Source organism: Macadamia integrifolia, chromosome 3 (assembly GCF_013358625.1).
Source record: "Macadamia integrifolia cultivar HAES 741 chromosome 3, SCU_Mint_v3, whole genome shotgun sequence".
In the NCBI taxonomy this organism is placed as follows: Eukaryota; Viridiplantae; Streptophyta; class Magnoliopsida; order Proteales; family Proteaceae; genus Macadamia; species Macadamia integrifolia.
In genome coordinates this window covers 34,059,621-34,131,495 of record NC_056559.1, presented here as the reverse complement: position 1 = coordinate 34,131,495, position 71,875 = coordinate 34,059,621, and the positions used below count along the sequence as shown (strand labels likewise).

General features: G+C 41.4%; 1 protein-coding gene and 1 long non-coding RNA gene across 2 annotated transcripts; both read right to left on the bottom strand.

The window, feature by feature from the left end:
- Window positions 1–14,259: 14,259 nt before the first annotated feature.
- On the bottom strand, window positions 14,260–17,694 carry LOC122074934. The gene is made up of 2 exons (XR_006139099.1): window positions 15,126–17,694; window positions 14,260–14,979 (listed from the first exon to the last, which is right to left on the bottom strand). It is a non-coding gene; the product is annotated as an uncharacterized LOC122074934 (long non-coding RNA).
- Window positions 17,695–24,046: 6,352 nt separating this feature from the next.
- On the bottom strand, window positions 24,047–24,556 carry LOC122074391. The gene has a single exon (XM_042639214.1). It carries the CDS (start codon window positions 24,554–24,556, stop codon window positions 24,047–24,049), a length of 510 nt encoding a protein of 169 aa, XP_042495148.1.
- Window positions 24,557–71,875: the final 47,319 nt, after the last annotated feature.

Sequence of the window (71,875 nt, the reverse complement as noted above, 5' to 3'; positions counted from 1 at the left end):
TGTGTACCATCGTGTCCTTGCACCTAAATCATGCCGTACACAAAACATTGGTTAAGTACCTTAGAATTTACATAAGCACATAATTATTTCCCATTCTATGACATAGCTCACGAAATCATTTTCACTCTATGGTTCACACACTCTTATATTGACCTTAAACTTTCGACCTGGCCACATAATCATATGCCAAAACACGGGGTATTGTAGTGTATGATGTCTTGCATCCAGCCACAGCTTAGCCCCGAGAGTACCGTGCTAGCGCTTCGACATGTAGGATGGTGGCCCCGCGTGATTTTTTTTATGCTAATAATGTATTATTATTATTATTATTATTATTATTATTATTATTATTATTATTTTACATTATTTATTATCTATATATTTTTTTTCCCAACAGGCGGGCGGCCATCAGTGGGCGACCATCGACGGGCAGCTCGGGTTGGGCCCGTTGGTCCAACCCGAGGTGGACATTAAAGGGGCTTTTAAGCCTCTTTCGATCTTCATTTCTCCCATCTTCTACCTTAGGCTCAACTCAGAGTGATTTTGGAGGGTTACTTGGCGCATCCACTCACAATTTTACTCAACGATTTCATGGATTTTGGAAGATTCAAGCGCCTTTCACTCTCAAGTAAGTCTCTTCTCCATTTCTCTTCTTGGAACATATATTTTGGGTGTTGAATCCATTTATACTTCCTAAAACTTGATTTTTTTCATGTTTCTTTCCATAGAATAATCATTCCATGAGAATATGATGCTTCCTTTGTGACTCATTCATAGTTTTAGGCTTTACTACCCAATCTATGAGAGAAAATCCCAAACCATGCCCTAATTTCTCCAATTTGGGGTTTTCTTCTATTTCTTCTCTTTTCTCCCCAACTAACAACTCAAATGGGATTTTTTATCCTTGATTTGCACTTACATTGTTGGAAAGATCATGGAAACTTGTATATGCTTGCAATTCCATCTCTTTTGTATTAGGTTTCTTGAAAAAAAAATTTCTAGAGTTTCTATGATTCTCTTCACTTCGTTCCATACTTGTGAACAACTTTGAATCTCTCTCATTCCTTGCACCTCAATGTCATAATAGAATTTTTTTTTTTTGCATATTCTTGGTTGTATAATGATAGGCATTACTATTATTGACATGTAAGCTTCAAGTTCTACACTTTTATGGGATTTTCATTCTCTTGAATTGAACTTGCACATTGAAATTGGGGGCTTTCTACCATTTGACACCAATTACCCCACTTGAGGAAATTCTTATGAGGCTTTCCATCACTTCTCACTTGCCATGCTTTATACTCCTTTGTTACTCTTCTATTTTGCAACATGCTAGTAGATGCCATATTTGGGGATTTTCTTCTATTCATTTCTCCATGGCTTAGTCACCCATCTTTTTATAATGATCCACATTATGTATTTAGGTGCATTTACATGTGCTTGCTCACCCTCCTGTTTACTTCCTTTGTCATGTAACATTCTTACTTATCACTATTTCTTCTCTTTTCTTATTAGGATGTCTTCTCGCAAGAGCAAGGAACCCCCATCCTCTTCCAATAGACGTAGGGCCACAACTTCAAAATGGAAGGGTGTAGAGATGAGTTCCTCAGCCCTTTGTACAAGGCAACAAGGACATGCCCCCATAGATCCTCTAGAATATGATGAGGGACTCTTTCGGAGTTTGAGGGCCGAAACGAATTGGTAGACCTTTCTAAAGAAGTCTATGATGATGGAGAAAACTGTGGTAACTTGTGATTTCAACAAGATTTAACTACAAGAGAGGTTTACTGCACTGGGTTGGCAGTCCATCCTTAATATTGACCGTCCATGCTATGAACACCTGGTTTGAAGATTTTATTGTAATTTAGAGGTCTCTTACCAGTATGGGGAGTGCTCAATCACCAGCATGGTGAAGGGGGTGAACATTCATTTGACTGTGGACACTCTTGGTAGTATTTTAGATATGTCATCAGTTGGACATCAATTCTATAGTACCCCCACAGAGTAAGCGCGTGGGCCCATCCTTAAGTTCGGAGATGTAGGACCACATTTACGAGACCATTAGTGGCAGCAAAGTGCATCCGAATTCCGAGACAACATTCAACCCAGAGGCTCGTGTATTTGGTCGCTTGGTTTAGTTTAATTTGCTCCATAGAGGAGGTTATAGGAACCAAGTGGGTTTCATGGCAGCCTACATAGCCTTCTGCATCTATAAGGCCTTGGAGAGAGGTGCTGAACATTTATGCTTGCCCTACATTATACTTAAGACTATGAAGCATCATGCCACACATCCTGAGGACGGAGGTTTCCCATATGGTAGGACCGTCACCAGGGTTTTTGAGTTCTTTGGGGTGGATTTGAGTGGTGAGGAGGGAAAGATTCCAACGGACAAATTTAGCAGGGAAAATCTACACAGGATGGGTCTCCAAGCTCTTATAGATGTACCTTAGAGGGCAGGAGCTCAAGGAGGTAGGAACAGGGGGAATGTCCACAGGGAGGATGTCCACATGGAAGAGGAGGAAAATAGTGAGGAGGATGAGGATTATGTTCCTTAATTCGAGGAAGAGGACTTTCTAGACGAGGATATCCTCGAGGAGGAGTCTTATGATTTGAGAGATGCTAATCCTGACTTTGCTAGTTCCGCAGACCCACAGCATAGAGCCCCACCACCTGAGAGTGGTGCATTTGGCTTTGAGAGCATGTTGTCCAGTATGAGGGCCTTTAAAGATGGGCAAAATCAGCTTTTGAGAAGACTAGATGAGAGTGCTTCTAGAGAGAAAAATATCTTAGAAAGGTAGACTACATTAGAGAATTCCTTCCTAAGATTGAGCGAGGATTTGGACACAACGGCCAATGCCATTTCAGCAGACTTTACTCGACTCCGGAGGATGTTCAACTAGTGAATGCGAGGTTTAATTACTATGATCGTCGGCTCAAAGTTAAATCGAGACCAAGGAGGGATGGAGTAGTAGAGCTAGATGATGATGAGGGTTTTTGAGGACTTAGCTTGCCTATCTTATCAGTTTTTACTTATCTCTATGTTGTTTATGTGTTTATGGTGGACTATTTTTTTTTTTTACTTTTTTCTGTAATTTAGACTTGCTAATGTGGTGTTATGATGTTGTTGGTGACTTTTAGTTAGTTTTGTCTGCTTGCGAAACTTATTGTAATTCAGTTGTAACAACATTATTTAGACTTTGTTCATTATGCTTATTCATATATGTATGCTGGGTCTATCAGGTGCTTCTATTTGAAAATTAAAAAAAAATCTTGTTTTAGCATTGTTATGCTATCGAAATTTTGTTAAATTCGTACTCGATGGGTTATGAAATCAAATAACTAGTTTTTTATTTATTCCAAGTTAGCTTTCTCTAATGCATGCCATGAAATGTAATAATTAAATACAATCATTTTTTTTTTTACTTTCAATTCTTTAAAATTTTTTACATTTACCCAACCCCATTTCCTATTATAGATTCTATGGAGTCTATATGGTATGCTGTGAGTGGATAGAGCATCACACTTTGATACCACCGTTGTTACACCCCGTTCACATAGAACTGAACTGGTGTCCGAGTTAACTCCGGTTAACCCAAACCTGCCAGGATCATCTGATGAAGTACCCCACCACAGTATACCCACATCTAAGATAAGTGTTCAAAAGTTCAGCGGAAGACTTAAATTACCTGTAAATATCCCCAATATACTTGATACCTACATTGTAGTATATAGCTAAGTATATGTGGGCCCGCAAACATGATATTTACACAAAAAGAATAACAATTTACGTATCAAGTACACAAAAGGGGAGGTAGTCAAAAGAATAAAAAAGTAAAATCCTGTACGACGTTATTACTGCGGTCCCGCAGCATAGCCCTCGCACATGCAATTAGCACCGTGCTCATACTCCTTAGGGACCCACCAATCCTCAACAGGAAACTCGACTGTGGGACCTGACTCCTAATCTTTAGGTGGGTGACCTGTAAAATCATCTAAAAGAGGTGTGCACGTGGGATGAGCTCACTAGCTTAGTAAGTGAAAAGAAGGACCACATAAACATTCACATCCATATGCACTATATGTTATGCAATTCATTTTAATCTTATCCACCTAGACAACATTACTAAGTCTTAGGTAATATATTACTCACAACCACAGTGCGCGTATGCCCCGGGTATGAGTCGTGAACTTCATCCCGCGATACGCCCATAGGGTTGTCGGAGAAGGCCCACCATGAGTACTCAGAAAAGTAAAGCATGCCGACTACCAGCTCTCAACATAAAAGTAAATGATAGAAATGTAAAGGTGCCAACCCCAACAATTTAAAAACAGTACGATTGGCCCTCTTGAATATATCACTGAGGTTGCTAACTGTCCTAATGACCCGCAGGACGTATGTCTAACGGCCACAGTGACCCGACAACCACGACCACTGCTTCCCCCCAAGTGATAACCCAACACCTCAACCTCTTTTGGCAAAGGTCGTAGCACAGGGAATGATAATCCTAAACTGCATGCTTCTATATGACAAAGTACGATTGTACGGTGCCACCGCGTCCCATACCACGGGTCACCAATGCACTTGTTTTTAAATCGACTATGTCATCTAGTCTAATAATGCATCATGCACAGTAATCCAACCGTTCATCACATAAGCACATCAATCATTTAACATTGAGAATGTAAGGCACAACACACATCATAAATCATTTGTTTAGAATGCACAGGCAATGCGTGCGAATGGCATACGAGGATGACTAATCTACATATAACTTGCATGATGACATGGCTAGTCTAGATACAATTTAATGATGCAAAATAAGCCTTAAAATAAAGTTAACTGTCCTCTCCCCACTTACCTGTTGGGTACAAAAGCTCACGTTCGGTACGGGTGAGATCCGACGTGAGAAATGTAAATTCTTGTGGAACCTATCATAAGCGAATAAGGTTAGCATTACACCACCTTGGGGTCAAAACTAACGATGTTTGATGTTTAAATCAAGTTTAAAATCATAAAAGAAGGTTGTCCACCCGTTTTGGGCCCATTCGGGCTCAAAAATCCAATTGTTGGGTCAACAAGTGGGCCAGACAGCCTACCTGTTATCGCCCATCAGTCCAACAGGAGGGCCAGATAGCCCACCGGTTCAACCGATGGGCCCCCTCAGGCAGGTGGGTTCACTCGTTAGTCTTCGCCCACTTGTTGGAATTAATGTGCTATCCCAACAGGCAGGCCCCTGCAGGCGGGCGGCTTCGCCCACCTGTGGAGGCGAAAATTGGTTTTCCCCTTTGAATCGTTCCTCAACCTTGGGAAAACCAAATGGGACTGTTCCAATCACATTTTTTACACATCTAAGGTCTTATAAGACGATTCCAACCTTGATCTAAGTTAGATTTAAGGATTGAAAAGCAATCTTACTTTCTTTGCTCAAGAACTCTTCCAAAACCTCAAAATCACCTCTTAACTCAAGAAATCACCAATGCTTCTCAAATCTTGTAAACACTTCTTTAAACCTTCAAAATCAATACATAGACCATCTATTAAACCTTAGATTCATCATCTTAAGTGGGATTAACAAAATCTCAAGGAACTCTAGCCAAATCAAGGGTTTCACTTGGGGTTTGGTGAAAGTTTAAGAAGTATAGCCTTCGCTCACCTCAAATCGTAGGTCTCGTGTTGGGGATCACTTTTTGGTGCCGGAATGAGAAGATCAAACCTCGGCGTCACTTAAAATCATTTCTTCCTTTTTTTTCTTTTCCTTTCTTCTTCTTTGTTCTCTTTTCTCTCTCTTCTTTACTCTTCTCACCCACTATTTAATACATTAAATAAGAAAAAAGGAAAAACACAATAAGTACTATTTATATTAGAGAATATCTAGTAACCACATGGGTGGGTCACACAGGTGGGTGGGTTCACCCACTTGTGACCGCCCACTTGTTGGTCAAAACTTAGCCAAACAATTGAGATTTCGATGGGATTTGACTTCGACATGTATCTCACTCTCGGCATAAGATATATAATACGTATACACTTTAGGATACGACTACATACTAGCATTACCCGTACATGGCCTTATGATATGTGCATGTACACAGCTTGGGTACACCTGTCTCCTTTGGCATTGACTCAGACTTGTCTGACTAACCTGTGTTCAAAGTCACTCTTGCCATCATGGTCCATAGGGAACCTGCCTTAACCCTCTCTGGTTTAGGTCCTGCATGGTTAAACCGGGCCAACCGTGTAAGTAAACCAGGTCTTAAATGTAGGGTATCACAACCAATCCTCGTGGTTGACCCTTTAGGTTGACAATCGAGGAGTTCGATCTGATCTCGATAACTACAAAAACAATCCCGAGGATCACAGATCACCAACTCAGCAGATCTCACTATCAACTCAGCAATTCTTATCTCTTGGAGAATGAGGTGGCAATCTCTTAAGGAGATACGTCCATCCCTGGACTCTGTAAACAAGGAACTAGTTTTCTAATGAGACTACCAAGAATGAACATTTTCCAAATGTGGGACTCTTTATAACCGCCAAAACCACATTTCGTTATCTATAAATACCAAAGTAAACCCCCCAAAAAGGAATCAATTATTTGATTACTTGGAATCACCTATTGTGAATTTTCTCACTTAAACATTGGAGAGTCCCCCGTTGGGACAACCTGACTCTCCTTTATTATAGTTCTTCTGTGTAGGTCTAGCGTAGAAGGACATTCAGTTGTTTTTTACCATAAAAAGAATTATTCTCACTTTATCAGTAGATTGTCTTGGAGCAAATTTTTTTTCCATACATATTTCTATAAACCACTCCCCTTGAGAAATTTTTGAATATGTTGAGCCCAATGGGTATAATTATTGCCATTAAGAACTAGCTTGCTGGGTCGAGTGACATTTGAGACATCCATAAAAATAAAAAAAGGATTGGTGACTGGAGTGGTGGGCATGTATTTTATAGGATGGTTATATGCTGACTTATGACATATGGAGTGAAAAGTTGGTCAGTCAAGAAGAGTGATCTGAACAAACTGAGTGTAGCAGAGATAAGGATGTTGAGAGGGTTGTATGGCAAGACCAAGAGAGATAGAGTAAGGAATGTGGGATTAGAAACTAGTTGGGGGTTGCACCAATCTAGGACAAGCTATGTGAGAGCCGTTTGAGATGGTATGGCTTGCAACAAAGACCATTGGATGCCTCACTAAGGAAGAATGACTTGATTCAGTTGGAGGGAGTCAGAAGATGTAGGGGTAGGCCTAAATTGACTATGGAAGAAGTAATAAGAAAAGATATGCATTGTTTGTATGATTGGGATAAGGTTATAATTGTTGTTATTGTTATTGTTGTCTCCCTCTTCTCTCCACCACCACTCACTTTGCATCCTTCACTCTCTCCGGTAAGTTCCTGATACAGCCTCAGACCTAGTTGAAAATATGGAGGCCCAAGCCACACACCCCAAAATGCTTAGGAGGTCAACAAGACTCAAGACCCGCACCATTAAAACTAGACTTGGGTCACACTAGCAGTTCAAGCCCATGTTAGCCCACCAAGTTAGCAATAAATTCAACCCATATGCCACCTCAATAAGCACTCCTTAATCACCTCCATATCACTCTAAAGGAGTCAAGTCAACATTTTAGAAGGCTTGACTTTAAGATAGCATTAGGTGGATACAAATTCATACTATATTTTCTTCCCACTTGTCTTGAATTCAACTATAGCACCCATAATTTGAAAACGCCCTACTTTGAATGCTCTTTCTTTTGGACTTGGGTCACACCAGCAGTCCAAGCCCATGTTAGTCCACCAAGCTAGTAATAAATTCAACTCACTTGCCACCTCAACAAGCACTCCTTAATCACCTCCATATCATTCCAAAGAAGCCAAGTTAGCATTTTAGAAGGCTTGACTCTAAGATGGCATTATGTGGATATAAATTCACACTACATTTTCTTTCCACTTGTTTTGAATTCAACCATAGCACCCACAATTTGAAAACACTCTACTTTGAATGCTCCTTCTTTTGGACTTTTAGCATTAATAACTTTGAAAAAAAAGACAACCAAGGCAAAGTGAGTTTTTAACATCCAACTTAACATTGAAGACAAATGGGACTAAGATGTGGAAATATGAATCAAGCTAGTTTTAGAGTTAATATTTTCTCCTTTGTTCTCTTTCACATTGTAATGTGACTTTGGCTATTTTATTTTCCTATAAAGTATAAGACAATGTAACCTATTGGGACATGAAGAAGTTTAGTAAAGATTTGCTATAGTGTTGAGTCATTTAGAAATCTTGAAGAGTCATTCCATAGCCTAGAAGAGCTATACCCTTTCTTACTTTCAATTTCCAGATTGGTGCATCAACTTTGTAAGAGATTTTGAGTGTCCTAAAAATGTTTTCAAAGAAAAATTTTGTCACAAAAATTATAGATCTGTGAGTCCTTGTTCCATAGGCTCTAGAATCACATCATTCCGACCTGTTTTGAGAGAGATACAATCATTTTCATGTGACTGCTCGAACCTGCAAATCCTACACGCCTTGTAATAGTGTGATACGTGAGTCATTCGATTCTCCCAATCTGTAGCTTCCCTCGAGGCTGCATCAGTTCCTCTCTTATTCTGATAGCCTTTCTCATCTCCTTCCCCTTGCTATGCTCATGTTTCTTCTTACCCATGGCTACCTTAAACCCATCAGACTTCCCTCCCTCTATTGTTGAATTGGTCACTATGCAATCCTCCACCACCATGCATAGCTCCACCAACCAATCGACACCACCATACAAGCCTCCACCATAATGCATAGCTTCACCATCCAAATCATCCCTACAATGTAAACCTCGACAACCAATCAAACTGAGACCATTAGAACCACCCCCACCATGGAAAATCTCACCCATGCTAGCAACCTTTCGCACCACTCCTCTACGTCTCCTCCCCAGGTAATCCTTGAGCCACCCAAAACATTGTTTGGTATTTTTCCTGGCCCTTCATTTTGTAGAAAAACAATTCAAGCTCAAGTTCATTCCCCTTGCCTCCCTCGAAGGTAAACCTATTCTTTTTTACCCTCCAAAATGATAGAGTCAGGTTCTGCAAGCTGGTTGACTACTACGGTAAGGTACTTCCTTGGCAAATGCCCTCCTTTTACGGTTGTGAAGGCATCCCTCTCTCACCAATGGAAGCACTACAAAGATCTAAAATTCCATTTGCTTGATAACAGTCTTTATTTTCACTTTCAAAACTGTGAAAGATATGTACTTCATCATAGAACGAGGTTGCTCTCAAAAGACCATGATAGTTATAGTGTTCCTCTCAAATCGAATAAAGAGGATACAACTTCTCTTGTAAGTTCGAACGAGATTGATGGAAACACATCCTAGGGAATTTTAGATTCTTCTTTCACATCAAGATTTCCATTTGGCCAAGGAAATGTCGAACAACCTATCTAGGTTGCCGGATCCCCATTGTTGTCACACCTTACCTCCACTCACCTGAAAATTAGTGATATGGACAGACACACGTGTCCACAATCCATTCAAGATCCACGATACAGTACTTTAAGTTCATAAAGCTATGAAATGATTCTATGATCACATAGATAATAATAATCAAAATATACACAACTAGTGATTTTTATTGATACTTACCATATTTACCAAAAAGAATGTTTTCATAGCAGAGTCATAAGTACAATTATGCCCCTAAGACTACATCTAATAAGTACAAAAGAATCAAAATAGAAGATGATACTCTCATCCTCAATGTGCTCTGAAAGCACAATCGTCACATACGTAATAGTCCTCCTGCGTATTTAGCCCTTCATCCCAAAGGTCACCTCCATAGAGCTGGCCCCTTAGCCACATACCGGGTGGTTCCATGAATCAACATCTAAAAGGGGCAATAACAGGGGTGAGCTTCCACGAAGCCCAGTGAAGGGTATCACACAAGCAATCATAACAATCAATCAAATGAGACAGATGAATATAAATGTTCAATCACAACAAGATGAATACAGTTAGATGAATGCAGTGGCATGAATGCAATGACATGATCTGATTATTAGCAAACAATTCTAAGCAACAAATTCTAAGTCCAAAGTGGGTATTAGTACTGCTACTACAAAATAGGTGGTATCTCCAGTCTCAAAGGTACATTATCAATCCCCAAGGATACAAGCTAGTTGTGAGTCAGGAGCATACCAGTTCCTATATGACTACTTGGGTATCCGGTAAGCCCCTATTAATAATAATACCACGGCATAGAATCCAACATCATATGTAGGGTATATCCACCATCGAATCCAATATCGCATGATAATTTATCACGGCATCGGTACCACCCACCTCAGTTATCAGAAATTCCCCCAATCTTGGTCCATCGAATGGTAGGATTAGCCAATACGTAAGCCACTATTGGCAAGGGTTATAGCACCAGGGTGGTTATCCTAACCCAACACATTCTATCATGGTATGTGTCACATCACAAACAAACTCACACACCCCGTGGACACACAGTGTCGGAACCCAACCTTCAGACACCCTGTACCCCAAACTCACACACCATAGGCATGTAGTGTTTGAACCAACCTTCGGGCATCCTATACCTCAATCTCCAAAACACACACACACACACTCTCACCCTGGGCATGCAGTGCCAGAACCCAACCTTCAGCTACCCTGCATCCCAATCATGCACACACATACATTCACAACTCATACCGTTATGCAACATACACATTCACTTAAAGAACATATTTATAATATGGAAATGACATGCTCATCCACATATACATCATGACATAAACTTTCCATAAAAGTCATACAAAATCCCCTCACCTTGAAACTCAAGTGTCAGTGGACAGTTGATGACCTCATGCCGCATTGTTTTGTCATTTCTTGGTTCTACTCCTAGGATACATAAGATTTTTGAGAAAATTAGTCATCTATAGGGAAGTGGGACCCTAGGGCACATGTTCTAGCTTCATTTCCTATTTTCCTTTTCTTTAAATCGTTCTCAAGTTGGGAGTTTTATGATTATAAAGCTGATTTATATCTGGGGGATGTTCACCCACTTCAATTAGCTTAGATTTTGTGTGCTTAGTGGGTTATTAATATAGCGTTACACAATGCACCTGAATTTTCCAAAGTTCAAGTCTAGATTGAGCTAAATTAGAGAATTTCGGTTGAGGGTTTATGTGATGACCACCAATGGCTTATGTGACCACTCCAAATCACCATTCATGTGATTAATTTCATTTTTCTCAATCCAATTTTGAGTTTAAATGGTAAAATGTAGAGGATTTGGGCAAAGTTCACTAATTTTAGGGTTTGGTTAACTCATCATTTGGTATTAACGGGCCCACCTTGTGGTGTCCTGATACCTTAATCCATCATCCAATAGGTAGTACCAACCAATGGAGGTGGTTTGAGGTGCACGGATGCGAGGGCTTGAGCCCATGGGCAAATAACCCGGCTTTGGCCTATATACTCACCAGAGGTGTTCACTGGTGAAGGCTGAATTGGTCCCCCTTACGTGGAAATGGATTCTTAAGTTGAGGGGGCCTTCCCAAGATGTTTTCAGTGTATGGACCCCACCTCTTGATACATTTTACTAGTAAAGCTCGAGGATTTTTCAGTGAGATGTGAGGGATTGGACTGACCTTCTCTTCTGTGTTTGAAACCCCTTCCAATTATTAAGGCATGAAAAGCAGGTGCAAGTGAAGTCGTCCTCCCCTTTCCGATAAAAAACAGCTACTACCCAGTACTCATTGGTACATGTGTCCTCTGATGCCTCATCTATACATTTAAAATTGAAAATTTTAGGATGCAGGTATAACAATTGTTGCCAGCAAGAGACCTCCATGAAAGTCCTTCGCAGCTAGCAAATAATCACCCTCCCTTTCAAATTTAAATTTAAATCATTCCTTATCTATTATTGATCCCAGTTCCAATAAACTAATTAATTTCCTTGATACGCGGATCTTATTTTAAATAAAATAAATGAAAGAGGGGGGAGGGAGAAGATGCAGATTTATTCCAGTTATTACTATTATTATTATTTTTTATTTTTTGGTAACAAAGACAGACGTCAAACAATAGCTTAGGGAATAGGAAGATCCGCCAAAACATCAATTATCTCTCTCTATCCATTATGGCCTTTACTTGAGGTGCAGTTAATTAATGTTTTTACATTTCTAATAGATAATTCTACAATTGATTTTAAACCCCAAGGGGGTAGCCGAGTTGGCGAGGGACCTTCATCACATAGAGGTGTTTAATGATCTTTACTGCTTTCGGTGAAAATTGAATGATTCTCATTCAATCCCGGTATGACCCGGTCCATATGATTGTGGGGTCAATATGAGCTCACCGGATTAGAGATATGTGTTTTTAGCAAATAAATAAAAATTTTAGAGTTGATTTTAGAGCCTAATTCATAATCATGGTTCCTATTCTCTAGCTTGTGTGGCTCTAAAACCCAATTCCTCTAGTCATTGTTAAATCATTAATTGGACTCTAATGTCTAATACACTCAAGATAATGGTGGTGGTCGTATCTGTCACTGTTGATACTGAATACTAATATGATATGGATTAAACTGTATTTATTTTTATTCAAATTATATAAAATCCAAATTAAAAAACTTATCGCGTTTTAGCTGAGGTAAGATTGCATGCATTATGATCCTCTTGATCCCATAGTGATGAAAACCTCATGCATCGGCTTATGTCTTTCTTTTTTTTTCCCTTTTAATCATCAATATTACCAATTCATTAATCCATGTGTGGGTAAGAAGTAAAGACTTTTAATAGGGATTTTGATTGGCAGAAGCAATTTTAAAAGCAGGCACACGTATCCAAACCATTGATTCAGTGGGTTCCAACAATGTACAAGTGTTGGGGTCATTATGGATCCCATTGGATTAATAGCCCGCATCAATCCTTGTGGATGAAAAAAACCCATGCTCACTAGGAGGTCTCGAGTTCGAGTCTCCTGGCTGTTACTTACTTCCCTCCCTACCTAGCAAAAAAAAAAATCCCTGTGGGTCCAAGTAACAGTACTCCATAAGCATTTATGACCCATTGATCAATAGATCACATTTATGATATCTTCTATAGGAAATTTTGCCCTATGTACATATTTGCGGCTGTACCTCTTCCGATATGGTCTTTGTTATTTTTATTGTTTGAGTATAGAAGTGTATATAGTTTTTAAGATCAAGTTTTCTTAAAACCATGGTGAGCAGATTCAGGGCTATTGAGGGGGGAAGGGGAATCTCCGACCCTTGGATCACGCAGTTAGATAAATTTTGTCCTAATCCTCAAAATCATGCCTTATAATGTATTTTTCCTGGAAGGCTGAGATGGGATTGTTCCTTCTCTACCAAACTGAGATGGGACTGAGGTGGGCAGAAGGCTTTTCCAAAACTTCATTGTTCCTTCCCTACCAAACAATTTCATTTTCTTGATAACTCATTCATTGATTAATTTTAAGAAATCAATCTGGGTGTAAATGGGAGCGTAAAGACTCACCTTTATTTCTCAAAAGCAATTCTCTCCGACAATCATCATGCATGGTCATCCCCCTCCCTCTTTTGGAGACTAGTGTGAGACCACTCCCCCTTCTACCAAGGTTAATGCCCGTTTCACAACTGTAAAAAATAACCCTTTTTAGCATATAAAGGGGAAAGATGTTGCCCTTCAAATGGTAAAGGCCTTGGTGGCAAAAAGAAAAAAGGCATTCGCTAACCTTATTTACATGTTCTAGGTTTTGGTTTTTTTATTTTTATTAATTTATTAATTTATTCCTGTTTTACGTTATAGGTGATGGAATCTATCTTATGTTGGAATATAAGAGGATTGAACGATCCTTCAAAACAGGTAGAATTTAGGAACCGTCTGCGGGTCCAATGTTTTTTGCATGTGCATTCATTTGGAAATGAAAAATAAAGGAGGATAGTGCTATTTCTGTTAGCTCTTCCACTGCGCCATCATATGACTTTCCAAATGGCCGCATGTGGTGTTTATGGAACACAAGTAAAATTTATGTTACATTGATTTCAGTTTCAGATCAGCTCTTGCACTTTCCAATTGTTGTTTTACAGACAAATCAGTCTTTCCATCTCGTTGCGGTGTATGCCTAGAATTTCATGGTTAATGAAGGCAATCTTTGGTCATCTCTCTTATTTATTTATTTTTTATAGAAAAAAACCCATTGATCATTCATCAAGGTTCAAATTTCAATCAAATTTCAAACACAAACGGTTCTAAGGTTTGGAGTTCTGAAAATTATCATCAAAAAAATATAAAGATAACTAATATCTGAAAAGAACTGGAACAAAGGGGCTGGGGAATAAAATAGAAAATATGGCCTAATCTCCCTCTTCGTCTTCGTCTTCATCTAGATCACAGGGATGTCATCGCCATCACTCCCGTCAGTAGATGAGTCAGTATACTCACTACCCTCACCATCAGCAGCACTAACTCAGCCTTGCTTGGGCTCACCTTAATTTGGTGCCACCACTGCTTTGGCATCAGGCTCATTACCATTTTAATCATCATTATCATAGGAGCCGCTACCAGCTTCGCTAGGGTTCACCTCTGGTGCCACCATTGCTTCGGCATCAAGCTCATCACCATAATAATAATTGTCGTCATCCTCGGTGCTGCTAACTGTTTCGGCAACATGCTCATCCCTATCATCCTTATCATCATCGGAGCCACTACCAGCCTTGCTAGGGTTCACCTCTGCTGCCACTACTGCTCTGGCATCAGGTTCAACATCTTCATCCTCATCATCAACGGAGCCACTACCCTCTCTGCTGCCACCACAGCTCCGGCAACAGGTTCATCGCCAACATCATCACCATTGGAGCCGCTAAGCTTGTTTCCATTCTTATTGTTGTCAGGCGTTGATCCAGCAGGAGGAATGTTTTAAGCCCAATTTTTTTTTCGCTATTTTGAAAGCTTCTCTGTGAAGAATATCTGGATAGGCGGATTTAACACGGTTAATCATTTCAAATCAAGTAGCGAATAATAAATGGTGTACCGATACAATAAATACTCAATGTAATAGAGAAACAAAGGAAGAAAGTGCAAGATCAAAAGATATATGATTGAAAATAACATACGGTGCAATCTGGTAAATCATTGATCTGATGGAAACGCTTCTTTATTGTGCCTTTTGATTCTATGATTTTATTTATGATCTGGCCTTTAGTTCCATCTTTTTCTTCTACAGAAACAAAGAATTTTGCATTTTGAGAACTTGCTGCAGTAAAATGGAATAGCTTCGATAATGTAAGTGATATGATAATAATGATAATATTAAATACAAAAAATAATGGTATGTAAATACAAACTACCAAATAAATGAAAGTAAAAGGATCTTCTACATTAGTGATAAAGAAAACTTAGTAGTTCCTGAACCAATTACAAATTAATATATCTATTAGATTGGTACTAGAGGATCAGTTCTACTATAAGTTCATTTTTAACAACATTAGAAAAGGATACACATGATGTACACCACACATTCAATGAAAATTAAATATTGGTTTTTTTTTTTTTTTTTTTTTTTTTGTGAATATATCATATTAAAAGGGGTAAAAGAAAATAAGAGATCCTACAAGCGAAAGTGGAAACCAAGAGAAGATTCGCCAACTCAAGCCCTATAAAACACCAATAGGAGGGTAAACTAAGAGAAGATTCCCTAACTCAAGCCTTATAAAATACCAATAGGAGGGTTTGACAACAAGACCAAGAGAGGGTAGGGAAGAAAATAATCTAGGTGGGGGATACACTAAAACCCGGAGGGAGGGGGGGGGGGTGAGAGAAAACATGAAGATGATAATTCAAAACTAAGGGGGGACATTGAGCAAAATTTTCCAAGATTGGTCCATATACCAATTTCTGCTTTAGTTAGGGCTTACCACACATTTATGATGAATGTTATTTTGAATGTCAAATGAGATGATGTCTGAAATATGATCAATAGTGCAGGATGAATATACAATCTTCTTTTATTCCTTTCCCACCAGATATGATGAATCACTACTCTAATGCTAACTTACTAAAGATATCACATGTTGATTTGTCGTTGAATCTGGGAGTAAACTAGAATTTCCTAAGAATACCTTTCCATACTGAATTTCTAAAAGGACAATCAAAGAACAAATGATAGACATATTGAATTGAATTCCGACAAATGCAACAATTAGAAATTGAAATATTTCCTCGAGAAATAAACTCTTAGGTAGATAATTAGTAATAACCCTCAAAATCATAAAACAATGCCTAGGAATAGAATAGCTAGACCAAACTAGTCTAAACTAAGGAACAAAAGGAGCACTCGATCTTAGCAAATTTAAAAAATAAAAGGAAGAGAACTTTCTTGATGAATTAGCTACTTACTGAATAATATCCCCACTACCTCTAGATCTCAAGCGCACCCTTAGAAGCATATCCCAAACCTTAATAAGAGAATTTGAGTTTCTTGGGTCTGGGATCCCCTGTTCATCTCTTAAAATGGAAGAGATAACTAATGCTATCACCATATTTTAGGATTAACTCATCATTAGGATGCCAATTATCAACCCAAACCACGGTTCTAATGGAACCACCAATTGAAGACTAGATAGTATCGGAAACAAGGAATTGATACTTAAGAATCTTATTTCAAGCCCAAGAAGCATTTGTAGGAATAGGGGTTGGAATACAAACAATCAACCCAAATGATCTTGCTTCCAGAACCAATCTTCCAAATGAGTTTGAGAATCCCAACAATTTTAGCCTCCTTTATCCCCACCCTCCAAAAGGAAGGAATACATAAGAGATTCAATCTTAGAAGAGATAGAAGAGGGAAACCCAAAAACCCAGATTCAATTTAGGAGCTTTGTATGACTAATTTGATGAGTTCGGGGTGACTTGTAAAAGAAAGAAGTTACTCTTCCAAAGTTGAAGCCTCTTGTAAAGCCTATCAATAATGGGAGAGCAATGATGAGCAGATATCTTGGAAGAAATCAAATGGGGACCCAAATAAGTGATACACAAGTGGATCTCAAGGATGACCAAAATATTAACTAATTGAGCCTTAATACCACAAGGAACCCCTCTAAAGAAAGAGAAATTTTTGGGGTTCAATGGAAAGACTCGATACAGAATAAAAAATGATAAAGCATCAAATATGGAAGTCAGCGATTGAAGGTTTACCTTGGCAAAATTCATAAGGTCATTTCCAAAAGATAAATGAGTGATCTTCAGATTTTTGCATTTAGGAATAGGTTGGATGGAATTATTCTCAATTTTATTGATTAGGATTCTAGATAGACCCTCTATGGCTAGAGAGAATAAGAGAGGAGAGACATAGCAACCTTGGCGAATCCCATTTTTTTAGGAAAAGAAACCCTGAGGGGAGCCATTAGACAGAGAAAAAAGGAGAAAAGATATAGCAATGAATAAAATTGATAAAATTAGAAGCGAAGTCCATCTTCACAAGAATTTGAATAATTTAATCCCACCTAATAGAATCAAATGCTTTATGGATGTGCAACTTGAGGAGGATAGAGGGAGGATGATTCTACTTATCAAAGCTCCTAACAATTTCATGACATAAAAGAATATGTTACCAATATCCCTCTCAAGGATGAAAGCAGCGTGATTATGCTAAAAGGACTATCAATAGCCAACTTTACATTATTTGCAATGATATAAACTTGTAAATCAGATTAGAAAAAGAAATGAGATGAAAAGAGGTAACCAAATCAGCGCCCTCATGCTTAGGAACAAGGTCTAATTAATACAAGTAACCTTAGAAGTGTTAAAAAAGAATCTACGATCTGCCTTGATTATGTTATCCTACACAATATCTTAAGATGCAAGGAAAAATCCAAAGCTAAATGTCATCCAAACTCAGAGCATAATCAGTTCTCTAAGCTTTGATGTCAGTCAATATCTCTTCCTCAGAGGGAAAAGAAGACAGGATCCTCTTGATATCAGGATAGACCTTAGAAAAGGAAATATTATCCAGAATATGATGAATGGGGTTAAGAATATATTGGAGGATTAAACTGATTTGAAAGTATTTAAAAAAAAGTCAGATTTAATCACACCAGGATCAGAATTGAAGGAGCCTTCAAGGTTAAAAAGACCATAGATAGAATTGCGACTTTACTAGGCCCTATCGACCTATGGAAGAAAACAATATTAGAGTCACCAAGCATCAACCACTTGAACCATGAGTTCTTCTTAAGAAAACTCTTCTCTTTCTTAACTCTAATATGGAAGCCAAAGGATACATCGTTGCCTCGAAACCTGTTGGCTGCACTACTATTAATAAAAGGATGAATCCTAGAAAAAATGATGGTTTTCGTGAAATGACAAGAAGAATGTCAAGAGTTTCAATAAAGAAAATTAGAGTAGAGATGCAAATTGAAGAATATTAAAAATAAAGAACATGTAATTGGATGTGAACAATGAGATATATTAGTAAATAAACTGTACTAAAGGAATAGAAAAAGAAAATGATATCATTCTATTAACTATTGAATGAAAATTGATACACAAATAATTCAATAAAAAGTGACGGAAAAGATAGGGTTAATATATTATGGAACTCATAGAAAAACTTAATACAAAGAAAGAACAAGAAGATGAAGAATAAAACAAGATTATTAGATCTTACTGAAAGTGCTTTCCATTAGAACCTCAAGAACTCTGATTGTGACATGAGGAGGGAGCATTATATAGAGGAGTTCATCAAGTTTTTCCGTTATAGGCTCATAATGTTTTGTAACGTATGAGCATCAATGTTTTCCATAATAAGGTCGTAACGTATTGTAACTTATGTCTTAGCATGTTAATTCTTTCAATATGACAGGTTGTATACTCGATAAAATCAGCATAGTGTAACGTATGCGCTAGCATATTAATTCTTTTAATATGACAGGCTGTATACTCAATAAAATAAGGTAAATGCATTTATAAGATACAAACTGAAAATGCTAAGGAAAGGTACCGCATACAATTTTTTTTGGACAAAGTTTTCCTTGACCACATGATGAACAAATATATATGTTGGGTCCTGATTGACACTGAGAGGGGTGGGGGAATCAGTGTGCCAAATATTTTTTCATTTTCTAGCTGTACCCCTGATGTAGCAATCACTATTTATATTTTAATAGCACAGTCTACTGATGCTGCCCAGAGCTGCTATGTATACTACTGACCATTCTTACTATTGCACAGAACTTACTCACATAACCTGTATTGCTGCCCAGAGCTATCTCATAAACGTCACACGGTAATCACTGTCACATACATACATAGTCGTATGCACATCCACACTGCACCACCAAGTGGTCAGGTCTACCAGATGTACACACCCATTCTGTAGTCAAACGCTCTAATCTACAATACAAATACGAGCATACACATCCACAACACAAGAAATACGTGCTTCGGCCAGTTGCCTACATGCACGGAGTAATGCCCAATATCAGGCTCAGCATTTCTTCAATACTAATTATGACTGCACCCACAGCCAAGGGAACACATTCCCAGTTTCCACTAATGATATACAATGGCTAGGTCTTCACCCTAGTTTTCTCATAATGATTTGAGAGGCTGCACCCACGGCAAATAGGTTTAGGTAGTTGTAACTACCAAGGAACACATAGCCCTTGTGTCCAACACCCACTAAACACACAAAAAAAAAAAATGGTTGGCCTTATAACAATGCCCTATAGTGAAACACTCATACATGAAAATTTCTCCCCAAATAGATTACAACTATCACTTAGGCATTTTATCAAACATTTTGCCTACAATGATTTATAATAATGAAAATTTGGCAAAAGTGAGGTTACCTTGGCAAAGAGTAACTGTTGGAGATGCAATAATGTCGATCTCCACTTGATGCGGATCATAACCACGTTGACTCGGTGCTGCCAATGCTTCAACCCCGGTTGACACTTGGGTTTCTTGAAGCAACTCACAAGAACCAAATTCTAGGTTATTCTTTTTCTTCTTTCTTTTCTCCTTGTCTTTACTTTCATGGAGCAACAATGGCATTCACATTCACATGCACACTCCTCTCTCTCTCTCTCTCTCTCTCTCTCTCTCTCTCTCTCTCTCTCCTCTTTTAGTCTTTCTTATAAATAAAGCTTTGATGGGGAAATAGTATTCTCAAAAAGAACCATCAAACTCCATTAATTGGATATGAGAAAATCTTTCTTGAGAGGCATTCAAGACACACACAAAGAGAGAGAAAAACTTTTTCTCTATTTCCCTCTTCTTCTCTTCTCTTCCATTTTCTTTTTCTTTCTCTTGGCAACAACCAATAGAGCTTGCTGCCTTGGTTTCTAACAGCTTCCTAAGCCTCTAATGGGGGCTATTGATGAAGTGCAAGAGGATGGAAGTCTTTCATTCAAACCCTTAGCCTTCCACGAGCTTCAACTCATTTTTCCAACCACCTTAGCAACCCCTCTACCTGATTTCTTCCCTCTGGTGTGTAGATCTCGAAGAGATAAAGAATCTTCAACTTGAATCACCCAAATCAGAGTTAAGATGAGGGAGATATTGCCATTTGAAATTGGACGAACCAGAACACTCAAAATGGAATCTTCGGAGGTTGGCGTACGCTATGCCGGTAGTGTGCGCAACAGGGGCGAAATCTGATGGTAGATCTCATCTAAAAGGAATCTCTTAATCTGAGCTGTCCGATTAAACCAACGGACAATAGATCTAAACCATAGTTTTGAATCTTGATGACATCATAATGACGTATGCGCTGACATTGTCAGACACATTGTCGATCACCGATTGGTTGGTGTAGCGAGTTTCACGGTACGTTGTCGGCTAACTTTAATAAAGCTCCATCAATCTTGACCGTTAGATCGGAACCGATCTGATATGATTGGCTCAATGGAGAATCTCTTTATAGATTTTATGCACATGTGCTACACACAATCAAGACTCAATATGGTGAGGGGCCACACCATTATATCTAATACACTTCACCAATGAGAAGCATCGGATAAGCATCTTCAACGCAAGCTCTTGCATGAACCGTCAGATCTGAATCTGACCGACATGGCTCAATCTGAGCCGTGTATTAAGGATCCCTCTGATTCTCTTATATACACATAAGGCCCTGGCTTCATATTTCCAGTGCTAAACATCCGTTATCAACTAAGACCTTAAAAATCTCAAAATTACATAAAAGCACTTCAAAATTCAAAAATAAATTTCAAAAAATCCACCCAACACCGAGAGCATACTGATGAATTTTTGGTTTGGATTTTCGAACCGGCTTTACAGAAACACTTATAATTTTTTCATACGATATCTGATCGAGATGAAACGAAGTGCGTTGGAACCATAAATGGACGCTCTACGACTTTCCAGAAGACTCAATCATTTGACTCAACCATGTAAAAAGACCAAAATGCCCCTAGACCTTTCCAATGATGCATCTTTCTCATACGGAATCGAAACATGATGAAATTAGAACCGTTGAAAATATTGGATTTTTGTCGTATTGTTACATGGAGAACACTTCCTTTAAAAAAATCATCTTCAATGTCGAAACTGCCCTCGATTGCCACAAATGTCGTAACTTCTTCATACGGTATCGGAATGTGACGAAATCAAATGCACTGGACTAGGTAAATTACAATCTATCTTTTTCATGAAGAATCGATTTTCAAAAATACCATTTTTATTATCAAAAATGCCCCCAAGCATAAATAAGTCAATTTTACCAGTTTTGACTCAGAAACCCGCACCACCTACTAAGGATGTATTAAACCACTCAATGCATACCAAGTGGCTCTATTATCTTATTAGTGATACTGGACACTACCATGTCATCATTTCCATCCACGTCACCTAAACTGGTCACGTCATCACCGCCACGTGGCTGGGTTGCCAACAAGGACATCCATAAAACAACAATACATTCAACCACTTTTCTCTAAACCACTAGATAAGCATCAAGGGTTTTATAACATTGATTTTAAGTCCATGAATTTTACATGGTTTAGTAATAAGTGGAAAAAAACAGTGTAATACATATTATTATGAGGGTAATGGCCGGGCGATTTCGGGCAATCCTTGGGCTCTCTCTCTCTTTTGGGGCACATCGTGGGCGTTGCATTGCCATATTCCTGCTCGAAGACAAATGGGGGTCTATTTCTCAAATGGCTCTCTCTCGTAACCCTTGGGGGTTTTCTGGGAAAGAATATTAATGATTGAAAAATAATAGGGATTGCGAAAGATAAGATTTGGAGTCGTGACCTACGATTATTGTTACACCCGTGCTCTAACCCAGTAAAATTTGAACTTTTATGATAGGTCTCGGGATGGATGTAATGCCCACGGCCCCATTAATCTTGCACAATATTGTCCTCTTTGTCCCATGGGCCTCAAGGTTTTAAGATGCGTTATGCCTTGTTAAGGAGGCTAGAGGTTATCAACTAACCCAATAATCTCTCCTTAGGTGATGTGGGACTAAAGTTTGCACACTCTCACCAATCTCCCAAACCCCCTAGTACATGCCGTATTCTCGGTGGGGACACCTCACCGATCTCCTAGGTGGATCCGATACTTGCCGTATTCTTGGGTTCGAAGTTGACAACAAAGGATGGTGAGATCAAGGAGCTTTAGTGGAGGGTGCAGGACTTAGAACTTAAGCTAGGCATCAGGGCAATTGCTGATATAGTTACCTCCACGGATGAGCTCAATTTCAACTATGATGACACCCACCCTAAGGACTTTTTCCTTTTCTTATTTTCCTGTATATACCTCATAGAATATTCTTGTGAACAGAGAAAATATTAGTAGCAAACATTATACACATTTATATCATTATGTTTTATTTATTACACTATGTTTAGTCGAGCATGATTTGATCCACGCCTTTAATTTCCCATCATTAGCTAGAGTCTAGGAAACAAATGTAATTCCCTTGCAAACTAGAACAACTTAATATAAGGCACCAATAAAATATACCAACATTGATTAACACACCATTACAATTGAAATAGGAAAGTTACAATTTGTGGGGACAACTTTTAAGGCCGGTGAAGTTCAAGAGTTCCTCGGGGCCACCCTGCTGCAATTGATATTATTGCATGATGTAGAAAGAAAGTACAATAATTTGTGGGTCAACCAATCAACCCAACATATTTGCAACCGGGGGTCCTCATCAGGAATCCTTGTTGTGGCCACCATTGGCAATTCTACCTTATCGTGGGTCTTATTTTGCGGATATTCTTCCCACTTTGTGATGCTTTTGAAATTGAGATTTTCCCTCTTGTCTTGATAATTGAGATTTTCAACTGATTACCTCACGACAACTCCACCAATTGTAACCTTTTCATTAACCATAATTGGTGTATGGTTGGGCATTCTGTGTAGTGATTTGTTCCAAACTTCTAGCTAAAGTTCATTTTTTTGAGACTTTAGAATGTTTCTACCAAGATTGTGGGGTCCAAATCACAACCCTTCCTGAGTTGTTTCACCACCTCTATGATGATGGCGCATGCCCTGCGTTGAGGCATATGCAAGAGATATCGAGTTATCATGCAGAAAACTAATGCATTGCCCCAACATTTGCGGTGAACTCCCTCCAATGGTGGAAGCCTAGTGAAAACTCTTGACACATTCAAAATGTCAATCATCCTTTTTTTTGGCTAGAATTCATTTTTATTAAATATAAAAAGAAAAAGAATGAAATAATGTACAAGCTGAAAGGAGCCAAGTAGAAGCCCCAAACAGCTAACAAGGGGATTAAGAAGGAACTCCTACTCCACCTTCGGCATTGCCATCAACAGAAAAAGGAGACCAAAACTCAACACCCACACAAAGATAAAATTAGAAATAGCACACACTAAGCCATCCTAATTCTTGGATGACCCAAAGCATCCATATCTAGATCCATCTTGACCAAAGCCGACCATGTTGTCACTGGGGCTGAAGTTTCAAACCTAGCTGCTGTCTTTGAAAGAAAATCAATGATTGAATTTGCCGCACGAAAACAATGACTGATTTCTCACTCCACACGATCTAAAAACCTCATGCATGCTAACCACCTTTGACGAACGATCCAAGGAACCTTGTTGTTTTGAAACAAAGTAACCACTGCGGCCGAGTCACATTCAATCCACAACCTTTGGACGCCCAGATTTTCTGAATGTTCTATCCCAGATATTACAGCCAAAAACTCCGCCTCAAAATTGGTATGATCCCTGTAATTTGCCATAACCTCCATCTTCTCATTTTGAAACACACCACTAACTCTAGAGATACCTAGATTGCCAAGAGAACACCCATTTGTGTTTAACTTCCACCATCCTCTTAGAGGACGACACCGGAATATTTCAAATAAGACTCTCTGCCTACCTTGAATCCTAGAGAAATCCAACCTCCTAGCACTCATCAGATCCGAAAGAGAAATAAACAAACCAGTGTGAACCAATGTTTGACAACCAATTTCACTTCTGATCATGGAAAAACAACACTCCATTGACTTTGAATCACCTTCATGTCTTCTAGCATTCATTTCCAGCCAAATGCTATAAGGAATTGGCACAAAGCTTTTTTTCCACACACTGACACGGGACCACCTTCGCTTTAGACTTCCACCAAGCTATAAAGCTCTCCATCCCATGGGATACTATTCCAAAACACCCCAAAACATTCAAAAATTTCCGCCACATAGCCCTTGCAAATCTACAATCATAAAAAATATGATCTCTAGATTCCTCCTCTTGATCGCAAAGACTACATTTAGAAGGCAAGGACACCCCACTTTTCTTCACATTTCCGTTTGTAGGGATTTTGTTATTGACGTCCATCCAAAGACTGCTTGACAAGGCTGAATCTTTGATTGCCATACAAGGGAAAACCAGCCCACCTTAGGCGATTGCCTTCTGATAGTTTCCTAGGCTGATTTTATAGAAAATACACCAGATGAGGTAGGATTCCAATGACAGACATCCTGCACAATAGAAATAAAGATAGAATTGATCTCCTAAAAAATATAGCAAGCAAACTCGATCCCACACTTGGTAGAGCCCAACTGTTGTCTCTTATAAAATCTGAAACTTTTGCACACAGAGGATCAAAAGAATTAGAGTCCAAACCCAACCTTTCCATAATAGGCATATTACCCAACAAACTGTCAGACCAGAACTTGATTTTGTGCCCATCACCAACCGTCCATTGCTCCTGAGATCCATTAAAGCCCCAAAAATTTTTTAGGTTTGGCCAGATAGAAGAAGAAAATTGCCCTTTTTTCATAGAGCCATCAGCCTTGAGGAAGCAAGCACGAAAGATACTTCCTATTGAAGAGTCTTCAAGTTTTATCTGCTTTGCCAATTTACATAAACATGCAAAATTAACATCTCTCAATCTTCTAATGCCCAAACCTCCCTCACGCTTAGGCCTACAGACATCCTCCCATTTAACCACAATTTTTTTTTCCAAGTCCATATCCCCTGACTAGATGAAGTTAAGCATTCACCTTTCCACCACCTTTATTGAGGACTCCGACCACCAAAAAATCCCAAATTGTGAATTGGAACACTAGAGATTACTGATCTCACCAATTTCACCCTTCCTGCCATTGAGAGCAACCTACCCCTCCAGCCAACCAGTCTACCTTTTATTTTATCCAGTAAAGGAAAAAAGATAGTCTTTTTTCACTCTCCCTTTGAACAATTCCATGCCAAGTACTTTGTTGGCAGCCTGGCAGATTGAATACCCAGGTAATCACTAATAAAATCCTTCCTATGATGAACCACTTTCCCAAAAAATAAACTACTCTTTTCAAGGTTAAATTTTTTCCCAGAGAAAGCTTGATATTTAACCAAAAAAGACTGGAGGTTCTTCACATACTTTGCAGACACATTCATTAAAATAAAAATATCATCTGCAAAACATAAATGAGAAGGAATAGGCACACCTCTTGGACCAGGAAGTGACTTTAGCAACCACTCTTGAGTCATAGACCTCAGACCCCTTCACAGAACCTCCTCATCCAGAATGAACAGAATGGGAAAAATTGGATTGCCCCGATGTAAGCCTCTACCCACTTCAAAAAAACCCATTGGACCTCCATTGACTAAATTAGATACCTGTAGACACCCAAGTTTATCACCCTCCTCCAGCTATGATGAATTACAGATCTTGGATGTGACTTCTTGCTTCTGATTGATAGAGAAGATCATTGATTAAGGTAATCCAACCTAGAAACATCCCCTACTCACCTAAAATCCCAAAAATCCCAAAACTCCCGTGCAAGAGGAAAGAGGGACTTTTTATATACCAATGAATCCAGCCAGAATGACTACACGGATGGATAGTACTCAGAATCACAATTCCAACAATATATGGTACGTCAAAATTGGACTATCAGATCTCCCAAAATCTTTCTTGTAAAATGACACTTTCACATGAGTGCAGCCCTGCCTGCCCCACACGCAGCCTTGCCAGCCCCTCGCGCAGCCCTGCCTACTCTGCATGCAACCCTTCCTAGCTCGATGCATACCTCACACACACGCTAGCCCTCACTTGCCCCTGTATGCATGCCACGCACCCCCTGCGCAGGCCTCGCACACTTGTCATGCATGTCTCACGCTCCTACACATATGCCTCATGCCTCGGCTTGCATGCCTCGTGCACCCGCTGCACATGTCTCATGTCCCCGCCTGCCAGTGCCACGTGCCCTTGCATGTATGCCTCGTGCACCCACCGCACATGCCTTGCACCCCCACCTGCCAGTGCCTTGCACCCCCGCCTGCATGCCTCATGCACCCGCCAGCCCTTCCGTGTGTGGGCCTCGCACATGCTAGCCCCTGCGTGCCCCGCGCACATGCCTTTTGCCCCTGCCTGCCTACCTTGCACACCTATCAGCCAGCGCATGCCCCTACTAGCTCACCACACACTCCCTACCTACACCATGTGCCCCTGCCAGCCCCCCTGTGCTCCCAGCCTACCCTGTGCACCCATGTATACCTCGTGCACCCCTGCCCAGCCTCGTGTGCCACCATCAATGGCCGAAATATGCATTCCAATGATTAGTTTGGTGAAGAGATTTTCTCTTCATCCATTTGTGCACTTTACACTATCCCGTTAGCATACCTTATACTGTAACCTCCCATTGGCCCAAAAAGTTATCTTTTTACCTTATTGGTCCCAAAAAAAATACTTTTTTCCTATTAATCAAAGAAAATCACCTTCCACCCCATTGGTCCAAAATTTTATATTTTCACCCCATTGGTTTGGAAAACCACTTTTTCCCCCCAATGGCTAAGGAAATACCCCTTTCCTCCCCATTGTTTAAATAATTCTATAAATACCCCCTCCCTTTGGTTTTACACACTCAAGCCTCCTAGGAGCATCCATAGTAGAGAAGCTCTACCCTCTCCCCTCCCCTCCCCCCTTGAGGTTTTTCAAGTCTTCGGAGAGATCTTCATAAGTCTTCGGATCTTCAAATTGTTCTTTGGGCCTTCAAAATTCTTCAATCCCTTGCCTTCTTTGAGTGAGTTTATGTGTATAAAAAGTTTTCCCTTAGTCTCCCTCCTCCTTTTGAGGTTCGTCAAGTGTTCAGAGAGATCTTCATTAGATCTGAAGTGTTCTTCGGATCTTCGATGTATTCTTTAGGCCTTCGAAGTTCCTCAATCCCTAGAGAGTAGACTATTCCCAAGCAAAAGCTCTGCTGGAGTGCCACCTCGGCCAATCCAAAAATAGCTCATCCTAGAGCTTTGCTAGAGTACCCATAGCCTAACCCTCCCATAGCCTATCCCAGTGGAATCTCTGTCGAAGTGCCACCATAGCCAAAACCCGGAAGTAGCCCATCCCTAGTGGAAGCTTTACCAAATCAATACCGCAGTCAAAATCTGAAAGTAACCGTTCCTAGTTAGAACTCTATCCAATCAACATCTCTCAAGAAAGGAAGTTGGAGGTCAAAACAGTCTTCCTCTGAGCCAAGAGAATCCAAAAGATAGTCCGTTCTAGTACTAATCAAGGGTCAACCCCTCTTGCCCCGAAATAGAGGTTAAGTTCAGGTATAATTTATCAACCAAATCATCATAATGTAGACTTTAAATTGACTTTGTTTTAGTGTACATAGTTATTTAAATTCAGTCCATGTATATATGTGTGATAACTTAGCCATGCATACGGAATAAGAATAATCATGGAAAATATTCGTTCTTAAGCATCTAATAAGAAGACTGGTTGAACCAAGTAGATTGAGTGCCTAACACCTTCCCAACACTACAACCTAACACTTACCCTGAATCTCTAAACCAGACCAACATTCTGACCCTTTTCTCAGGAATTTAGTCCACCCTTAGATCCTAGGCCTATAATCCTAAGTGGTGACTCCAAACCCCTTTTTGCATGATCTCGATCCCCTGTATTGGACCATCATCAAACTCTTGTCTCAATGACGAACTTTATACTCCTGCGAAATAGGCCTCCATGTATCTTCAAGTGGTAATACGATGGGGTGGGGCCCTCAGGAAAGCACACACGACACTCCCTTCCCTAAAGAAAGAGAAAAAGAGGAGAGAGGGTTGAATAGAAAAGTCTTTTTCCTTTCCCTCAAGGGGGAGAAGAGAGTAATCTCTAGCCGCTACCCTCACAGTGGTGACTCCACTGAGGAACCATGTCAAGCTCCCGACACTAGATGCTACTATTAAATACAAGAACATTTTCCACCACATTTGTCTAAAAACATGTTTGGCTAACCCCATGTTTGTAATTATATTCGCTAATCACATCATACGTCTTGCTTGAAGTGAAATCATTTGGCGAGGGACTCCCTGTCATGCTTGCACCCTCGGGGAGGTCAATGCATGTTATGGAGAGTACTCTGGGAGCAAATGGTAGCCGGTTCCTATGCAAGGGTGGTAGGTATTTTAAATGGCAAGGATGTTTATAATTGTGCCAGCACCCACGGGGAGGTTTGTGCACTTTATGATGTTCTGAGATCAAATAATGATATTCCCACATTACACTTTTGCACACAATCAATCACGGTTCCACCACTCTGTGGTTAGTTTCTTAACCTCGTGTATAGTCACTAGTAATGGGCAAGGAAGTCACCCCCTTGATCTTGTCGTACCTCTGGGTATATCAAAAGGATCATGTACCTTACGTATATAGATCCTATAAAGGAAGCCTTGTCGGTCCTATTGCATCCACCGTATGCTCGCATCATATAAGTGTAGACACCCAATTTTGTCACCCCGCTCCGGCTATGATGAATTACAGATCTTGGATGTGACTTCTTACTTCCGATCGACAAAGATGATAAATGGTTAAGGAAACCCAAAAACATCCCTTGCTCACCTAACACCCTGAAAATCATATATGGGAGGGAAGATGGCCCAATTATGACTTTTATATAAGAAGGAATCCGGTTAGAATGACCATGCAGATGGATAGTACTTGGAATCACGATTTCAATGATATATGGTACGTCAAAATTGGAACATTGAATCTCCCATAATCTTTCCTGGAAAATCACATTTTTACGCACGTGCAATCCTGCCTGCCTTGCATGCATAGCCCCGCATATGCCATCTAGCCAGCCCATTGAGCCCCGAGCACAGCCCCATGCATTATAGCTAGTCAACCCTGCACACAACACCGCGTGCCCCTGCCAAGCAGCCCCGTGTGCCCCCGAATGCATGTTGCATGCACCTGCATGCACGCTGCATGTTCTCGCCAGCCAGCTCTGTGCACCCCCGTACGCACGTTGTAAGCCCTTGTATGTAAGTCACAGGCCCCTGTGAGCACACTAAGCACCCTCACCAGCTAGCCCTGCGTGCCCCAATGTGCATGTCATGTGAACCATGCCTACACCATACACCCCCTACCATGCGTAGCCTTGCCTGTCTGATGCACCATTTGTTGCACATCCCTGCCAGCCTCCCCGTGCACACCCTACCTACCTTGTGCACCCACGACTACCCCAGCCACCCTTACCCAGCCTCATGTGCCACCATCGATGGCCAGAATATGTGTTCCATTGACCTATTGGATGATGAGATTTTCTCTCCAATCACTTGTGCACCATACACTACCTCGCTAGCATACCCTATGCCATAACCTTCCATTGGCCTGAAAAGGTATCTTTTTACCTTATTGGCACAAAAAAAAACTTACTTTTACCCTATTAGTCAAAGAAAATCACCTCCCACCTCATTGGCCCAAAATTCCATATTTTTTCCCAATTGGTTTAGAAAAACCACTTTTCCCCCTATTGGCTAAGAGAATTCTCTTTTTCTCCCCATTGGTTCAAGAATCCTATAAATACCCCCCTCCCTTTGGATTTTCACACCATAAAACACCAAGTCTCTTAGGAGAATCCATATTAGAGGAAGCCCTGCCCTCTCTCCTCCCCTCCCCCCTTGAGGTTTTTCAAGTCTTCGGAGCGATCTTCATAAGATCCGAAGTGTTCTTTAGGCCTTTGAAATTCTTTAGTACCTTGCCTTCGTTGAGTGAGTTTGTATGGAAAAAGTTTCCCTTTAGTCTCCCTCCCCCCAATGAGGTTCTTCAAGTCTTTAGAGAGATCTTTGTAAGATTCCTTTGAATCTTCGAAGTGTTCTTCGTTCTTCAACCATTTAGGTCTTAGCTCATTCCCAGCAGAAGCTCTACCAGAGTGCCACCTCAACTTAGCCCTCCCATAGCCTATCCCCAGCAGAAGCTCTACCGGAGTGCCACCTTGGCCAAAATCTAGAAGTAGCCAACACCCAGTGGAAGTTCTATTGGAGTGCCACCTCAACCTAGCCCTCCTATAGCCTATCCCCAGTGGAAGCCCTATCAGAGTGCCACCATGGCCAAAATCCAGAAGTAGCCCATCCCTAGCAGAACCTCTACCGAATCGATACTACAGTCAAATCTGAAAGTAACCATTCTTAGTCGGAACTCTCTCAAGAAAGGAATTTGGAGGTCAAGACCATCTTTCCCTGAGCCAAGAAAAGCCAAAAGATAATTCGTGATGGCATAAATCGGGGTCCCACTCTTCTTGACCCGAAATAGGGGTCAAACCCAGGTATAATTTTTCACCCAAAGTAGCATAATATAGACTCTATATGGACCTTAATGTAGTGTACATAATCTTTTAAATTCAATCAATGTACATATGAGTGATAATTTATCCATGCATGTAGAATAGGAATAATCATGGAAAATGTTTGTTCTTAAGCATCTAGTAGGAAGACTGGTTGAACCGGGCAGATTGGGTGCCTAACACCTTCCTAATTCTGTAACCTGACATGTACCCTAAATCTCTGGACCAGACCAACTTTTGGGCCCTTTTCTCAGGAATCGGGTCCACCCTCAAGTCCTAGGCCCATAATCCTAGGTGGTGACTCCAAACCCCTTTTTGCATGATCCCAATCCCCTATATTGGACCATCATTAAACCATTATCTCAATGATGAACTTTGCACTCCTACAAAATAGGCCTCCATATATCTCTGACTGGCGATACGGCGGTGTAGGGCCTACAGGAAAGCACACATGACAATCCCCTCCCCAAAGAAAGAGAAAAAGAGGAGAGAGGGCTGAAGGAAAAAGAAGGTCTTATTTTTCCTTTTTTTCATTTGCTACCCTCATAGTGGTGACTCCATTGGGGATAATGTCAAGCTTTCGACACTAGATGCTACCTCTAAATACAAGAACATTCTCACCACATCTATTTGAAAACATGTTTGGCTAACCCTGTGTTTGTATTTGTACTCACTAACCACATCATGCATCGTGCTCAAAGTGAAACCATTTGGCAAGGGACTCCTTGTCATGACCGTACCCTCGTAGAGGTCAGTGCATGTCATAGAGAGTACTTTGAGAGCAAATGGTAGTTGCTTCCTGTACAAGGGTGTGGGGTATTGTTAGACGGCAATGATTTTCACAATTGTGCTAGCACCCTCGGGGAGGTCTGTGCACTTTATGACATTCTGAGAACAAATAATGATATTCTCACATTACACTTTTGCACACAATCACTCATGGCTCCACCACCTTATGGCCAATTGCTTAACCTCGTGTGTAGTCATGAGTAATGGGCAAGGAAGTCACCCCCTTGATCTCGTACCTCTGGGTATATCAAAAGGATCACGTACCTTACGTATATAGATCCTATCAAGGAAACCTTGTCGGTCCTATTGCATCCACCACATGCTTGCATCATGTAAGAAATAGATAGAGAGTGCTAGGAATGCCACAAGTTGATCTGTAGAATTTGTTTGCAACCTTGGAAAAGAATTTTCCTATGATACATTCTAGTCGTGAAGAAATGCTCTCCTAAATGGGTTTCAGATAAAAGGTGTCCTTCCTCCTTAGAAATAAAATATGGATGATTTTGCATATGCGATCCGGGTTGATTTCTGTCAATGTCCCATGAAATGCCAAATTATCTAAAAGACCCGAGGAAACTAGGAGGAAGGTCACCTAGTGGGCTAAGATTAAGGAAAGCATGACTTCATTGACCAAGAATGTATTAATAAGAATATTCTAGTCAAGCCGCCATTTTTATAAAATTTTCGCTTATGATATTGAATAGACTAGGGGTAGGGATCCCTACCCACTCCTTATCATTAAGTGGACTAACTTTGGGTGGATCATTAGTTGGCAATTGAGTGGATGAATGAGTAAAGGGTTTGGAATATAAGAAACCTAAAATAAACCACTTTTGGTTCAGGCACAGTTCCAAACCTCAAGTATTCTCTGCATTCCATTTGGACACATCAGGGTAACCGATTGTCTCGATTAAGTCTAGTATCACCTCCATCATCTCTTCGAGATTGTCTACCATTAAGTGATTACAACCCAATTCATATGGATCCACATGACTCTGAATCACCCAAGCAAGTATGGGTCCACCCCGTAGAGACATTATAAATAGAAATGACTGATGTCAAGAGAGGAATAGCCCAAATACTGCATGCACTCCAAAACCCTCCTAGGGCTGAACCAGCACAAGCTAATGGAGAGTTGGATGAGAACGGAGCTGCGGGCCACTGCGGGAATTCTTCCTAAGTTGACTCAAGAGAACTGGAACAAGTCAGGCCAATCGGTCAGAGAGGAGTTTCACCTACCCATCCAAATGGTCAACAGGGGGGTCTATTCTAGGGTCCCTCCTCCCAGGGTAGTAATTGAAGATGAAGAAGAAGAGTTTGTGGCGCACATCCGAATGGAACCTCTAGAGATGGAGAGAGAAAGAAAAATCAGAGTGTAATTAGAGAAATTGGAAAATATGCTCCAAACGGGAAAGAGTTTAGAAAGCCAAACAATGGGTTCTAATGAAATGAGTTTCTTTTTTGGGGCAAGGATTCCCGAGAAGTTCAAATGGTAGCCTAGGTTTGAACTTGAGACCTCCTAATAAGCAAAGGATTTTACACACTATAACTCGCTAACTATGCTAGGTAGTTGTTGTTATGAATCTTCAATCACTTAAGGCTGTGGTCTATCGATCTTTGTTGGTATTTGAAATATTCTTTATACCCCTGGGACAATTACAGATAGGCTGGTTCTGCATCTTGGTTCAGTTTTGATCCATTATTCTTTTTATGGCCCGAAAAGAATAATCATTTGTATGGCTGACCAAATGAATGTGTACTTTTAATTGAATAGATCCATCTTTCTCAGAATTTCATCCTCTTTTCAACCATGAAAAGAAATAGGACCTCATGTAAAATAAATTGGAGATATAGCATCTGATAGTCCTTAAGGCATTGAAAATATAAAATCTACAAAAAGAGAGTAAAACCCAAAGTAGCTCCATTCTAAATATGTAAAATCTATGTTTTACTACTCTAAATTTCACACATAAATGTGTTCATCAGCTAGCAAAGAGCCCATGGAATATTCTTCCATTGATAAGTACAACATAAGTGGTTTTCCTTCCACCGGTGCTATCAATACTGGTGGGTTCATGAGGTATCCTTTGATCTTGTCAAAATCTTGTTGCCATTGGTCATTCCATTCCATGGGCTGATCCTTCTTCAGCAATTTGAAAATTGGTTCACAGATCATAGTCAGCTGTGCTTTGAACCTGCTAATATACTGGATGTGACCCAAAAATCCTCATATTTGCTTCTCAGTCTGAGGTGTGGGCATCTCCTGAATTGCCTTGATCTTGATAGGGTCAACTTTAATGCCTTTTTCACTCACCAAGAATCCTAACAATTTTCCTACTGTTGCCCCAAATTCACACTTCTGAGGGTTCAAATTCAGCTGATACTTTTTTATCCTTTCAAAGAATCGCCTTAGTACTGGAATATGCCCCTGCCGATCTTTCGACTTTACTATCATGTCACCCACATAGACTTCCACATCTTTATTCATCATGTTATATAATATGGCTATAGCTGCTCTCAGATAAGTTGGCCCGACAGTCTTTAGCCCAAAAGGCATCACCTTGTAACAATAGGTTCCCCATGGACTGGTGAAGGTAATTTTCTCACGATCTTCTAGGTGCATAATCATTTGGTTGTATCCCAAGAATCCATCCATAAATGATAACAATGCATGCCCTACCATGTTAACCAATACATCATGTGAGGTAATGTGAAGTCATCCTTAGGGCTTACCTTGTTAAGATCTTGGAAGTCTACGCACATTCGTACCGTGCCATCCTTCTTTGGCACCGGTATAATGTTGGCCAACCACTGGGGGTACTTCACCACTTGTAGAAGAAACTCTACATTCCACTGCTTCACAACTTCTTCTCTGATCGACTCACCCCATTTTGGCTGCATCCTTCGAAGCTTCTGCTTTACCGATTTTGCCCCAGGGAGGTCGGAAATCGATGTTGCATGATATCAGGGTCTATATTAGGCATATCCTCATAAGACCGAGCAAAGGTTTCAGCAAACTCCTTTAAAATACTAATCATCTATTCTGCTTCTTCATTGTCTAGGGTGGTACCAATTTTTACCTCTCAAAGGCATTAGTTGGTTCCTAGATTAATAACCCGAGTATCCTCATGGATGGGTTGGGCTTTCTTTGTTTTGTATTATTTTATTTACTCTTGATATTTATTAATATCATCATAAAAAAAGGAGGCAAGTCATACTTGGAATCAGAAATTTCATTTATGAAAGGAGTAACAGACTAGACATACACGGTTTCTGGACTCTCCTCAAGAGGGGAGGCCTACACGAAATCATAAACAGAAGACTCAACAACTGACTCAACTACAAACTCGATGGCTGGTTTGATGCTTTCATTAGTGGTATCCAGTTTGATTGACTCAATAGCATGAGTAAACTTGAAATTCTCCCTAATGTTAGTCCAATTTAGGAGTGGTTCGATGGCTCAATGGATGAGGAGGTGTGGCAATGGGCCTCCTCCTAAGAAAGTTGCTGCTATTTCTTCAGTTGTGCAATGGTTCTCCTGGATAGGTGCTTGCTAATCTCCTTCCATGTAAATCGTGAGTGTTGACTGAATTGCATTGGTAGGGTCAATCGTCGGGTCATCTTCTCTGATTGCATACATAGAATACCCTCCAGGTTCTCCAGGTGAATAATATCCAGACTCATCATCTTCATTATTGTCCCATGGTCCCTAGTAGTCATCCTAGTCCTGATACTCAACACCAATTTGAGAATTAGAGTCTTCTCCATTATTCTCATCTTCACTCTTGTTTTTGTCATCATCCTCTATGTCACTCCTGTGGATTAGAGAGGTGTGCTTTTTGATTTTTTCTCCTACTGCCAAAGCTATCACTGCTCTGAGGAGGTCATCCGTGACTTCTTTAATGTTTTTCAGGTTGTCCTCCTGAGGTATGGTGGGCTGAATTAGAGAAGTGGGATCACCATCCTAGCATTCTCCTAAAGCATTCACTGATCCTGTTGATGAGGTCATCTTTTAGGAGTCTGGTAGTGCAAGCATATCCTTCCACATGTACCCATCCATCTATCCTTCTTTTGAGTTATACACTGAGGCTTGGGAATGGGATTGGTATGAGGGTGATGAGGGGTATGAGGCGGGGTGATTTGAAGGTGATGTGATATGAGAGGTAGGATAAGAAGATCGGGGGTGATAAAATGATGAGGTCCCTTCTCCTTGATGGTGTGGTGAAGGCTGATGATATGATGGAGGTTGGTAATATGGTGAAGGTTGGAGGTATGGTGGGGATTGGTAATGTGGTGAAGGTTGGAGGTATGGTGTGGTGGATTCTTCTGTTGATGAGGAAGGATGAAGGGCGGGTGACTAATCTTCTGATTCTTCTTCTAATGACTTTTTCCTTTTGGGAGTCCTCATGACTTTGTCCCTTTGACTCGTGACTTTCCTGTAAGCACGGGCATTAATATGATTCTTCCGAGCTCGGGATATAATGAGTTGAGTGGGATCACTCTCTATTGCTTCCTCATTTAGATTGTTTACATGGTTAGGGAGAGGATTGGTGTTGACATTGGGAGGTTGCTTGACCATGACTTCAATAGTTTGTTGTCTACATAGTCTTGGGTCACATGTAGAAGGCCTATGCATCTTTCAGTGTTGTGCCCCTTTCGAGTGTGGTAAGCACAATATTCATGATCTCTATACCAAGCTAGAGGAGGGTTGCTGATTACTTTTGGAGCCACTATCCCTAGCAATCCTTGTTTCTTTAGCTTCTCATACACTGCTATCATAGGCATTCCCAAATCAAAAAATTATCTTCTTGGACGAGGGGCCTTCTGGGACGATGCATCTACTTGTATCACAAATGGTTGTGAAGAGGTGATAGGTGAGACTAACTGTTGGACCGTACCTACCACATTAGTTTCAGAACCCGTTCTGCGTCCAACTCTAGTGTTCTTGCCTGCATCTTGAGAGGATCCTTGATACTAGGCCTCTCTCAGAATTTTATTTCCCACATGTGTGCCGGTGGCTATTAGGGCATCAAAACTCTATAGATGTTGGTAGTAGAGGACATCATAATTAGGCTTTGATAAGTTCTCAATCAACATCTCCACTTGCTTTGCTTCTAAAGGCCAATCTGCCATCTTAGTGGCCTTATCCTTAAATCTCATCAAGAAGGCAGTGAATCCTTCACTAGGCTGTTGTCTCAACGTCTCAAGCTCTTGATGTTTCACATCCACTTTGGTGTTGTACGAGTACTACGAGGTGAAGGCCTTCACCACTGTTGTCTAATTCTGGGTTTGGAATGACTCCAATTGTGTGAGCCACCTTAGTGCTAGTGTAGACACCCAATTTTGTCACCCTCCCTTAGCTATAATGAAATGTGGATCTTGGACGTGACTTTTGGCTTCTTATCAATAGAGATGATGATGGAAATATTTTCCTATCTGAAACCCTAGAAACCCCCACACGGGAGAGAAGAGGGTTCAATTTTAACTTTCTATATATGAAGGAATCTGGTCAAGATGAATGTACAGATAAATAGTGCTCAAAAATATGATTCTGACGATATACGGCACGTCAAAATTGGATCGATGAATCTCCCACGATCATCCCCAAAAAATTACATTTTCCCGTACATATGCTCCGCACACTGACAAGCCTGCTGGAAACCTGGAAAAATCCCCTACCTACCCCAAACAACCTAAATTCATTCCCTACCTACCTAGATAACTTGGAGACATTCCCTTACTTGGAACCCTGGAAACCCCCACGTGGGAGAGAAGAGGGTTTAATTTTGACTTTTTACATACGAAGGAATCCGATTAAGATGATTATACGGATGAATAGTGCTCAAAAGTATAATTTCAATTATATATGGTACATCAAAATTAGACTGTCAGATCTCCCGTGATCATCATCGAAAAAATCCATGGTCGCGCTGGCTGCAAGCCAGCCCGCATGCGTGTGTGCTGCCCATGGCTGCAGCACATGGCTGCTGCTTATGGCCACAGCCCATGGCTATAGCACATGGCTACTGCCTATGGCCATAGCACATGGCTGCTACCTATGTGCTGCAACACATGTTTGCTTGCCAGCCCACACCCCCATCAAGAAGGCGGTGAATCCTTCTCAAGGTTGTTGTCTCAATGTCTCAAGCACCTGACGTTTCATATCCACTTCGGTGTTGTATGAGTACTGCTTAGTGAAGACCTTCACCACTGTTGTCCAATTCTGGGTTTGGGATGACTCCAACTATGTGAGCCACCTTAGTGCTGGTGTAGACACCCAATTTTGTCACCCTCCCCTGGCTATGATGAAATTTGGATCTTGGATGTGACTTCCAGCTTCTTATCAATAGAGATGATGATGGAAACATTCCCCTATCTGAAACTTTGGAAACCCCTACGTGGGAGAGAAGAGAGTCCAATTTTGACTTTCTATATACGAAGGAATCTGGTTAAGATGACCGTATAAATGGATAGTGCTTAAAAATATGATTCAAACAATATATGGCATGTCAAAATCGGATTGACGAATCTCCTGCGATCATCCCCAAAAAATTATAGTTTCCCATATGTATGTCGTGCACACTAACAATCCTGCTGGAAACCTGGAAAAATCCCCTACCTATACCAAACACCCTAAAATTCATCCCCTACCTACCTAGATAGCCCAAAAATATTCCCCTACTTGAAACCTTGGAAACCCCCACGTGGTAGAGAAGAGGGTCCAATTTTGACTTTTTATCTACGAGGGAATCCGATCAAGATAATTGTATGGACGAATAGTGCTCGAAAGTACAATTCTGATGATATATGGTATGTAAAAATTAGACTATCAGATCTCCCGTGATCATCACCGAAAAAATCCATGATTATATGCATTGGCCACCATGCCAACCCATACCTGTGTGTGCTGCCCATGGCCTCAGTACATGGCTACTACCCATGGCCACAGCATATGGCTGCTGCCTATGGTCACAGCACATGGCTACTACCTATGGCTACAACACATGGACTGCCGCACATTTTTTCTAGCCATCCCAAGGCCCCATAGGCCTATGCTCTCACCCTCGTAGGTCCATGCCCATGCCCCCTCTACCTTGTAGACCTATGCCCGTGCCCCTCTGCCCATGCCCATGTCCTCGTAGACCCATACCTGCACCTTTGCTGCTCATGGCTATAGTATATGGCTGCTGGCCTATGCTCACCACCTATGCCACGATGCTGTGCCATAGTGCCGCACACCCACACCATCCATGACGTTGCCTGCATTGCCTGCCCTCTTATACTGACCATGCCCCATGCACTTCGGCCCAATCTTGGGCACAACCGTTAATGGCTAGGATTAGTATTCCACTAACCCGGTAAGTGAAGAGATCCCCTCTTCGCCCACTTAAGACCAATAAACCCCTTTTTTACCCATTGGGTAAAAGCCCTCTTCACCCACTTTAGTCCAAAAACCCTCTTTCATCCATTGGATAAAGATGTTCTCTCTTTCCCATTGGCCAGAAAAATCTATAAATACCTCCCTCCTTTGGATTTTACACACCAAACAACCCTATCTCACTCCATTGTAGTGAAGCTCTGCCCTCTCTTCTCCCCTCACCCTCTTGATTTTCTTTTGAGTCTTTGGAGCGATCTTCGTTGAGATCCGAAACCTTGTTTAGATCTTCAAAGTGTTATTCGGGACTTTGAAGATCTTCAATGCAAGTTCTTAGTCCAATCCAGTTTTTGCAAAAAATAGTGTGTTCTTCAATCATCTCATTTGAGTGTTCTTGAGTTTTACCAGAAATAGAAATCCCTCCACCTTGAGGTTCTTCGGGTCTACGAAGAGATCTTTGTCAAGATCCGAAACTATGTTCAGATCTTCAAAGTGTTCTTTGGGGCTTTGGGGATCTTCAATCCATTTTTAGGTCAATCCATTTCTTTCTAAAAATAACAGTTCCTAATGGAAGCCCTGTTCAAGTGCCCCTGGAATCTTTTTAGAAATATCCATTCTCAGTGGAAGCTCTACCGAAGTGCCACCTCAGCCTAGCCCTCCCTTAGCCTATCCCCAGCGGAAGCTCTGTCGGAGTGCCACCTTAGCCTAGCTCTCCCTAGCCTATTCCCAGTGGAATTTCTACCAAAGTGTCACCTTGTCCTACCCCTCCCTAGACTATTCCCAGTGGAAGCTCTATCAAAGTGCCACCTCATCCTGAACTTGAAAATAGCCTTCCCTAGCCGAAGCTCTGTCCGAATCCAAATCTGAAAGTAACCGTTCCTAGCCTGAACCCTATCCGAATACCATCACAGTCAGCATGTCTCAAGAAAGGAAGTTGGAGGTCAAGACCATCTTCCCTTGAGCCAGGAGAACACGAAAGACAGTCCTAGCCGGTACCAATCAGGGGCCCACCCCTCTTGACCCAAAACAGGGGTTAAGTTCAGGTATAGTTTCTCAACCAAATTGTCATCAATTAGACTTTATATAGACCTTGTTTTAGTGTACATAGTAGTTTAAATTCCGTCAATATTTATGTGTGTGATAACTTAGCCATACATGTGGAATGGTAATAATTTTAGAAATGTTCATTCTTAAGCATCTAATAGGAAGATCGGTTGAACCGGGCAGATTGGGTGCCTAACACCTTCCCAACTCTATAACCTAACACTTACCCTAAATCTCTAAACCAAACCAATTATCAAGCCCTTTTTATAGAATTGGACCCACCCCCTGGTCCTAGGCTCATAATCCTAAGTGGTGACTCCAAACCCTTTTGTATGATCCTAATCCCCGTATTGGACCATCATTAAATCCCCCATCTAGAATGATGAACTTTATACTCTTGTGAAATAGGTCTCCACGTATCTTTGAGTGGCGATATAGTGGTGTGGGGCCCACAAGAAAATTACATATGACACACCCTCCTCACTAAAAAGAGAAAGAGAGGAGAGAGGTCGGAATCGATGCAAGCCCTTTTTACCCCCCAAAAGGGGAAGAGAGAGCCGTCTCATCATCTCCGTCCACTGCCCTCACAGTGGTGACTCTGCTGTGGATAAATGTCAAGCTTTCGATACTAGATGCTACCTTTAAATACAAGAACATTTTTCACCATATTTGTTTGAAAACATGTTTGACTAACCCTATGTTTATAATTGTATTCGCTAACCGCATTATGCATTGTGCTCGAAGTGAAATCATTTGGCGAGGGACTCACTATCATGCATGCACCCTCGGGGAGTTCAACGCATGTCATAGAGAGCACTCTGAGAGTAAATGATACCCGCTTCCTATACAACGGTGTGGGGTATTATCAAATGGCGTGGATGTTCATAATTGTGCTAGTATCCTCGGGGAGGTCCATACACTTTATGACATTCTGAGACTGGATAATGGTATTCCTGCATTACACTTTTACACACAATCACTCATGGTTCCACCACCCCATGGCCAGTTGCTTAACCTTGTGTGTAGTCACGAGTAATAGATAAGGAAGTCATCCCCTTGATATGGGGAAAGGGTCTGAAAACTAATGTGGTGAGTGCAGTTCAGTAGTCAGGCCCACCAGCCACTTCTTCACAACTATTCATAATACAAGCAAATACACCCTCCCAGAAAGTCTCTCATCCAAGAAGGTAGTTTTCTGATCTGGGAATGCCCATGACGACAGCATATGAGAAGTTAAAGAAATAGGGATTGCTAGGGATAGTGGCCCCGAGAGTGATTAGCAACCTTCCCCCAGCTTGGTATAGGGATCATGAACATTATGCTTACCATACTCAGAAGGGGCACAATACTAAAAGATGTTTGGGTTTACAGTAGGCAATTCAGGACTTGGTAGACAATAGGACCATTGAAGTCAAGGTCAAGCACTCTCCCAATGTCAACACCAATCCACTCCCTGATCATGTAAACAATCTAGATGAAGAAGCCACAGAGAATGACCTGACTCAACTCATTGTACGTAAAGCTTAGAAGAATCATATGAATGCCCACGCTTACAGGAAACTCATGAGTCAAAGGGCTAGAGTCATAAAGACTCCCAGAAGAAGAGAATCATCAGAAGAATAATCAGAAGATCAAACTCCCACCATTCATCCTTCCTCATCAATAGAAGAATCCATCGTACCATATTACCAACCTACACCATACCTTCCACCTTCATCATATTATTAGCTTCCGCCATATAATCAACCTTCCCCTCACCATAAAAGCGAAGGAATTTCCTTATCATATCACCCCCAATCTTTATATCCTACCTCTCACATTACATCATTTTCATACCATCCTACTTCTTATCCCTCATCACCCTCATACCAATCCCATTCTCAAGGTTCGATATATAACCTAAAAGAAGGATGGATGGATGGGTACAATTGGAAGGATATGCTTGCACTACCAGATTTCCCAAAGAAGACCTCATCAATAAGATCAGTGAATGCTTTAGGAGAAGACTAGGAGGGTGATCCCACTTCTCTAATTCTACCCACTATACCTTCAGAGGACAATCCAGAGGTGATTGAAGAAATTATAGATGATCTTCTCAGAGTAGTAACTGCATTGGCCATAGGGGAGTAGATCAAAGAATACACCTCCCTAATCCATATAGGGAGTGACAAAGAAGATGATGAATTAGGACTGGTCCAACTTTGAGCCAGTGATGTCAAGACCAACCTTATGGAAATCTTTCAGTCCATATGCTCTGAATACTATGAGTGCTTGGATGTGGAAGAATTTGATGGTCGAGAGGAATTTGATGAAGAACCAAGTGAGGGGAAAATTAGTGAAGAAGAGGATGATGACGATGACGATGACGATGAGGATGAGGAATGATCGAGATGACTCTGATTCTCAAGATGATGATGAGTATCAAGACTGGGATGACTACTAAGGACCTTGGTACAATGACAATGATGATGAGTCAGAATATTACTCATCAGAACATCTGACATATTTCTCAGTCTATGCTATTGGCGGTGGTGATGATTTAATAGCTTATCCGACAGGGGGCATTTATCCCTCCCTCTACATGGGAGGAGATGATTCTACATCAAAATCAAGAAGTAATGAAGGATCTAAAGAGCTGATGCAAGTTTATCTGGATGAACCAGAATCTACATTAGAGATGGAGGAAAAGCTATGAGAAGTGTACTCAAACATGTTGAGAATGCAGGAAAGGGTGGAATAAATTGATAACATGTTGGGTGAAGTAACTATCAGTGGTTGTTACTACCATGAGCAATTAAATGATCTAGAGGATATAGGGCCAGTTGACACTTTCATAGAGACAGTAGATGCTGCATTCCAACAGCTTTCCAATGTAGTCGAGAAGTTGTGAGCCAAGGTTGTGGATATTTGTGGAGGACTTCGACTCCTGTAAACACCCAATTTTGTCACCCTCCTCCGGCTATGATGAAATATGGATCTTGGATGTGACTTCTAGCTTCCAAGGAATAGAGATGCTGATGGAAACATTTCCCTTCCCAAAATCCTAGAAATCCCCATGGGGGAGAGAGGAAGGTCTAATTTTAACTTTTTATATATGAAAGAATTTGGTCAAGATGATCATGATCATACAGATGGATAGTGCTTGGAAACATGATTTTGAAAATAGATGACACGTCAAAGTTGGACCGATGGATCTCCCATAATCATCTCTAGAAAAATCTAATTTCCCGCACGTGTGTCACAGTATGGACAGTCCCACTAGAAACCTGAAAAAATCCCCCACTTAGCCTAAGCACTCTAAAATTCATCACCTACCTACCCAAATAACCCAGAAATGCTCCCGGGCCTGAAACCCTAGAAACCCTCATGTGGGAGAGAAGGGGGTCTAATTTTTGCTTTTTTTATACGAAGAAAACCGATCAAGATGACCATACAGATGGATAGTGCTCGAAAATACAATTCTGATGATATATGATACGCCAAAATCAGACCGACGGATCTCCTGTAATCATTACCAAAAAAACTAGTAAATCGTACACGTGCTTGCTACCTTTGGCTGCGGTGCATGCTCGCTGCCCATGGGCACAACCCATGGCTACTGCCCTTGGCAGTGGGACATGGTTGCTACCCATGGGCAGTCGTGCATGGTTGCTACCCATGGGCTATAGCACATGCCAAGCCCCCTGCCGCACACAACCCACCTGCCCACCTACCCATGGCCTATTGGCCTATACCCTCGCGAGCATAGACCAATGCCCCTGTGAGCACTAGCCTGTACCCCTGTAGGCATAGGCCTGTAGCCCTGCTATTGCCCATGGCCTGCTGGCCTATGCCCCCACAGGCATAGGCCTATGGCCCTGCTGCTGCACCCCGCTGTCCTACTGCTACACCCCACTACCCTGTTGCTGCATACCACCTGCTATTGCCCATGGCCTGTTGGCCTAAGCCGCCACGGGCATAGGCCCGCGGCCCTACTACTGCACCCCACTGCCTTGTTGCTGCACACCCCCTGCTATTGCGCACCCCCTATCCTATTGTATGTTGGCTAGTAGGCTAGCCCGCACACCTGCATGCGTAGGCAACATATGTACATACCTATTACCTATACATGCACTCGCCCGCTACCCAAGCCCGCAACCCCTCGGCCATTACCCACACAACATCTGTCTTGCACCTGTGGCATCACCCACATTACCTACCTAAAACTAACCATACCACAGTCAGGATTCATATTCTCCTGACCTAGTTGGTGAAGAAATCCCCTCTTCACCCACTCAAAGCATAAACCCCTCCTTTTGCTAGTATTTCTCTCTCCTTCACCTTCCCTCTTTACCCAGTGGACAAAAGCCCTCCCCACCCATTTTTGCCTCTAACTTCCCTCTTTAGCCAGTATGTAAAAGCCCTATCCCCCACCTTAAGAAAAAACTCACCCATTTGTCCGATGGATAAAGAGGTGCCCCTTCTCTTACTGGTTGGAAAAAACTATAAATACCCCTTCCTTTGATTTCAACACACCAGAATCCCCCTTCACTCTTTCATAGTGAAATTTTCCTCCCCTCCCCCTCTTGGTTTTCTTCTGATCCATGAAGTGATCTTCGTAAAGATCCAAAAACTCATTCGGATCTTCAAAGTGTTCTTCGGGATCTTGAAGATATTCAATCTAAATTCTTAGTTAGATCCAGTTTTAGCCAAAAGCAATAAGTTCTTGAGCCACCTCCCTTGAGTGTTCTTGAACGTTCCTGAGATAGAAAGCCCCCTCGTTTTGAGGTTCTTTAGGTCTATAAAGAGATGTTTGTTAAGATCTGAAATTCTGTTCAAATCTTTAAAGTGTTCTTTGGGACTTTGGAGTTCTTCAATCCATTTTTAGGCTAGGCCATTTCTTTTTAGAAATAGTCGTTCCTAGCCGAACCCTTGTCCGAGTGTCCCTAGAATCTTTTTAGAAATAGTCATTCCCAGCGAAATCTCTGCCAAATTGCCACCTCAGCCTAGCCCTCCCTTACCCTATCCTTAGCGAAAGCCCTGCCAGAGTGCCACCTCATCCTAAATCTGAAAATAGCTTTCCCTAGCCAAAGCTCTGTCGAAGTGCCACCTCACCCAAGCTAAAAAATAACCTTCCTTAGTCGAAGCTCTGTCCGAATCTAAATCCAGAATTAGCCTTCCCTAGCTGAAGCTCTATTCGAATCCCAATCTAGAAATAGCCTTCCCTAGCCCAAGCTCTGCCTGAATCTATATCTGAAAATAGCCTTCCCTAGTCAAAGCTCTATTCAAATCCCAATCCAAAAGTAACCATTCCAAGCTAAAACACTTTTCAAATACCATCACAATCAACATCTCTTAAGAAAGGAAGTTGAAGGTCAAGACTATCTTCCCCTGAGCTAGGATAATTCGAAAGATAGTCCGAGCCGGTACTAATCAGGGGCCAACCCCTCTTGACTTGAAATAGGGGTTAAGTTTAAGTATAATTTCTCAACCAACTTGTCATAATGTAGACTTTATATAGACCTTGTTCTAGTATATATAGTAATTTGAATTCAATTAATGCATATATGTGTGATAACTTAGCCATACATGTGGGATAGCAATAATTATGGAAAATGTTCATTCTCAAGCATCTAGCAAGAAGACTAGTTGAACTGGGCAGATTGGGTGCCTAACACCTTCCCAACTCTGTAACCTAACAATTACCCTAAATCTCTAGACCAGACCAAATTTTGGGCCCTTTTCTCAAGAATTGGGCCCACCTTTGGGTCCTAGGTCTATAACCCTAGGTGGAGACTCCAAATCCCATTTGTATGATCCCGATCCCCCAATTGGACCATCATCAAATCCCCTTCTCAAATGAAGAATTTTACACTCTTTCGAAATAGGCCTCCACATATCTCTAAGCGATAAAACAATGATGCGAGGCCCATAAGCAAAGCACACACGATATGAACCCTTCCCCTCATATAAAAGAGCAGGAGAGAGGAGAGAGGTTGGGATGCAAGTCCTTTCCCCCCCAAGGAAGGGAGACAATATCTCAGTCCATCTTCGGTGGCTACCCTCATAGTGGTAACTCCACTGGGGATAAATGTCAAGCTTCTGGTGCTAGATGCTACCTTTGAATACAAGAACATTTTTTGCCACATTTGTTTGAAAACGTGTTTGGCTGACCCCATGTTTGTAATTGTATTCACTAACTACATCGTGCTTCGTGCTCAAAGTGAAATCATTTGGCGAGGGACTCCCTTTCATGCCCGTAACCTTAGGGAGGTCAGTGTATGTCATAGAGAGTACTCTGAGAGCAAATAATACCTGCTTCCTATACAAGAATGAAAGGTATCGTCAAATGGTGAGGATGTTGTATTTGTACCAGCACCCTCAGGGAGCTCTGTGCACTTTGTGGCATTCTAAGATCGAATGATGGTTACCTTGCATTACACTTTTACATACAATCACTCACGGTTCCACCACCCTGTGGCCAATTGCTTAACCTCGTGTGTATTCATAAGTAATGGGCAAGGAAGTCACCCCTTGAAATCGTCCCTACGGGTATATCAAAAGGATCACGTACCTTGCATATATAGATCTTGTCAGGGAAGTCTCGTCGGTCCTATTGCATCCACTGTATGCTTGCATCATGTAGAAAATAGATGAAGAAGCTAGGAGCACTATAAGCTAATTGTAGGACTTGTTTGCGGTCTTGAAAAGGAATGTTCCTATATTATATTCCTGGCATAAAGAATTGCTTTTTAAACTGGGTTTTGGATAAAAGGTGTCCCTCCTCCTTAAGAAGAATGTCCAGATAGTGACTCAAGGGCAATCCCATCATAGTCACGTCAACTCCCGAGAAGTCCCAAGAAAACTCAGGAGGAAGGACAACTAGTGGGAAAAGAGCAAGGAAAGCATGACTTTGTTACATGGAATGTCTTATGGGAATATTCTCAACAAGCCATTTCTATGAAATTCCTACTTATGACATTAGGTGGACCAGGGGCATTAAATTCTATCCACCTCTTATCATTAAGCGGACTAATATTGGATGAATCAATGGTTGTTAATTTAGTGAATGTGTGAATAAAGGGTTGGGAATTCAATAATCCTAAAACGAACCACTTTTGGTTCAAGCACAATTCCACACCTCAAGTATTCTCCGTGGTCCCTTTGGATGCATCAGGGTAATCGATTGACTAGCCTAAGTCCAGAATCACCTCCATCATCTCTTCGAGATTGTCTACTACAAAGTGATTACAACCCAGTATGCATGGATTCACACAACCTGGGTTTGTCCCGTGGAGACCTTGCAGATAGAAATGGCTGAAGTCAAGAGAGGGATAGCTCAAATATTGCATACACTTTAGAACCCTCCCAGAGCTGATCCCAGGAATGAGCTGGCACTGGCTATAGGAGATGTGGAATAGAGCTACAAGTCATCATGGGAATTCTTCCCAAGTTGAATCAGGAGAACCAGAGCATGTCCAACCAACTGGTTAGAGAGGATCTTCACCTACCCGTCTGAATGGTCAACGAGGGGCCTATTCCGGGGTCCCTCCTCCTAGGGTAGTGATTGAAGATGAGGAAGAGGAATTTGTAGCACACATCCGCTTTAAGCCTCTGGAGATGGAGAAAGAAAAGAAACTCAAAGACCAGTTAAAGAAGTTGGAGAACATGATTCAAGTGGGAAAAGGCTCAAAAGGCCAAGCTGTGGATTCTGAGGAAATGAGTTTCTTCGCTGGAGCAAGAATTCCGAAAAAATTCTAGTGGCAGACTGATAGGTTTGATGGGTCAGGAGACCCCAAGGCTCATCTCAAAGTCTTTCTTAGTATCGCCAAATCGTGACAACTTGTAGATAACCAGATGGGACAAGCCTTCATGTTAACCCTATCAGGACCAATAGTGAGGTGGCTTACACAGTTGGAGTCATCAAAAACTTAGAACTGGGCAACGGTACTCCTACAATACTGAGGTGGATATGAAATGTTAGGAGCCTAATACATTGAGGCAGCAGCCTAAAGAAGGATTCCCCGCCATCTTGATGAGATTCAGAGACAAGGCCGCCAGGATGGCAGATAGGCCTTAGAAGCAGAGAAGGTAAAGATGTTGATAGAAAACTTGTCAAAACCCTATTATGATGTTCTTTACTATTAGCATTTGCAAACTTTTGATACCTTAATAGCCATCAGAACACATGTGGAGAACATAATTTTGAGAGGCCCAGTATCAAGGATCCTCCCAAGATGCAAGCAAGAACACTCGAGTGGGACGGGGAAAGGGTTCGAAAACTAATATGGTGAGTGCAGTTGAGCACTCAGTCACACCAGCCACTTTTTCACAGCCCTTCATAATATAAGCAAATGCACCTAGCCAAAAGGCCCCTCGCCTAAGAAGGCAATTTTCTGATTTGGGAATGCCCATAACGGCCACATATGAGAAGTTAAAGAAGCAAAGGTTGCTAGGGACAGTGGCTCCAAGAGTGATTAGCAAACCTCCTTCAGCTTGGTATAGGGATCACGAATATTATTCTTACCACACCCAAAAGGGGCACAACATTGAAAGATGTTTGGGTTTACAATATACAATTCAAGACTTGGTAGGCAATAGGACCATTGAAGTTAAGATCAAGCAATCTCCCAATGTCAACACCAATCCACTCCCTAATCATGTGAACAATTTGGAGGAAGAAGACACAGAGAGTGACCCTACTTAACTTATTGTACCTAGAGCTTGAAAGAATCGTATGAATGCCCGTGCTTATAGGAGAGTCATGAGTCAAAGGGCTAGAGTCATAGGGACCCCCAGAAGAAGAGAATCATCAGAGGAAGAGTCAGAAGATCGAATGCCCCCCGTTCATCCTCCCTCATCAGAAGAATCCACCGCACCATATTATCAACCTCCACCATATTATCAACCCCCACCATATTATCAACCCTCCACCATATTATCAACCTCTACAAGATCATCAGCTTTCCCCCACCATCAAAGTGAAGGAACCTCCTCATCCTAACACCCCTAATCTTCATATCCTACTTCCCACATTACATCATCTTCATACCATCCCACTTCTTATCCCTCATCTCCCTCATACCAATCCCATTCTCAAGGTTCGGTGTGTAACCCAGGGGAAGGATAGACGGATGGGTACAAATAGAAGGATATGCTACCAGATTCCCTGAAGATGACCTCATCAATAGGATCGGAGAATGCTCTAGGAGAAGAACAGGAAAGTGATCCTACTTCTTTAATTCAGCCTGCTATAACTTCAAAAGATAATCCAAAGTAATTGAAGAGATTACAGCTGATCTTCTGAGAGCGGTAACCATATTGGCCAAAGGGGAGCAGATCAAAGAATACACTTCCTTAATCCGTAGAGGAAGTGACACTGAGGATGATGAGTTGGGACTAGTCCAACTTTGAGCTAGTAATGATAGGACCAACCCTATAGAGATTTTTTGGTCTGTACGCTTTGAATACTATGAGCGTTTTGATGTTGAATAATTTGTTGGTCCTAAGGAATATGAGGAAGAATTACGTGGGAGTGAAATCAGTGAAGAAGAGGATGATGATAGCGACGATGAGGATGAGGATGAGAATGATGGAGACAACTCCAAGCTCAAGAAGATGATAAGTATCCAGATTGGGATGACTACCTAGGGCCTGGATACATTAATTATGATGATGAGTCAGATTATTACTCACTAGAACATCCGACATGTTTTTCAGTCTATGCTATTAGTGGTGATGATCTAATAGCTGACCCAACAAGTGGTATTTACCCTTCCCTCTACATGGGAGGAGATGATTCTATGTCAAATTTAGGAAGTGATGAAGGATCTAGAGAACCGATGCAAGTTTATCTGGATGAACCCGAATCCGCATTAGAGATGGAGGAAAAGCTGTGTGAAGTGTACTCCAACACATTGAGAATGCAGGAAAGGGTGGAAGAAATTGATAACATGTTGGGTGAAGTAATTGTCAGTGATCATTACTACCATGACCAGTTGGATGATCTGGAGGAAATAGAGACAGATGACACTTTCGTAGAGGCGATAGTGTTGCATTCCAATAGCTTTCCAATGCAGTCAAGAGGCTACGAGCCAGGGCTGTGGATATTTGTGGAGGTCCTTGACTTCCCACCCCAAGTAGGGAAGGAGAATCAGAAGAAGAAAAGGATTCTATGGTTGCGATAATCACCCTAATCGATAGTGATGATGAAGATAGTTATTCCATGGAGATTATTGTGAAAAAACCAATCAATGTGTTGGAAACTAAAAGTGGAAAAGACTATAAAGGCAAGGCTCTAGCAGTAAAACAACCAAGGGCTAATGAGGCTGAAACTAGCAGCGTGAAGAAAGAGCCAGCGAACCCAGTCTTGGCTCAATTGAAGAAGTCCCAGGTAAATATTTCCATTTGGGGATTATTGATAGCATCCCCTTCGCATTGTGAACCAGTCTTGAAGTCTCTCGCTAATGTGCAAGTGCCTATCAAGATAAATCAAAAACACCTCGCACATATAGTAGGAGCAACATATGCGGTGCAGTCCCTAATGTTCTCAGATTTTGAGCTTTCCAAGGAAACCAAACATAATTGAGCTCTCTACATTACAGTTGAATGCCTTGACAAAGTAGTTCCCGAGGTTCATGTTGACAACGAGTCCACTTACAAAGAGTATCGGCATCAATTTGGAAGAAATGAGGCCAGCCACCCAACCATAAGGGCATATGATAATACTAAGAGGAAGATCCTTGGCATCATTACCCTTGCTGTAAATATTAGCTCGGTAAAGTTTGATGTTGATTTCTAGGTCATTGATATACTGGCAGCTTTTAACATGCTATTGGGAAGGCCTTGGTTGCATCCCGCAAAGGCAGTATCCTCTAGTCTTCACCAAAAAATGAAGTTCATTCATGAGGGAAAGGTGGTCTTAGTGGTCAGAGATCTTGAACTGGTTAAGCCTTTGGCCAACATTGAAAATGGGGAAGAACAAGACCAAGAGGTGCAACTGTGTGGTTTTGAATTAGACACCACTTGCACAACCATTGCCAAAGAAGTCCCAAAGGAGAAAATCCTAGCTAACTATAAAGCCATCTGGAGTCCACCGATAATTCAGATGATGAAGAACATACAGTATTTTCTCGACATGGAACTGGGGAAATATCATCAAGGAGTTCCAAAGCAGCCTAGTTTGGCAGTAAACAAAGGAAAGAATGGTCTTGGGTACACTCCTCCGACCACCAAAGGACAGAAAGTGCTGAGGATGACTAGGAAGATCTCTGTCTCTTACTACCCTACTCTCAATGGGTATTTTGTAAAAGAAGGAGAGGATTTTCCCTTTTATGGAAATATGGAGCCATGGTTTGATGAAACCACAGCAAAGATACAACTAGGGCTTGAAGTGTTCTTCCAAGACGAGTTCGACTGGGTGACTCATGAAGTTGAACAACAGAAAATGCTAGTCAAGGAAAGTGACCAAGATAGCTACATTATTGGGATAGCAAAAGTTATAATGATTAAAGATGGGTTCACCTCTGGTAACCCCACAACAATAATCCAATCTAAAGAATTGCTAAGTCCTCGAGTCCTCGAGTCCTCCTGAAAAGAGAGTGGGAAAAGAAGATAAGACTCACTTGGAGTCTGCCACTTTCCCTTGATGTGAAAGGCTTCATTTTCTTCCTCCTACAAGAGCCAAGAGCCCGAGATTTGCATGAGCTCAAACCCTATCCTTTTGGAGGAAGAAACATGTATGCAAAATAGAGGAGAGCATAGAGGATGATGGTTTGTATGTACTGTGCCCGAACCAATTGCAACAATAGGCTCGTGAAGGTGGTAAAAGATGTGACCAGGCATCATGAAGGCATCCATCAACAGACTCAAAAAGATAGACTTCATAGAGAGAGGATTGAGCAGGCTCCATCAATCTTCACTGCTTAGAAAATTCAGCTTCCGAGAGCATAAGGACTGACCAACTGGTATTCGTGAAGAAGTAGGCACCCATCCAGGAGAACTGTTGTGCCACTGAAGAAGTAGCAGTAACTTTCTCAGAAGGAGAAGAAGGCCCTTTGCCACAACTCCTCATCTATCAAGCCACTGGACCACTCCTAAACTGGACAAGCATTAGAGAAAACTTCAAGTTTACTCATGCTTTTGAGTCAACCAGCCTAAATACCCCTGGTGAAAGCATCAAGCCAATTATCGAGTCTATAGTCAAATCTATTCTTTATGATTTCGTGTCAGTCTCCCCTCTTGAGGAGAGTCTAGAGTCCTTATATGTCGAGTTTGTTACTCCTTTTATGAATAAAATTTCTGATTCCGAGTATGACTTGCCTCCTTTTTTCGATGAAGATCTTGATAAATATCAAGAATTAATAAAACAATGCAAACCAAAGAAAGCCCAACCCATTCGTGAGGATACTCGAGTTATTAATCTAGGAACCGACCAATGCCTTCAAGAGGTAAAAATTGGCACTACCCTTGATGACAAAGAAGCAAAGTGGATGATTAATCTTTTAAAGGAATTCGTCGAGGTCTTTATTTGGTCTTACGAGGATATGCTTGGTATCGACCCCAACATCGTGCAGCATCGATTGTCGACTTACCCTAGGGCAAAGCCGATAAAATAGAAGCTCTGAAGAATGCGACCAGAGTGGAGTGAAAAGATTAGAGAAGAATTTTTGAAGCAATGGAATGTAGGGTTCCTACAGGTGGTGAAGTACCCCCATTGGTTGGCCAATATTGTACCAGTACCAAAGAAAGATGAGAAGGTACGGATGTGCGTGGACTTCTGAGATCTTAACAAAGTGAGCCCTAAAGATGACTTTCCATCACCCCACATTGACGTATTGGTAGATAATATGGTGGGGCATGGTTTGCTATCATTCATGGATGGATTCTTAGGATACAACCAAATAAACATGCACCCAGTGGATCGTGAGAAAATAGCCTTCACCACCCCGTGGGGAACCTATTGTTACAAGGTAATGCCTTTTGGACTGAAAAATGTCGGAGCAACTTATCAAAGAGTAGCCATAGCCATGTTACTTGACATGATGAACAAAGATGTGGAAGTCTATGTGAATGACATAATAGTAAAGTCAAAAGATCGGTAAGGGAATATTTCCACACTAAGGCAATTCTTTGAAAGAATCAAGAAGTATCAACTGAAGTTGAACCCTTAAAAGTGTGTGTTCAAGACAACGACAGGAAAGTTGTTAAGCTTCTTGGTGAGTGAAAGAGGCATTGAAGTCGACCCTATCAAGATCAAGGCAATTCAGGAAATGCCCACGTCTCAAACTAAGAAGCAAATATGAGGATTTTTGGGTCACATCCAATATATTAGCAGATTCATAGCTCAGTTGACTACAATCTATGAACCAATTTTTAAGCTGTTAAAGAAGGATCAGCCAACAGAATGGAATGACCAATGCCAAAGATTTTGATAAGAACAAGGGATACCTCATGAACCCACCAGTATTGACACCACTGGTGGAAGGAGAACCACTTCTCTCATACTTATCCATGGAAGACTATTCTATGGGCTCATTACTAGCGTAGAAGGAGACGAAAGAAGGGGGCAGAGCATGCCATATATTACCTCAGCAAGAAGTTTCTAGAATATGAGACCCGATACACATCTTTAGAAAGAACTTGTGCTACATTGATTTAGGAAACTAAAAGGTTGTGACACTACATGGTTTCCTATCCGGTGCACTTGATATCAAAGATGGATCCCATCAAATATCTCTTCGAGAAACTAGCCTTAATAGGAAGGATGGCCCATTGGTTACTTTTGCTATCAGATTTTGACATCAACTATGTTTCTCATAAATCTATCAAGGGCCAGGCCATAGCTAATCATTTGGCTGCTCACCCCACAGAAGATGGAAGAGCCTTGGATGATGCCTTTCCCGATAAAGGAATCGTAGCGATAGAGGAAGAAGATATAGTTAATGAATGGCAGTTATTCTTTGATGTCGCCAATCAAAAGGGATGTGGCGCGGGAATATTGCTTGTCCTCCTGATGACCTTTATTTGCCTTCATCATTTCGCTTTGACTTCCTCTGTACCAACAATATTATCAAATATGAAGCTTGTGCTTTGGGGCTCAAAACTACTTTAACCATTGGGGTGAAAAGGATTAAAGTTTACGGTGATTCATCTATTGTCATCTGTCAGACACAGGGAAAGTGGAAAACTAGAGATGAGAAGCTAAGGCCTTATAAAAAACAACTGGAAGAGGTGATTGAATACTTTGAGAAGATTTCATTCGAATACTTCCAGAGGGATAACAACAAGTTTTCTGTTGTCCTTGCAACCTTGGCTTCTATGCTAGAGTACAACCCTATGGCTAGATTTGACCATTCTTAGTAGAACAAAGAAGTAGGCCCATTTATCAGAATTCTGTGAACTCTCTCACTGTGGATGGTCAGTCTTGGTTTGCTCACATAGTGGATTTCATTAGGGAAAGGAAGTACCCAGTTGAAGCAATTGACAAAGAAAAGAAGTTTTTGAGAAGATATGCCACCCAGTTGATTCTTCAAGAGGATCTGTTATACAAGAGATCCTATGACGGAATATAGTTGTTGTGTGTGGATGAAGAATAAGCTACAACCAATATAGAGGAAATTCATCAAGGTCTTTTTGGACCCCACATGAATGCCAAATGTTATCTAAGAAGATCTTCAGGCTAGGATATTATTAGAACACAATGGAAGTAGATTGTGTGGACTTTGTTAGAAAATGCCACAAGAGTTAGATATTTCCTAACATCATACATATCCCGCCAATCAATCTACATTCGCTCAGTTCACCTTGGCCATTCTCCACTTGGGGCATCAATATCATTGGAAAGGTCAACCCCAAGGCATCCAATGGTCATAAGTTCATCTTGGTAGCTATTGATTATTTAATCAAGTGGGTAGAAGCTCAGTCTTATGCGGTCCTCACGTCTGCTAAGGTAGCCAAATTCATCCAAGAAAATATTATTTCCCAATATGGAGTACCCCACAAATTGATATCAGATCAGGGATCCCATTTCTGTGGCAAGACCGATAAAATCTGCACAAAGTTTGGTATCATAAGGCATCGATCTACCACTTACAGGCCGCAGACCAATGGCGAAAACACACAAGGATTAGGCTGATAAGTTACCCCTTGCCTTATGGGCATACCGGACTTCTGTACAATCCTCGATGGGGGCAACCCCTTTCTCTTTGGTATATGGGGTTGAGGCAGTTCCACCCATGAAAATCCTGGTGCCATTCCTAAGGGTGCTCCTTGATAGTCAGCTACTTGATGGAGAGTGGGTGAAGGCTAGATAATTTGAAGAAATATCAATTGAGAATGGCCCAGGCCTTCAACAAGAATGTGAAGCCTCATCCCATAGAAGAAGGTGAACTTGTTCTTCGAGAACAAAGAGCCCCAATTCATGACCCAAGAGAAAAATTCAGGCCCAATTGGAGTGGCCCATTCACTGTAAAAAAGATTCTACCAGGAAAAGCTATGAAACTCATGGACCACAATGGTGAAGAAATACCCGGATTAGTCAACATGGATCAACTCAAGAAATATTATGTCTGAAAGGGCGAATAGCTTGAACTACATCAGACCTGATTCCTTTTGAGGGATACGTAGGCAACTTGACATGGGCAAGTGTGGTCTCAACCATCTAAAGGTAATAAATCAGGTCCTTGATTAATAATCAAAGTATCTTAAAAGATCATCATAGCTTGTATCCCCCAAGAATTTCCATTTGGCATGCAAGGCCATAAGGTATTTGTCATTCACCTATGGTCCATCCATTCTTATCCAGGATTCTATCCCCTAAAAGAAAATCGCCACCTAGCACCAGTTCAACAAGGCTAGTTTGTTCTCCAGCTTTGGTCAGCCAAAGTAAAAAAAAAAAAAGATGAGCTTGATGCAACAGTAGTAAAGGCTTGTTTGAATCATTAGCTAATGAGTAATGCTTTGATAAATCATCATATCTCGTTGTTTGTGTTAGTTTCAGGAAAATTCATGGGCTCATTGGATAAGACATTGAGGAAATAGACCATAGACATAAATACGAGGGAACTAAGATTGCTGGAATCCATAAATGTGTCATTTCTTGACTGGGTTGGATGCATGAAGCTACATCACCAATTACTTCGATAGGTGCCTCAACACTAGGATGCCAACCTATATGTATTTCGATTTGGATTAGTGAAGATTCGCCCAACTATTGAAGAATTTTGGGTTTGTATGCTATCTCCACCCAAAGGTAGTTTGTTCCAACCCTCATTGAATGAAGATTTCTTAGATGAAATTCAGGATTTCTTCGGATGGAAAGAAGAAGAAGAAAAGCAGTTTGTCAGGTATGGGAAAATCGACATTCTGAAGGTGGCTCAGATCTTCATCAAATATTTACTGATGGGAGGAATCCATTAGCAGAGTTCCCTAGATGCTTATTTACTTTGCATGATAGCTCATTATGTTCTCTGCACTCCCGAGCATGATTCACCATCTGTTTTGAATGAGGTAGTAAAACAGTTGAAGAAGGGAGGTGACATCGTCCCTACGGTTCTTACAGAAATTTTCAAGGGATTTGATGATATGAGCTATGGCTATAGATTCAGACTAGATCATTATTAGGGGAGTCCTAATATTTTTTAGATTTGGCTCCTCGAGAAACTAAAGCTCACCACACCATTAAGGGGAAGCCCACTTGGAGCTTTTTGTTATCGGAATAAGAGAGAAGTTTCAGAATTTGACCTTATTACTGATTGGGAAAAGTACCTGCAGGAAAGGATTGTGCAGGATATCGTATGGAGGTGCCCAGGGAAGCCACAAGAAGATTTTCTGATAAAGACCCCTGGCCACAACTATGTTAGATGGATGGGATTGACTCACACGTCCTTTTATTTGCCTATGTATATTAACCGACAATACGAGCTCGAGGAGACGGACCTAGAAGAGTTAGTGAACTTTCACCTACCTCAAGAATTGTCTCCCTACCTTGTTATTCACCTATCCCATCTGCGGTATGAAAATTATCCCCCTTTTCGTGTAATTCACTTGGTAATGGAATGAGGAAGTATTTGAATTTTCATGTTCTCCTGATTATTCTAATTACGACTTGAGTTATGGGATTGATTGTGCCTAAGCATTGCAAGCAGACAAAAAACAAAAAAAAAATAAGAGAAAGATTTTCTTTATGCCAAAAGTAAGTTTTCATGAGATGCTGAAATAAAATAATGAACAAACAAGGGGAGGGGAAAAGAAAAAGAAGAAAATATCCATGTGTTTGTGTTTGTAGGAAATGCAGGAACAAATCCCAATGGGTCAGAAGCCATCATTTGAACCATACTCTGAACCATCCTTATGATGCATAGGGGAATCCATAGATGCTAGTCCAACCTGCTCCAGCCTCTGGGTTAGGTCCTGAATCAGTGCACCTTACTGGGCAATCTCCTGATCCTTGGCAACTATCTCCTCACACAGGCCATAGTGCATCCTCCTAATCTCAGCATAGACCTCCAGGGACACCTGAGAAAGATCATATCAGCTAGAGGAAATCAAGAGTTAATTAGAAAATGATCAGATACTCACATAATCATAATGAATAGGTAGCCCAAGGGAAGCATCTACATCTGTGTTTGGCTTCAGAAGATGAGGGCAACTGGGGTTGGCTGCATTAGGATAGGTTCAAGCAAGAAAGCCACAAAAGGGGACGTTAGCAACCCTAAGAGACCCATCGACACTGGTAGAGGGCCCTGCTTGTGAAGGATCGGTAGCACTGGCATGCGATCGAACAATAGAAGGATCTACATGTCTCACTCTCCCCTGGAAGAACGTCAGTTAAGACCAAAACAAGAAAGAATCTGTAGGAAATACTCAAGAAAGGATAACCTACCACTAGACCATCGGGATCGAGAGGGGTGCACACTGTCTCTTACTCCAGGAAGGCTCCTTAGTCCCTATTTGGATCAAGAAAGGAGTCCTCCTATACTCCGTTAGCCAAGCGCTTCATCTCGTCTGCAGGGACAATCTTTGGACAATGTATAGTGGGTGGAGGAAGATCGAAAGAAGGGCGTGGATTGATATCTGACCACTAGGGTACTACTCTCTCTCCTAAGTACTAGGCGTGGCCCCACATACCCTGAAAAAGGACTCGATTCTCGGACAATTGATGAGCCAAGGCGACTCTTTTAGAATCCAGAAATACGAGGTCATGGAATGGTCTCCAAGTAACCTACAAAACCAAGGAAGAGTAAGTATAACATCAGGAAAATAGAATTTCAGTGTCAGACATGGCATACCTCAGTAAAATCATTCAAAAGAGAACGACTAGTGGTCCCCGGAGGATGGCTTCGAGCCTTGACCACTTGGTTATCCCCCGACCTCATGGCTAGAGGGAAGAAGAATGTCTGAGGATCCCTCAGTCTGGGGGCTATGGTCCCCAAGTGCTCAAAGCACCAGGGCTATTTCAAGAGATTAAAGTAAGAAAGTGTAGACCGAATGAATAAAAGGAAATGAGTACAAGAAGAAAAGTTACCTAAATAATAAAGCCTGCCCCCTTGAGGCCCCTATCTCCGTAGGACAGGAAGTCTAAGGATTGTAGGAGATATGTATAGGCGGCCCCACCCCAGTCCTAGGAATCTACTTTGTGAAGATCTTTGAGAAAGTACACCAGGAAGATATCTACTCCCCCTCGGAGGTAACTGAAGAGGCACTGACCCACAATGAATAGTAAGAAGGAACATGCCACTTGAGACATATTGCTTGGATTTTCCCCTAGGCCAACTTTCCACCATCGAGCACTAAGCTCCCCTAGGCGGATGCATGTCTGGCCGGCTTTAATGGTGATACCGGTCAGATCTACAAACTCCTTGCTAGTCAAAAATCCTGCTGGTAGGGTCATGGATCTACCCCCAAATGGAATGCCTATCAAGGCATAGAAGCACATAGGCGTAATGGTGATCTCGCCAACAGGAAGGTGGAAAGTGTGAGTATTCGGCCACCACCACTCCATCGGGGCCCCCACCAATGTTAGATTAAACTTCCGGGTCTCTACAAAGGCCAGCCGGCACAGATAGGTATCATCAACCATCTCCTTCACCTTGCGAGGGAGCATCCTATGCTATGTCTGAACCATGTTCAGATGTCCATAGGAGGCCAAGGTAGGTGGTTCCTTCCCCCCATGCTAATGGAAATAAATAATGCAAAAATAAATAAATAAATAAATAAAGAAATAAAAAACAGAAAAAAGTAAAAATAATACAATAAAAAAAATAAGAGAGAGAACAACAAAATAGGAATAAAAGATGATCAAAATAATAAATGAAATGTAAAGACTTACACAGGAACCCTATATGGAATTACAAAAGTGATTCCAGTCGGCCAGGCCCTCATCCTTGTGAGAAGGACTGCTATAGCTCTCAAGTTGAACTTCTCCTATAGACTTTCTTTTCCTCCTTTCAGCCATATTTTCCAAATTATAAGAAGCCCCCAGAAAGTTTTTGAATTTACACAAAAGCCCACAAGAATATCAAATTCTCCAAATAACTCATCCCTCAGGAGCAAGATGAAGATCTTCAATAACTCCAAGAACAAAATGAAGAAACTTCAAGACAAAGAAAACTTTAAGAAAAACTAGAGGACTCCAGGAACTCATTTCACTCATAAAATTTAGAAGAATAGTGGAGGGGGACCATTTTATAGAAAAAATTCATTTTCCCAAAAAATAAAAAAATAAAAAAATTCAAATCAAAAGCAAGAATCAAAATATTCCAAATCAAGCATCAAAATTCAAACCAAACTTCAAATCAATGAAAAAATATTACAGATCAAAGGTCAAAAATCAAGAACCAATTGTTAATTTCTTAATAGGGTTGAAAGAGCAACGAATTTCTTTCCTATAATTGACAAGACCAGATAGCCTAGCTCGGTTCGAAAAAACCCACCTGGAAGACCATATGGCCTAGATTGGTTCGAAAGAACCAGCCTGGAGAACAAAATTTCCTGAACTGGCACATGTGAAGCCCAGATAAGGAAACTCAAAGAATCGAGCATTTTACCTATTACAGGAATGGAAAAGCAGCGAATTCCTCACTTATAACCTTTGGTCCTAGATAGTCCAGATTGGGTCAAAGGGCCCACTATGGAAAATCAAAGATCAAAGTACTAACCATTTTTCCAGGATTGGAAGAGTAGTGAAGTCCTTTCCACAATTGGCAGCCCCAGGTAAGTCCTCAACTTCAAATTATTCAAGAGATATTACATATTGTATTTTTCAACTCCATCATAACTGAGCAAGATGATAGCAGTACATGCTCCAGGTGACAAAATGTGATCATTCTTTTCTTTGCCCTTCGACCATTGGCACATGCCTCGGCCAAAGAGAGCATTTTGTAGACACCCAATTTTGTCACCCTCCTCTGCTATGATGAACTATGGATCTTAGACATGACTTCTAGCTTCCAACCAAAAGAGATGTTGATGGAAACATTCCGCTATCCAAAACCTTGAAAATCCCCATGCGGGAGAGAGGAAGGTCTAATTTTAACTTTTCATATATGAAGGAATCTAGTCAAAATGACAGTATAGATGGATAGTGCTTGAAAATACAATTCCAAAAATATATGAAATGCCAAAATTGGACCAATGGATCTCCTGTAATCATCTAAAAAAAAAATACAATTTCCTGCACACATGCCACACATACAGACAGTCCCACTGGAAACCTGGAAAAATCCCCCACCAAGCCTAAACACCCTAAAACTCATCCCCTACCTACCTAGATAACCCAAAAATACTCTCGGGCCTGAAACCCTAGAAACCCTCACACAAGAGAGAAGGGGGTCCAATTTTATTTTTTTATATACGAAGGAATCCGGTTAAGATGACCATACAGATGAATAGTGCTCAGAAATATGATTTTGATGATATATAATACTCCGTAATCAGACCAACGGATCTCCTATAATAGTTGCAAAAAAAAATCATAAATTGTATGCTTGCTTACTACCTTTGGCTGCAACGCATGCTCGTTGCCTATGGCCACAGCCTATGGCTATTGCCCTTGGAAGCTGCATATGGATGCTACCCACAAGCTGTAGCACATTCCAAGCCCCAGCCGCAGACAGCTCCTTGCCACATACAGCCCACCTGCTCACCTGCCCATGGCTTACTGGCTAGTGCCCCATAGGCACAGACTAATGCCCCCACAGGCACTAGCCTGCACCACCACAGGCACAGGCCCATGACCTTGCTACCCCACCCTGCTACCCTACTACTACACACCCCCTGTTGCTGCCCATGGCCTGCTGGCCTGTGCCCCCACAAGCACAGGCCCGCAACCCTACTGCTGCACCCTGCTGCCTTGTTACTGCACACCCCCTGCCCTGCTGCATGCTGGCCAGCAGGCCAGCCTGCACACCTATGTGCACTGACTGTTGCCCATGCAGACACGCGCTTGATGCCCATGCCTGCACCCGCCCACTGCCCATACCCACACCTCCTGGGTCATTACCCGTGTGACATCTATCGTGTACCCATGGTGTCACCCACATTAGTCAAACGGGCCACCATCAACAGCCGAGATTCGTATTCCCCTTACTTGGTGGGTGAAGAAATCCCCTCTTCACCCACTCAAAGGCAAAATACCCCTCCTTTTGCTAGTATTTCTCTCTCCTTTAACTTCCCTCTTTATCCAGTGGACAAAAGCCCTCCACACCCATTTTGGCCGAAAAAAAACTATTAATACCCCCTCCTTTGATTTCAACACACCAGAATCCCCCTTCACTCTTTCATAGTGAAATTTTCCTCCTCTCCCTTTCTTGATTTTCTTCTGATCTTCGAAGCGATCTTTGTCAAAATCCAAAAACTCATTTGGATCTTCGAAGTGTTCTTTGGGATCTTGAAGATCTTTAATCCAAATTCTTTGTTAGATCTAGTTTTTAGCCAAAAGCAGTAAGTTCTTGACCCACCTCCCTTAAGTGTTCTTGAGTGCTCTTAAGCATTCTTGAGTGTTCCTGAGATAGAAACCCCCCTCTTTTTGAGGTTCTTCAGGTCTATGAAGTGATCTTTGTTAAGATTTGAAACTCTGTTCAGATCTTCAAAGTGTTCTTTAGGACTTTGGAGTTCTTCAATCCATTTCTAGGAACCCGTTTCTTTTCAGAAATAGCCATTCCTAGCTGAACCCTTGTCTAAGTGTCCTTGGAATCTTTCCAAAAGTAGCCATTCCCAGTGAAAGCTCTACTGAAGTGCACCTCAGCCTAGCCCTCCCTTAGCCTATCCCTGGTGAAAGCTCTACCGGAGTGCCACCTCATCCTAAATCTATAAATAGCCTTCCCTTATAGAAGCTCTGCCAGAGTGCCACCTCATCCCATGCCCGAAAATAGCCTTCCCTAGCCGAAGCTCTATCCAAATCCCAATCTAAAAGTAACCGTTCCTTACTAGAACGCTATCCGAATACCATCATAATCAGCATCTCTCAAGCAATGAAGTTGGAGGTTAAGACCATCTTCCCCTGAGCCAGGAGAATCCGAAAGACAGTTCAAGCTGATACTAATCAGGGGCCCACCCCTCTTGACCCAAAATAGGGGTTAAGTTTAGGTATAATTTCTCAACCAACTTGTCATAATGTAGACTTTATACAGACCTTATTTTAGTGTATATAGTAGTTTGAATTCAATTAATGTATATATGTGTGATAACTTAGCCATACATGTGGGATAGTAATAATTGTGGACTCAAGCAACTAGCAAGAAGACTGGTTGAACCAGGTAGATTGGGTGCCTAACACCTTCCCAACTCTGTAACCTGACAGTTACCCTAAATCTCTGGACCAGACCAAATTTTGGGCCCTTTCTCAAGAATCGGGCCCACCCCTAGGTCCTAGGCCCATAAACCTAGGTGGCGACTCCAAACCCCATTTGTATGATCCCGATCCCTGAATTGGACCATCATCAAATCCCTATCTCAAATGATGAATTTTACACTCTTGCAAAAGAGGCCTCCACGTATCTCCAAGTGTTGATACGGCAATACGAGGCCCACAAGCAAAGCACATATGACACGAACCCCTCCCCTCACATGAAAGAGAAGGAGAGAGGAGAGAGGTTTGGATGCAAGTCCTTTCCTCCCAAGGGAAGGGAGAACTCCCCACCCCAAGTAGGGAGGGACAATCAGAAGAAGAGGATGATCCCATGGTAGGGAAAATCACCATAATAAATAGTGATGATGAAGACTGTTATCCCATAGAAATCATTGTGAAGAAACCTGTCAACGTGATGGAAACTAGAAGTGGAAGAGATTATAAGGGCAAGGCTCTAGCAGTAGAACTGTCAAGGGCTAATGAGGCTGGAACTGGCAGCTTGAAGAAAGCACCAAAAAACCCAGTCTTGTCTCAACTTAAGAAGTCCTAAGAAAATATATCAATTTGGGGATTGTTGATGGCATCCCCCACACACTGTGAAGCAGCCTTGAAGTTTCTCACCAATGTATAGGTGCCGATCGAGATAAGTCTAGCACATCTGGCATATACAGTAGGGGCAACTATACAGTGCAATCCCTAATGTTCTCAGATTCAGAGCTTCCTAAAGGGGTCCAGCTCAATCGAGCTCTCCACATCATAGTAGAATGTCTTGACAAGGTGGTTCCCTAGGTTCTTGTTGATAATGGGTCCGCTTTAAATGTTCTACCCTTGAGATCGGCAAATAGTATTGGCATCAACTTAGAAGAAATGAGGCCAACTACCCAAACCATACAAGCGTATGACAACACCAAGAGGAAGATCCTTGGCATCCTTACCCTTGCCATAAAGATTGGCCCGGTGAAGTTTAATATCGATTTCCAAGTCATTGATATACCGATAGCTTTTAACATGCACTTGGGAAGGCCTTGGTTGCATCCTGCGAAGGTAGTGTCCACTAGTCTCCAGCAAAAAATGAAGTTCATTCATGAAGGGAAGATGATCATAGTAGCCAAAAATCCCGAAGTGGTTAATACCTTGGCCAATATTGAAAATAGGGAAGAACAAGACCAGAAAGTCCAACTAAGTGGTTTTTAATTAGACACAACTTGCACAACCATTGCCAAAGAAGTTCCAAAGGAGGAAATCCCCGCTAACTATGAAGCCATCTGGAGTCCACCAGTGAATCATATGATGAAGAATATACAATATTTTTCTAGCATGGGGCTAGGGAAATATCATCAAGGAGTTCCAAAGCAGCCTAGTTTGATAGTGAACAAAGGAAAGAATGGTCTCGAATATACTCCTCTAACCACCAAGTGACATAAAGTACTGATGATGACTAAGAAGATCTCCATTTCTTACTATCCTACCCTCTATGGGTATTTTGTAAAAGAAGGAGAGGATTTCCCTTTCTGCGGAAATTTGGAGCCATGGTTTGATGAAATCACAGCAAAAATGCAACAAGAATTTGAAGTATTTTTCCAAGACAAATTTGACTAGGTGACTCACGAAGAGGAACAATAGAAAATGCTAGTAAAAGAAAGTGATCAAAATAGTTGCATCACCAAGAGAGCAAAAATTGCACTGATTGAGATTAGGTCTTCCTCTAGTGACCCTACAACATTGATCCAATCGAAGGAGGCACCAAGTCCTCGAGTCCTCCTAAAAATAGAATGGGAAAAGAAGATAAGACTCACCTGGAGTCTGTCGCTTCCCATTAATTTGAGAGGCTTCATTTGCTCCTTCCTACAAGAGCCAAGAGCTTGAGAACTACATGAGCTTAAGCCTCATTCTTTCAAAGGAAGAAGTGCATATGCAAAGCAAAGAAGAGCATAGAGGATGATGGTTTATATATACTATGCCCAAACCAACTGCAATGGGAAGACTCGTGAAGGTGGTCAAAGATGTGACCAAGGCAATGGGATGGCATCCCTCAATAGGCCGGAAAATATGGACTTTACAGAAAGGGGATTGAGCAGTCTCCACCAATCTTCACCCCTCAGAAAGTTTAGATTCCGAGAGCACGAGATTGACCAGCTGGTATTCGTAAAGAAGTAGGTACCTATTCAAAAGAACCACTGCACCGCTGAAGAAATAGCAGTAACTTTCTCAGAAGGAGAAGAAGGCCCTTTGCCACACCTCCTCATCCATCAAGCCGTCGAACTGCTCCTGAATTAGACAAGCATTGGAGAAAACTTCAAATTTTCCCATGCTATTGAGTCAACCAGTCTGAATATCCCTGGCAAAAGCATCAAACCAGTTATTAAGTCTATAGTTGAGTCTGTTGTTTATGATTTCGTGTTAGCCTCCCCTCTCGAGGAGAGTCTAGAGTCCCTATATGTCAAGTCTGTTACTCCTTCTTTTATGAATGAAGTTTTTGATTCCGAGTATGACTTGCATCCTTCTTTTTATGATGATCTTAATAAATATCAATAATTAATAAAATAATGCAAACCAAAGAAAGCCCAACCCATCCGTGAGGATACTTGAGTTATTAATTTAGGAACCGACAAATGCCTTCGAGAGGTAAAAATTGGCACTACCCTTAATGACGAAGAAGCAGAATAGATGATTAGTCTTTTGAAGGAATTCATCGAGGTCTTTGCTTGGTCTTATGAGGATATTCTTGGTATCAACCCCAATATCATACAACATCAATTGTCGACCTACCTTAGGGTAAAACCTGTAAAACAGAAGCTCTGTAGAATGCAGCCAGAATGGAGTGAGACAATCAAAGAAGAAGTTGTGAAGCAGTGAAATATAGGGTTTTTACAAGTGGTAAAGTACCCCCAATGGTTGGCCAACATTGTACCCGTACCTAAGAAAGATGGCAAGGTACGAATGTGCATGGACTTTCGAGATCTTAACAAAGTGAGCCCTAAGGATGACTTCCCATTACCTCACATTAATGAATTGGTGGATAATATGGCGGGGTATGCTTTGTTATCATTTATGGATGGATTCTCGAGATACAACCAAATAAGCATGCACCCAAAAGGTCGCGAGAAGATAGCCTTCACCACTCTGTGGGGAACCTATTGTTATAAGGTGATACCTTTTGGACTGAAGAGCCCAGGGGCAACTTCTTAAGGAGAAGTTACGGCCATATTGTATGACATGATGGACAAAGATGTGGAAGTCTATGTGGATGACATGATAGTAAAGTCAAAAGATAAGCAGGGGCATATTCCCGCGCTAAGGCATTTCTTTGAAAGAATTAAGAAGTATCAGCTAAAGTTAAACTCTCAGAAGTGTGTATTTCGGGCAACAACATGAAAATTGTTAGGATTCTTGGTGAGTGGAGAGGCATTGAAGTCGACCCTATCATAATTAAGGAAATTCAAGAAATACCCACACCTCAGACTGAGAAGCAAATATGAGGATTTTTGGGTCACATCCAGTATATTAGCAGATTCATAGCTCAGTTGACTACAATCTATGAACCAATTTTCAAGCTGCTGAAGAAGGATCCGACCACGGAATGGAATGACTAATGCGAACAAGCTTTGATAAGATCAATGGATACCTTATGAACCCACCAGAATTGACACTACTGATGGAAGGAGAACCACTTCTCTTGTACTTATCCGTAGGAGAATATTCCATGGGCTCATTGCTAACATAAAAGGAGACAAAAGAAGGAGTAGAGCATGCCATATATTACCTTAGCAAGAAGTTCCTAGAATATGAGACATGGTATACATCTTTGGAAAGAACTAGTGCTGCATTGATTTGGACAACGAAAAGGTTACGACACTATATGGTTTCCTATCTGTGCACTTGATTTCAAGGATGGATCCCATCAAATACTTCTTTGAGAAACCAGCCCTAATTGGAAGGATGGTCCATTGGTTTCTTTTACTATCAGAGTTTGACATCACCTATGTTACTTAGAAATCTATCAAGGGGTAGGCCATAGCCGATCATTTGGCTGCCTGCCCTATAGAAGATGGAAGATCCTTTGATGATACCTTTCTCGACAAAGGAATCACCACAATAGAGGAAGAAGACAGTTATTCTTTGATGGAGCAGCCAATTAGAAGGGATTTGGTGCGGGAATATTGCTTGTCACTCTTGACGGCCTTTATTTGCCTTTATCATTTTGCCTCAACTTCCCTTATACCAACAAAATTGCCGAATATGAAGCTTGTGCTTTGGGGATGGAAACTGCTTTGACTATTGGAGTGAAAAGGATCAAAGTTTATGGTGATTCATCCATCGTCATTTGCTAGACACACGAAAAATAGAAGACCAAAGATGAAAAGTTGAAGACATATCAAAAACATCTGGAAGAGGTGACTGGACACTTTGAGAAGGTCTTGTTTGAATACTTCCAGAGAGATAACAACAGGTTTGTTGATGCCCTTGCAACCTTGGCTTCCATGGTAGATTTCAACCCTATGGATAGGGTTCGACCATTCTCGATGGAATAAAGAAGTAGGCCCATTTATCAGAATTTGGTGAACTCTCTCACTGTGGATGGTTGGTCTTGGTTTGCTCACATAGTGGATTTCATCAGGGAAAGGAAGTACCCAGTTGAAGGAACTGACAGAGAAAAGAATTTTCTGAGAAGATATGCCACCCAGTTTATTCTTCAAGATGATCCGTTATTGTTGTTGTGTGTAGATGAGGAACAAGCTACAACCATCATGGAGGAAATTCATCAAGGATTTTGTGGACCCCACATGAATACGAAGATGTTAGCTAAGAAGATCCTCAGGCTGAGATATAATTGGAACAAAATGGAAGCAGATTGCGTGGACTTTGTCAAGAAATGCCATAAGTGTCAGATATTTACAAGCATCAAATATATCCCACCAACAAAGTTACATTCACTCAGTTCACCTTTTACATTGTGCACTTGGGGCATCGACATCATTGGAAAGGTCAACCCCAAAGCATCTAATGGTCACAAGTTCATTTTAGTAGCTATTGATTATTTCACCAAGTGTGTAGAAGTTTAGTCCTATGCGGTCCTCACATCTGCTAAGGTGGCAAAATTCATCAAAGAGAATATCATTTCCCAATATCGAGTACCTCAAGAATTGTTATCAGATCAGGGATCCCATTTCTGGGGCAAGACCGATAAAGTCTGCACAAAGTTTGGTATTAGAAGGCATCGCTCTGCCACTTACAGGCCATAGACTAATAGGGCAGTGGAAGCAGCCAATAAGAACATCAAAGTCAACCTACAGAAAATGGTAGAAACACACAAGGATTGTGTTGATAAGTTATCCCTTGCCTTATGGGCATACCAGACTTCTGTACGATCCTCGACGGGGGCCACCCCTTTCTCTTTGGTATATAGGGTTGAGGTGGTTCTACCCTTGGAGATCCTAGTACCATCCCTAAGGGTGCTTCTTGATAGTTAGCTACCTGAAGGAGAGTGGGTGAAAGCCAGACATGATGAGCTTAATTTTCTCGATGAAAGGCGTATGAAGGCCATGGATAATTTGAAAAATATCAACTGAGAATGGCCAGGGCCTTTAATAAGAATGTGAAGCCCAACCACATAGAGGAGGGTGAACTCGTTCTTCGAGAACAAAGAGCCCCAATTCATAATCCAAGAGGAAAATTCAGGCCCAACTAGAGCGGCCCATTCATTGTCAGAGAAATTCTACCAGGCAAAGCGGTGAAACTCATAGACCACAACGGTGAAGAAATACCCAAACTGATCAACATGGATCAACTTAAGAATATGAGAAGTTAAAGAAGCAAGGATTGCTAGGGATAGCGGCTCCAAGAGTGATCAGCAACCCTCCTCCTACTTGGTATAGGGATCATGAATATTGTGCTTACCACACTCAAAAGGGGCACAATACTGAAAGATTTTTGGATTTATAGTATGTAATTCAGGACTTGGTAGACAATGGAACTATTGAGGTCAAGATCAAGCAACCTCCCAATGTCAATAACAACCCACTCCCTGATCATGTGAACAATCTAGATGAAGAAACTACAGAGAGTGACCCTACTCAACTCATTGTACCTAGAGCTCAGAAGAATCATATGAATGCCCACGCTTATAGGAAAATCATAAGTTAAAGGGCTGGAGTCATAAGAGCCCCCAGAAGAAGAGAATCATTAGAGGAAGAGTCAGAAGATCGGGTGCCCCCCGTCCATCCCTCCTCATCAGAAGAATCCACCGCACTACATTATCAGCCTCCGCCATATCATCATCCTCTGCCATATCATTAACCTTTCCCCCACTATCAAAGTGGAGGAACCTCTTCATCTTGTCACCCCCAATCTTCATATCCTACCTCTCACATTACATCATCTTTATACCATCCCACTTTATATCCCTCATCACCCTCATACCAATCCCATTCTCAAGGTTAAGTACATAACCCAAAAGAAGGATAAACGGAAGGGTATGATTGGAAGGATATGCTTACACTACCCGATTCCCTAAAGATGACTTCATCAACAGGGTCAGTAAATGCATTAGGGGAAGACCAGGAGAGTGATCCCACTTCTCTAATTCATCCTGCTATAACTTTAGAAGCTAATCCAGAGGTAATTGGAGAGATTACAATTGATCATCTCAGAGCAGTAACCATATTGGCCATAGGGGAGCAGATCAAAGAATACACTTCCTCAATCCATATAGGGAGTGACACAGAGGATGATGAGTTAGGACTAGTCCAACTTGGAGCCAGTAATGATAGGACCAACCCTATGGAAATCTTCTAGCTTGTACACTCTAAATACTATGAACGTTTGGATGTCAGAGAATTTGATGGTCTTGAGGAATCTGATGAAGAATCAAGTGGAAGTGAAATCAGCAAAGAAGAGGATGATGATAATGACGATGAGGATGAAAAGGAAGATGAGAAGGATGGAGATATTCTGATTCTTGAAAGGATGATGGGTATCTAGACAAGGATGACTACCAAGGCCCTTGGTATAATGATTATGATGATGAGTCAGAATATTACTCACCCGAACATCTGACATGTTTCTCAGTCTATGCCATTGGCAATGATGACCTAATAGCTGATCGAACAAGTGAAATTTACCCTTCCCTATGCATGGAGGGAGATGATTCTACATCAGATTCAGAGAATGAGGGGGAATATAGAGAGCCGACGTAAGTTTATCTGGATGAACCCTAATCTGCATTAGAGATGGAAGAAAAGCTGTGTGAAGTGTACCCCAACACATTGGGAATACAAGAAAGGGTGGAAAAAATTGACAACATGCTGGGTGAAGTAACTGTCAGTGATCATTACTACTGTGAGTAGTTGGATGATCTGGAGGAAATAGGGCTAGATGACACAAAAGCAGAGGTGGTAGTGCTGCATTCCAATAGCTTTCCAATGCAGTCAAGAAGCTATGAGGTAGGGTAGTGGATATTTATGGAGGTCCTCAACTTTCCACCCCAAGCAGGGAGGGAGAATCAGAAGAAGATGATTCTATAGTGGGGACCATCACCCTAACCAACAATGATGATGAAGATAGTTATCCCACTGAGATTATTGTGAAAAAACCAATCAACGTGATGGAAACTAGAAGTGGGAAAGACTATAAGGGCAAGGCTCTAACAGTAGAGTATCCAAGGGCTAATGAAGCCGGAACTAGCAACATAAAGAAAGATCCAGAGAACCCAGTCTGGCCTCAACTCAAGAAATCCCAGGAAAATATCTCCATTTAGGGATTGTTGATGGCATCCCCTTTGCACCATGAAGCATTCTTGAGGTCTCTCGTTAATGTGCAAGTGCTGATCGAGATAAATCCAATGCACCTCGCACATATAGTAGGAGCAACATATGCAGTGCAATCCCTGATGTTCTCAGATTCGGAGCTTCCTAAGGAGACCCAACACAATTTGACTCTCCACATTATAGTTGAATGCCTAGACAAAGTAGTTCCCCTAGTTCTTGTTGACAATGGGTCCACTTTGAATGTGCTGCCATTGAGATCAACAAAGAGTATCAGTGTCAACTTGGAAGAAATGAGGCCAACCATCGAAACCATAAGGGCATATGATAATACCAAGAGGAAGATCCTTGGCATCATTAACCTAGCTATAAAGATTGGATTGGTGAAGTTTAATGTTTTTCCAAGTCATTGATATACCGACAGCTTTTAATATGCTCTTGGGAAGGCCTTGATTGCATCCTGTGAAGGTGGTGTCCTCTAGTCTCCATCAAAAAGTGAAATACATTCATGAGGGGAAGGTGGTCTTGGTGGCCAGAGATCTTAAAGTGGTTAACACTTTGGCCAACATTGAAAAAGGGGAAGAATAATACCAAGAGGTGCAACTGAGTGGTTTTGAAATAGACACCACTTGCGCAGCCATTGCCAAAGAAGCTCCAAAGGAGAAAATTCCAGCTAACTATGAAGCCATCTGGAGTCCACCAGTGAATCAGATGATGAAGAACATGTAATATTTTCCTACCATGGGACTGGGGAAATATCACCAAGGAGTTACAAAACAGCCTAGTTTGGCGATGAACAAAGGAAAGAATGGTCTCGGGTACACTCCTCCAACTGTCAAAGGGCAGAAAGTGCTGAGGATGACTAGGAAGATCTCTGTCACTTACTACTCTACTCTCAATGGATACTTTGTGAAAGAAGGAGGGGATTTCCCCTTTTGTGGAAATGTGGAGCCATGGTTTGAAGAAACCACCACTACCAAAATGCAACCAGAACT

Coding starts and splice junctions, on each gene's coding strand:
- LOC122074391 (XM_042639214.1), bottom strand. CDS start 24,556: ATGAATGCTAGAAGACATGAAGGTGATTCAAAGTCAATGGAGTGTTGT.